Source organism: Microcebus murinus, chromosome 6 (assembly GCF_040939455.1).
Source record: "Microcebus murinus isolate Inina chromosome 6, M.murinus_Inina_mat1.0, whole genome shotgun sequence".
Classification (NCBI taxonomy): Eukaryota; Metazoa; Chordata; class Mammalia; order Primates; family Cheirogaleidae; genus Microcebus; species Microcebus murinus.
Window position 1 is genome coordinate 78,698,462 of NC_134109.1, and position 72,089 is coordinate 78,770,550.

Genomic DNA, 72,089 nt, shown 5'->3' on the forward strand with positions numbered 1-72,089 from the left:
GTGTCCTGCATCTCCCACAATAAATTCACTCTACAGTGTTGAGCAGACTCTTACCTCTAAATCAACTTGTCATGAAAATGGACTCCAATCCAACTAGCAGAAACAGCATGCTGAGGATAAACGCACTATGAAAAATACTTGAGTGATTTTTCATATTATGCCCATCAGAAAATACAGGGACATGCAAAACCCAGAATGGAAAAAAGAATTGGACACAAACCTGCCATGACCTCCTCCTCTCCTCATGGCCCATGGTTCTTGTTTTTCCCAGAACTGTTCTCAGATAGGCAACTAACTGGTTTGCATTTCTAACGGTGAATAATTAAATAAAGTTTTCCATGGAATTGATTCATGAGACATGTTATTCTTATCTGTGAGTTTGCTGGTCCTGTAAGTATCCTCTTAGGGGTGAAGGGTGAGTCTAGAATATGATATCAGTGCAGAAGACCAAATCCAAGATGTATGAATTCACCTGGACTTCCCTACAGATAAAATACATTATTTTTCTTATAATCATTTTGACAATATGGAAAGCAATACCAGCAATTTTTATACAGTTTTAGCTCAACTCTTAACCTTCAATGATGCTGTCCTCCAAGTAAAAGCAACCAGGTACTAATTTGGTAGTAGGTAATTTTCAGACTATTTCTAGGTAGAAAACCAGCCACTCACCCCAATTTTCTAGGATAACTAAAGAGAGAAAGGCAAGGAATGAGTCAATTCTTGTGACCAAGAAAAACCCTGCTATCATGCACTGTTTAGAATTACTCAAATACCAGTAACAGGTAGCCCTGGGCAAGGACCCGTGGAAAAGGCACAAGAGACATAGGCTCCTTTGTTACCTGCCGGCACAGGCTGTCTTCTGAACAGGACAAGGCATATAGCCAGGTAACGCTGGGTCTCTGTGCCCAGGTGCAACATCGCCTAGAAAAGGACTCTTTAAGTATCCAGGGATCCTGGGGAGAGTTGTGTCACTACTAAAGGTCATTAGTGTGCAGGGAATGCAAACTATAAACAGGGTTCACAACCAGAGCGACTTCTTGTGGCTTGCCTGCCATTTCCTCCCTCCTCCGTGGGTGCAGGGCTCTGTCAGGACACCCCTAGAGAGAAATGAGAATGCAGTAGTGCTCTTCATAGCTTCTTGTTTGGGAAGAAATCTGCCATCCTGTGAATTGTGCTAATGTTACTTTTTCTGAAGGCTTAGAGAATGCATGGAGAGCGTGTTTCACCTGGTTACCTGTTTATCTTGTTAGAAGTATTTGCAATTATCAGAAGGATAAAAGTCCCTTCCCCTTTAAGAAGTCAAGTGGTAACTTAACAGTTGAGCCTTTCATCCAGGCAAATCATTCAGGAGGGAATGACTTAGGGACAGTAGAGGGCACACAGAGTTATGCTCTGAATATCCCTTTAGAGAGCCAGAGAGGACAGAAATGAGGGGTCACAAACACCTGAGACTTCAGAAGGTAGAGGAACAGATTAAGGCAAGATACGGTTTTTGTTTTTGTTTTCTTTCCAGAGACAGAGTCTCATTTGTTGCCCAGGCTGGAGTGCATCATAGCTCATAGAAACCTCGAACTCCTGGGCTCAAGCAATCCTCCCACCTCAGCCTCCAGAGTAGCTGGGACTACAGGCATGCACCACCACACCTGGCTAATTGTTTTATCATTTTTGGTAGAGATGGGGTCTCACTACATTGCCCAGGCTGGTCTCAAACTCCTGGCCCCATGTGATCCTTCTCCCTCAGTCTCTCAGAATGCTAGGATTACAAGCATGAGCCTCTGAGGCCAGCTGAAGAAGTCTTATAATTATTTAGAATATATTTATACTTTCCAACAAGTAGCAGGAGAAATTAATACCGATTTTTCTAAATAGTAGCTTAATACATCATAAAAAGTATTGTGCCAGAAATTAGTTCAGAAAACACTCATAGTGTATAATGTATATTTATGTATGTATGTGTGCGTATATGTAAAACTAAAGCAGAGATCCACATAGATCAATGAAGTAACAAATTACTTATTTCTATGTAAACATTTTATGCAACCCCTACACTCCCAAGCATCCTTTAAACACTAATCTTACTGGATGAGTACATGATTAATTTGGAGTAAGAATAATTTATTAATAATAGATTTTCCAAAGTCAAAAAATCATTGATAAACTTAGAACATCTGGCATTGCTACCCTGTGGAGAATTAGAAATAACTGATATAACCTCAGAAAATGTCTGTAGAGGATAAAGCCATTTCATAAAAAGCACATCTGAATAAGAAGACTAAGTACTGAAAACATCTCAGGTTACCCAAGGTTTGTTTAACATATTAAATGCAGTTGCATTTTCAATTAAAATGCCAATAAGACATTTCTTTACTTTTTATGTTTGATTTGACAATATTATTCTAAAATTTACCTGAGTGAATGAACTATGAAAGTATCTAAAAAAAATTTTAAATAATAAGATAAAGATAAAAATAGTAGCAAGCAGAGAGAATTCATTCAAGTCATTAAGCCATATTATAATATAATAACAATTAAAATAGTGTGGTAAAATTATAAGAATAAATAGATCAGTGGAACAAAATGTAAAGTTCAGAAACAAATGCAAGTACATAGAAAATATGGCTTTTGAAAAGATTTCAAGCCAAATCATTAGAGGAATAATGAGTTGTTTAGGTGCTAGGCTAGAAATAAGGGAGAATATGAACTTCTTCCCTCATAATATGCACCAAATTAAATTCCAGACATACTCAAGAACTAAATACGAACAATAGTATCATTTTTTAAAATCTGGTAGAAGCTATTAAGAACATTTTTCTGATCTTGAGGTAAGGTAGTTCTGTCTAAAGCAAATATTTAAGGGCAAAATCAATAAAAGACAGTACTGATAGATTCGACTGCCTAGCAAGCAAGATTTCTGAATGTCAAAAATGCCATCAATAAAATTTAAAACAAATAGAAAATTCACACAGTTACACAAAAAGAGTTATGAGAAAGAAACTCGTGACAGTAAAAGGATTATGGTCTTCAATTATACAGCGCTTAGAAATCAGCAACAAAAACAAAAAATAAAGACCCTAAAAATATGCTCACTATATTAAACAGACAATTCACAAATATAGAAATGACTGAATAACAAATGAATCATTAACATTATTCTTCCTAATAATAGACACAACTTTAAACACACAATACCAAGTTTGCCTACTAAACTGGCAATGACTGCAACAAAATGTTCTGGTTGAGGTGCAAGGAAATTGGGGCTTTAACTTGTTCCTGATAAAAAATGAATATGTTTCCTACTTTCTAGGAAGGTAGTATGTATCCAAAGCCTTAAAAAGGTATGCACTCTTAACCATAAACTCCTCCAACAAATTTAATCAGATATATTTTCTAAGATTTATGTATGTGGATATTAACTACATGTTATTTCTATTTCAAAAATGTAAAACAATAAGAACTAAGTAAATGTGTAAAGCCACTTAAAACGATGCTATAGAATAGTAGTGATGTGGGGAAAATGTTAATAATATATGGCTGAGTGAAAAATATATGGCTGAGTGAAATAAATGGCTGAGTAAATATATGGCTGAGTGAAAAAAAAGGCATCTTGAAAAAGAAAATAGTGTGGTCTTGTTTTGTAAAAGCACACACATAGACACACACACACACATGCACATTCATAACTAACTAGATGGATATACCCTAGAATGCTACCAGTAGTTATCTTCAAATGGTGGAATTACAAGAATTTTTATTCTCTTCCTTTGGTTTCTATGTGTTTTTAAAAGCCAAATAGTTTTGTATATATTTAAAATGATTCAATATTTTAATTGAAGAAAATGTTATTGAAATAATAAACACAAAAAATAAGATAAATAAAAGAGAATAAAGTATTTTATCTATGTCTCTAAAGGAGCATTTCTCTGCAAGGATAAAAAATATTCTTACAGTTCTTTAACCACATCCTCCTTAAGCTCAAGCACCAAGACACAGTTGGTTGGAAACACTTGCTGGCGATCTTCGATTTTAATTTAAGTTCCTGGAAATCTGCACTTTAACAGCTGGGAAAATGGACAACTGTATATTGGAGGATTCACTTTGTCTTATGAACCTATGCCTAAATTGCTCACATTTAGCTTTTGGAAAGTTGCTGGTATGAGCAGAGGGAGGTTTCGAATTTAACAATGTCAACAGTATTTTTTTTTAAAAAAAGATCTCTAGTTTATCTTCCCCCAAGGAGATGAGAAATAAAAAGTAAACCTTGGCGACTCCAAGGCATTTTCTATAACTAGACACATATAACTCTCCTGGAATGAAATGGATATTTAATCAATTTTCCTTCCCTGTGCTTTCAGTCTACTAATAATGCAACCTTTAAAGCATTTCCATAGTTATTGTTAACAATGGCACCCCCTTAGATAAGCTCCAATGGCCTACAGGGTGGTGAAGTAAAGGAGCTCAGCTCCCAACTGCTCATTTACTTAGGGGGTGATCAGGAAATACCCCCAGAGATCACCGAGTTCTTGGAGAGCCACGTGACCTGGAAGGCCACTCAACTTCCCCAGACTTCGATTTCTTAGCTGAAAAACAGGGATAATAATGCCAACCTTAGGGAGTTATGATGAGGAGTAGATTTTACAGAAAAAGATACAAAAATAGCTGTGGGGTGGGAAATAGCTATCCAAATGTCCCATCATTTCAATAATGTTACTCTAAAAAGAGTCACTGGTTTTAGCAGAGTGCGATATCATAGTTACTACACACTCCGTGGGCTAGTGAGGGGAATGGCTTTTCTGCCTAATGTTCGAAGCCACAGGATGGTGTTGACAAAGGGCACAGGACAAGAATCCCTCATACCAAGACCAAAACCTGATGTCAATCAAGGAGGAGGGTGATCCATGCCTCTGCTCTCTCTAAGTTCTTTCAGGACCGGCTTTTACAAAAGAATAAGAACCATCAATTTAAAAATCTACTCTTTCAGAGTAATCACTGACAGCAGAAAAAGTTCAAGTCACCCACTTTATTTAACCATGTACCACAAGCAAATGTTGTATTTCTCCTTCAGTGATTTTCCTGACAACTTTCTCCTCTCACACTTGCCCTGCAGGTGTGTCTAACACCTGAGACTCTGCCCTCCCCCATCTCTCTCCCCATCTTCTTCAATATTAACTTGCTCCACTCTTTATATTTCTGCAGAGTAAACAGAAGGCCGGGATAAAATGAGGCCATCACTTGCTTTTAAACTAAGATGATCATCTCCACCAAAAAGGAAATCAGCTATCGGTAGGAGGGATACTCCTAGAGAGAGATTTGGGGGAGTTTTCTGGGATGGGACTGTACCAATTGGCTGAACGGGGCTGGTAGGCTTCGAGGTGGCCTTGTTACTTCAGTGTGGTTTTGGCAAATGCCTGATTGGTGAATCTAAAAACACCAAATCTTTAGGATTAGAATTGCCTGCTGTTTATGTGAACCAAAGGGAAATTTTTCTGAGAGTGTGCCCATAGTTGTTCCAGATGGCTAGCACCAAAAAATACAGCCATTTTTACCTCTCATGTATTCTTTTACTAACATTTTTTTCATAAGAAATGAGAAGAATCAAAATTCATCCATCTGTATTCTTTTAAAAGAATTTAAATCCAGCAATATTTATTAAGCATTTATTATAAATGTAACTTTGGCCTAATCGATACTGGGAGTGTACAAAGAACAGGACTGAAAACATGGGCTTTGGTGCCCTTTTGGAATGTTGGTTTCATCACTTACTAATTGTACTGGTTTCTTAGGGAGCTGTAACAAATTATCACAGACTAGGTGGCTTAAAAACAACACAAATTATTTTCTCACAAAAGTGTTGGTTGCTTCTGAAGCCTCTGAAGGATGATTTATTCCATATTTCTCTCCCAGCGTTGGGTGGTAGCCAGCAATCTTTAGCATTCTTTGTCTTGTAGATGCATCACTCTAATCTCTGCCTCCATCTTCACAAGTTCTTCTCTGTGTGTGTCTTTCCAATTCCCCTGCCTTTTCTTTCATAAAAAGACCAATCATTGGATTTAGGGCCCACCCTAAATCTAAGATTATCTCATCTCCAGATCTTTACCTTAATTACATCCACAAAGATCCTACTTTCAAATAAGGTCACATTCATTAGTGCCAGACATATCTTTTGGGAATCTATTCAACCTACTACACCAGCTGTGTGACTTTGGGCAAGTTATATAAACTTTAAGCCTCAATTCCCTTGTCTATAAGGTGGTAATAATAATAATAACAACACCGTAGAATCATAATTAAGATTAAATGTGATAATATATATAAAGTTCCTAGTATATTGCTTGATTTATAGTGAATACTCAATAATCCTTAGCTACCAATATCACTAGCATTGTCATTATTTCATTATTAACTATCCTGCAGGATGCAGAAATAACAGAACACAAAGTGTGCCCCCAGTGGTGTTATAGTACAAGAAAGGATGGAAGCACATGGACCGAAGATCTGGCTTTAATGTCTGTAACTCACAAAGTCCTTCATATCATGAAACACATGCTTGCCAAGGCACCTTAGGTTACGGGGGATGGGCTACAGGTTGATTCCTGAGGTGCTGACGTAAAGACTGGCTTCTTTTCCTCTTCAAAATCAGCACGCTCTCCTATTTCCCACTTCTAGATGTTCCCAAGGTAATATCTAGTTAAAAAAAAAAAAAGCTGTTGCTCTGGGATTTCTGAGCAGATGCCCTTTCTGGCTTTCCACACTGACAAATGAAGCATCACATAAAATCGCTGGCTAGAAGGGCCACCTGTGCGAGACGCCACACAGCACCAAGCAACAGCTTTCCTATACTTCATCACGTTAGAGCACATGAAGGCCAAAACCAAAGACTGTGAGTGGCTCATTCTTCTCCAAGTGTTGGCCAACTTTGTCACAAATGAGCATGCGTTTCAAAGGAATCAGATATCAAGGGAAGTGGAGCATTAATGAATAGAATATCCACCAGAATAATGTGTTAGGCATTCTAAAGGAAAAAAAAACACACACACAAATGAGAAGAAGTGAGTACAGTAAATATTCTCACAATGCCATGTTTCTTAGTCATGGAAAAAAATCTGTAACTATTCTCAGTTGAAATTTTTAGTCCTATATTTGCCCATTCATCTGGGGGATACGAATACCTAACAGAAAAGTAGAGGCTTCACCCAAATCATGTAACAAGATAAACATCCCCAAACAACTGGCTGTTGAAAGAGTACCAACTTTTCATTCATTCTATTTACTGAGTAGTTTTGATATAGTCAAAACAGTCAGACAAATTTGTATTCAGATATGACCTTTTATGTATACATGTCAATTAATTCCATTCCAGATCATTGAGAGAGTTGAAATGAACCTTAGTGAAAAAAGTAATAACATATGATTAACAAAATGAGAAGTTTAAACCAGGTGGGGAGGATTTTTTTTTAATTTTTTTAAATTTTTTAAAATTTTTAAACAAAAAGAACAGATGTGTAAAGAGACTGCTGTCATGCTGTGAGCTTTGGAAAATTTTAAAGTGAAAGAAATATGATGAGGTTTTTGACTTAGAAATAAAAGGAAAGATTTTAATGCCTAAGATCCAAGGATGCAAAGACAAGAGAAAACTATAAGTCGTTTGTGTTGCTTGAATTTAGCTACATTTTTTTTCCTGAAATGTCCTCTATTTGTGGCTGATAGGGTGAATGAGCAGGCCTGTTGCTGTGGCAGTTACATAATCCTATGTAAAATGCACATGGCAAAAGAAACCATTCCCCATATGTCCTGATTTGGACCACTCCTGTGCTCTGTGCAGAACAGGATCATTTCATCCAGCTCTGTGGTCAGTGGCAAAACTGCTTGTTGAACTGTCCCAAAGCACAGAGCCTGTCTTATTGATGAGCCGACAACTCAAGGGATCAAACAAATGGTTTTGTGTTTTTCCCAGGGAAAAGAAAATTAAGCCTGGAGTTCAGATGGGCCCATTATGGAAACTGAAGTTGAAGATGTTACCATGAACACTCATAGAATAAGTGACTCCAGCCGTGGAGTGGTGGGATCATGAAATACAAGGGGAAACGATATTGTAGGATCCAAATACAGAGCCCAGATGGACTTGTGACAACTTATTTGTATGAGGCCACAGCTTTGCCCAGGTACCTAAGTAGAAACAAACCTTGGCCATATGTTCCTTTTTTGAAAGTCACCCCAGCTGTGCCCCATGATTATCTAATACTAAATCTTCTTCTAGAAAATAAGGTGGGAAATTGGTTTCAAATTAAATGCTAAATGCACGACCAAAACCAATCAAAGCTTCCTCCAGCAATCCAAACATTCCCAACACTAAGCCATCTGACATGCTTTTCCAAGGTGTTGGCCTTTTAGAAAGCCCAGGGAATGTTACTAATGTTGTGAGAAACATGTTCCACTGTTTTAGCAGGCTTAGAAGCATTTCCCAGAATCTTTAAGGAGCAGAAACAGAAGGAAGATATGGCAGTGGGAGGTAGGATGAAGTGATTCTGCTCTTTCCTGGGTTTGAGGTCTGTGACAAGGGCTGAACATCATAGTTAATGAAGGCACAGACCTTTTTCCCTTCCTTATTACACTCAAGCTCCTTGCCAGGTTTGGGGTTTGGAGGACAAGTGTGGTCACACCCTCCCTGAAACGTTGTCAGAGAGAGCACTCCTGCCTCCACCTGGAATGTCAGAAGGTCACAGGCTTGCCACTAATCCCTGTGCCATCCTGAGAACTACAGCATCATAGCAGCTACAAAAGTCCAGGCCACTTGCATATCAGTGCATTTTTCATACCCAGTTTCACCAGAGGGGCCCATTTAACCTTTCCATCATTCCCTCCTCTGACAAGAGTAGAGTTACAGACAATTATTTCTTCAGGGGCCCTTGAAAATTAAGAGGAAAAAAATAATTAAAAGTGAAGTGAAATTGAGGATATCCTTACAAAGGGTGAAGGACAAGAAATGCATCACTGCCAGGCATTTAAACCTTACCGGGGATCAGTGAATCCCCAAAATAAAATCTAAATCCAAGGCTACTTGACAATTTCATTTTTAAAACGTGATGATAGTTTACATCTTTGTTCACACAGAGCACATGCTTTCAGTTCCGAGTACTTTTTAAAGGAGAAGAGTGACTCAAAATGCAGCATGGACAAGGAATGAAAATTGCTTTACATCTGCACTTTGAACATCCAAACCTATAGGATGCCAGGGTCTGGCGCTCCATATTTCTTCCTTTGATCTGAGTCTTCCAAACATGATCCATGTACTGGCAAATTTCCCTAATGTTCCTGGTAAGTTTCAAAGTAAACCACTGATTGGCCCAATATTTCTGCATTGGCTTTTCCCATTGTTTTTATGTAAGAAAAAGAAAAAAGAAAAACAAAACTCACTGGGTATTTAACATGTGGTTTCCATATTGTCCCTTAATCATTCCGTTTTGAAGTGAACCAAAGGGGAAGAAAGAGTTAAAATGCTTGCGATTGGGGTGAGAACTTCAGATTCCTGTAAGCCAACATTTATGTGTGGAGCACTTAATACAATTCTGGAACATCTGCAGGGCAGCTGTCTTATGTAGACCAGGTTCACAATAACGTGTCACCCCAGAATGAGAAACAGATATGTGGGGGTGGGGGTTGGGGGTTTGATGTAATTTGTAGGGAATCTAATTGATGTAGTTTAAATTGAAAGCAATGACACATAATTCAAACCTATTTAAAACAATATGATTATGAGTACTCACCAGGGATATACTGAGTAATTACTGAATTAATGAGTCAGGAAGGTAGTTTTACTCCATATATATGGAGAAAGAGTATATATACATTTATATATGTAATTATATGTTATATAATACATTTATTTTATATGTTTATATATATAAAAATTAGAAACTCAGTCAATTGTCTTTATAGCAAAACAAAACAACTGTATAATTCAAATATCCAACTAAGTTGGAAAAGCCTAGCTTAATTGAAGGGTGAGCCTTCATGCATGTCTGCTCAGGGTCATGTGGGGCATCTCAGTCCCTGTCCCTCTGTCCTGTCTGTGGGAAGAGGCTCACCCTCAACACCTCTGAAGCCTTTGTCCTGAGGTTCCCGCTGAAAGCCACAGAACTCTACTGCTTCTCCTGATTCTGTCCCTTCCTGCTCATCACCCTGCAGAGACGATACCTCAACTATGCCCACTCTCTGCTTCCTTCAACTGTGCTCTGTGGACAAGTTCTCTAATACATTAATTCTTATCCTATGAGAAGAGAACCTCATGGTCTAATAAATGTGAGTGATGCCAAGTTAAAGAGGATTTTTTTTTTTTTTTTTTTGCCATAGGGCTTCTCAAAGCCTTTAATTTGCCAGTATATATTATGGATTCAGGAGCAGTAAAGCAGGTCTTATGGGGTCTTCTACCAGGTTCAGACATTTTTAAAACTCAGAAAATAGAATTGTGCTTATTTATTTTCCTACCACTCAAAATATTTTGAAGATTTGAGTCAGCTCTCTATAATAAATAGGTCAGTGTATTTTAGTCACCTGAAAAGCATGCTTCATCTTCTATGATATTAATACTTGCAGGACACTAGGAAAAAATAAGCAAAAAATATTCACTCACTTTTGAGGAATCTGATATGTTAATGCCCAAGTTATTTCCACAAATTTGCAATTTATTGCTGTTTTGTTCATGCTGATTCTTTTTGGAATTATTATTTTTCTTTCCTTCTTTTTAAAATTGAGCTGCTATAATTTGGTGTGATTAAAAAGTAAGGAAAAAAAAGTCTTTTGAAGGCTGCCATTATCAGCTATGTCAAGAATGGCAGGGCATAGCTAAGCAATATCACCAAAATGAAAAGGAAAGATTCAAATCTCCTACTAAATACCTAGACTATGAGTCAATCAGGAATTGAGCGCCTTGAGTTTAACCAGGCAGGGGTGGAAATGACTAAAATAAAGGACTGCCAGGCTACTGATAGTAAATTCAGCTGGAAAAGAAATCAAACTCTTAAATTTAAGGTTTTAAAATTTGTTTGGGATGTGTATGTGTGGGGTGTGTATGTGTGTGAATGGGTGTGTATGTTACTGTGTAAAGGTATAGGTTTGGAGGTAAGGTTTTCAATGGATGAAGAAACAAATGAGCTAGAAAAACTTAGTAAAATAAATGGAGAGTGGAGAGTGCATTCAGGTGGAAAAATTCAAAATTAACTTTAAAAACAACCTAAGAGATCCAAAGGTCTGTAAAAGAAATATTCTATGATTGGAGAACATGTCTAAGACACACACAACTTTATCACTGTGCAGATTGTATAATATTTCTTATGCATCCCAATAAATGTACCCAAAGGTAGCATTTTAAGCTACACAGAAAATACCAAAGCCCAGACATATTTCAATGCCAGTCCCTGGGCAGGCTGGCCCTAGGGCAAAATATTCTGGAACACCTGGTTGTCTGGCAGACTTTCCTGGATGGCAGCATTTGAGGACCAAACAGGCATTTATTTCAGCCTCTCTGATGCTTTCATACGGTAAAGAAGCAATCAAAGAATGCTGGCTTTATTTTCTGAAGCATTGGTTTTGATCCACCTAAAAGGAAATGGGTGGGGGGGAGGATGGAAGGAGGGAAGGGGATAATGTATTTCGCAGCTTCAAATCAAACACTCTTGGAAAAATGTCCAGAAAGCAATTCAGAGTGAAAATATTTGCCTTCTGGCTAAATAGCCAGTAGCTTTTTATTGCAAAATGGAAATAAACAGCACTGCTCATTTATACCAAAAAAGGGCAATCTACAAATAACCCAAATCCCAAAATAAAGATATTGCCCAACAGACTAGGACATGATTCACGAAGGTCTTGACTTCAGAGTTTCATTAATGGTTACAGCACATAGATAAGAGTGGGCTGGGGTTGTGATTAGTAGTAAAAAGTCTCAAATATTCCTGAGCCCACACCCTGGAAGGGTTTGGGCCACAGCCGGTGTGATTCTTGCCCTTTAATCTACTTATTGATCAGACGCCCTTTCTCCTTTATGACGGTGCCTCGAGAAGCTGAAAACCCATGTCCAGACCATATACAGTGGCAAACGTCACAGTCACACTGAAATTAACTTAAATGAAAGATGCCTCTTGTATTTTCCTGGATAGAGCTGGAACTCATTTTACTAAGTGAAGTATCCCAAGAATGGAAAAACAAGCACCACATGTACTCACCAGCAAATTGGTATTAACTGATCAACACCTAAGTGGACATATAGGAATAACATTTATTGGGTGTCAGGCAGGTGGCGGGGGCATGGGTATATATGTACATAATGAGTGTGATGCGCATCAACTGGGGGATGGACACGCTTGAAGCTCTGACTCGGGGGGGGGGGGCAAGGGCAATTTATGTAACCTTAACATTTGTACCCCCATAATATGCTGAAAAAAATAAATAAATATAAAAAATGGTAAAAATAAAAAAAGATGTCTCTATGAAAGTGTTTGATTTAATAGGAAATAGTTTAAAAAAGAAAGTGAAAATAAATACAAAGCCAATAATATTTACAATGAGGTTGGTACTGACTGACTGATTAACACTATGGTGCTCAAAGGGTGTTCACTAGGGATTCGGGGGGTTAAGATGTAGGCCCACATCTGAGGGATGTGGTGAGCATTGTGGATGGGAAGGGCATGCCTCTAACTCTTGCTAGGGAGAAGCAAAGATATAAAATGCAACCAAAATGATTGTACTCTCATATTTTCTTGAAATAAATAAAAAAATATATATTTACAATGAGGAACTGGCCAATAGAAAGGTAGGAATAACAATAGTATCCACTCATTCATTCATTCAATAACGTATTAAATTCCTACTGGACTGGGAACTGCAGATACAGAAAGGAATAAAAAAAAAAAAATGAGTACCTGGTGAGGAAGTCAGGAGTCAACAGATATATCACTCAAGATGCTCATGTGTAAACTGTGATGTCTTATGTCCAAATAGTACTTTAAATGTTTCAGGGAGTTTTCAGCTTCATTATCTCACTTGATCCTCACATTCATAACTCTCTAGATATAGAGCAGGCAGGCAGTATATGAGAATACAAAGTCAGAAAGGTTGAGTTTCTTTCAAATGATCTGTTAAGAAGGGTGAGAATTCAGGTTTCATCTCTGGTGTCTTGTGCCACTCTGTAAATCTCTAGAATACTGAAAGTAAGTTAGTAAGAAGTCCTTTTATATTTAATCACTCCAAAAATAGCTGTCTCTCTAGATCCCATACTCTGTAAGTTCTCTTTTACCCTTAAAGCTAAGCTTTAATGAACGGAATGATCCCGAACTATGTTAACTGCACATTAGACAAAAGACTTCCTCAGGGCAAACCTATCACTATGTAGAATTTGGAAGTCCAAATTGTGAATGTTGCCAATTAATTCATCCACTGAAATCATATTTAGTAAGAATCTACTACATTCCAGGTACTCTTCCAGGCACTGGGCTACCAGAGTGATGAAGACAGTCAAGCTCTCTACTTTCAGAAGGAGGAAACAATAGTCAAAGAAAAATTACACAAAATAATTACAGTTAGTGTAAGTGCTTTGTAAAACAATAAAAGGAGGTGATATGATAAAGAGTGGGGGAATAGGACTTTAGATCAGGTGGTCAGGGAAGGCCTCTTTGGGTGACATTTGAGCTAGACAAGAGCTAACATGTGGAGATCCAGGGCTAAGCACTTTAGCCAGAAACAGCTACAAGGACAGAGGCTTAAGATGGGAATGAGCCCACAAGCACACCTACAGCATGGTGAACAAGGGATAGGGTGAACAAGGCATAGCCCTGGTCCAAAAGGAAGTTTGAATCCAACTATTGTAAAAATATATAAATAAGTGGAGATCTTTGCCCTAAATGCAATGAGATTTTAGTTAAGGAAGTGAAGTTATCTGATTTCAGCAAGTGGATCATAGAATGGATCCCAGAACTCCCAAATACAGGATCATTAGGAGGCAGTTGGCATATTATTTGTCTAATGAGTGAAAATGTGTTTAAAAAATAACTTGCACAAGAAAGGTTGGACATCCACAAGTGCCACTCTGAATGCGGAGCCTTGCTCTTTACTCGTGGATCCTGGAGGTTTCCAATGCAGTCCTGGTACAAAAGATTCTAGGCAACTATGAAGAGTGAGTCCAGGGGTGGCCAATCCCAGGCTGAGTCTGGCATTTATCACAGCCACAGTTACAGAGGCAAGTTTATGAAGCTGGCTTAACACACAGCAGGAGCATCTACACATTGTTGCTGAAATTGCTTCTTCCATGCTCTCTCCCGGGAAACACGTTCAGTGACCCAATCTTTTCCTCTATTTCTAATTTCCGCCCTCAATGGCCAGTGATTACCTAAATGGGATTGCTCAAGTATGTCTTCCGTGCATTGAGGATGAAATAGCAGGCATAAAGCATTTTTTAAGCATGAACTACCTTCTGTATAATAATCAACTATCTCATTTATTCAGCCCATCATCTGTTACCCTTAAGCAGTTCCATACGCATTGGTTCGTATTTGAGATACAAGACTGTTCAGCCGTAGCACCCATTTGGTAACAGCAGGCACATGTTTAAAGCATGCTTAATGTTACTGCTCTATAATGTCTTGCCACAAAGCATTCCTTCCTCAGAGTAAAATGCTCTTTGTGAATACCACCTCATTAATTCTAGGAGAGGCAGCGGCAATCACTCTCCCCACATTTTACCCACAAGGAAACAGAACCACTGAGAGATCCAGAGTGAGCCAAGGTGATGTAAAACTATAATACTTAATGGCAGGATCACAGATAACTTTCTCATTCCACTTGAGCAGAAGACTTTACATTCTGCCCCACCCACACTACACCGATACACATCAAGCACTAACATAAGCTCCCTAACACCAGTCCTTGAACTTTGTATCCTGGAGCCTTTTCAATCCTCCAGAATTTGTTGGGGTCACTGCCATTCCAGAAGCCACTCATGGTACCTTCTTTATCAGGCAGGTTTCATTCTTCGAGGTTTGAGCTCTAGTTCCAGCCACATTCGCAAACAATAGGCACAGTCATGCAGACTCTGAATTCAAGGCTGTGGACTCTTTTCAGCATTTTTGTGGTTGTCTTGGATGTTCACAGGGCTCTGAATAGACCGGGCACTTTGACTTAGCATCAGTCGCTACTTCTAAACTATTCAAAACATCTCTATAAAATTTAGAAATAGCTCATGACTTGGGTTGTTTTAATTAACCTTCAGTTTTTAATAAATTCTGTTTGCAAGCATTTTGCAATTCTAGGATTCTGTTACCTTATGTCTCAAATTGAAGTCAAGTTTTAAGGGATTCTTTTCAGTCTTGAATATCCTAAAAGTTACCGTTGATGTCAATGGTGCCAATTTTGTAGTGACTTTTTTCAGGTTTTGATGAAGCTCATGATGACAGCTATCTTTTGTGGCTTGCGGAAAAGCAAATGAACTGTCAAAAGAAGACATCTGATCTGGACTTATTTGGTGGGTAAATGCGAATTTGATATTTGTGTGAAGCAAGCCACGTCTGTGCAAAGTCCATTTATCTGCAGGTTGTTTTCTCCAGCAATTATATATCGTCACCTCATATCTAACATTGCTGTGGATTTTTTAGTAAGAAAAATAAATAATCAGAAACCTCTATTGGACAAAAGCAAAGGACAACAATGGGTCAGCCAAATCAGTCTCCCTCTTGTGGTTCTCTTATCCTCAAGTAATTAATATCCATGGCATTTCTCAGTCTACCTAACCATCTGGGTCAGAACAGACAAAAATATTCATTTTTTTTTTAATCTTAGAAGCCCTATTCACATTGTTCTAAAGCCATAGGCACATTCTCATTTAAAAAAAATATTTTCAATTGAAAAATTAAAAATTGTATATATTTATTATGGTGTATAGCAAAATATGTGTGCATTGTGGAATGCCTAACTCAACCTAATTAACATGTACGTTATCTCACATACGTATCATTTTTTTCATGGTGAGAATACTTCAATTCTACTTTCTTAGCAATTTTCAAGTATGTGTTTTATGATAGATCTCCTGAAGTTATCCCTCTTGTCTAACTGAAATTTACTGACATCTTCCCTTTCCCCCATCCCCAGGCCCTGGTAATCACCATTCTACTCTGTGGTTCTACAAGTTCAACTATTTTAGATTGCACACATAAGTGAGATTATGTGGTATTCATCTTTCTGGGCCTGGCTTATTTCACTTAACATCATGTTCTCCAGGTCTACCACATTGTCACCAATGAGAGCATTTCCTCCTTTCTTCCAGGCTGAGTAGTATTCCACTGTGTGTATGTGCATGTGTATGTGCGTGTGTATGTGCATGTTTATGTGCATGTGTATCACATTTTCTTTCTCTATTCATTCATGGATGGAAACCTAGGCTGTTTCTCTACCTTAGCTATTGTGAACAATGCTGCAATAAACATGGGAGTGCAGTTACCTCTCTGACATACTAATTTCATTTCCTTTGGATACATGCTCAGCTGTAGGATTGCTGGATCATATGGTAGTTCTATTTTTGACTTTCTGTGGGCCCTCATACTATTTCCTATTATGGCCAGTTTTCTATTATGATCCGTTTAGGAACTATATTCCTAACTGAGATACATTCATTCTTCTGAAATGGTGTCCTTTTACTCTGTCTTCCGAGAAGAATTCAGCCCTATAAGTTTTAAAACATTCCTGGAAAGAATAATCTCAATTTTCACTTCTGAATACATATAGTTCAAGAGGGTGACAAGTCCAACAACAATAAAGAAACTAATATCCATTAAGCACTCACTTTGTGCCTAACACTGTTGTGTGTGGTTTACACGTTATCTCCGTTCATCCCCGTCAATGTGGACATGCTAGTATGATCCCCATTTTATAGATGAAGAAATTGAGGCTCAGAGAATGGTTAAGTCATTTACCCAAAGATGCCCAGCAAGTGATGGAGCCAAGATGAACACAGGCAATCTGATTCCATGGACCATGTGCTCCATGGCCCAGGTGACTTACACTCCGCACACCAAGTGTCTGAGGCAGGGCTACAAGGTGACTCCTGACAGCTAAGCTCGCCATGGCAACGGTGATTAGCAATCTTCATTTAAATGCATATGAACACCACAATGGGACAAATGTATCATTATATAAAAGGTGTGTCCATTAGGATGCAATAATTCGCCCTTTTAGCATTTTCATTGACACATAGCACACATTATATAACCATTACTAAGCTAATCCCACCAAAGCCTATTAATGCCAGAAAGACTTCAAGCTTCATCACTCAACTGTCTCCGAGGGTATTTTCTCACTTGTTCTAGGGCTACATTTTATATCTGCAATTATGGGGAAAGGATGCCATGAAAACTGTCTTTAAATCTCTTTTTAACACAACTGAACAAAACATCAAGTTGATTGAGATCTCCAGGACATTGATTGAGAGCTCTTTTCCATGTGTTTTAGGCTTCAAAGAATCATAGCTGAAGTGCTATCACTAGAGGACAAGAATATACACCAGCTACTCAGCCATGCCTAAGGCTGCAGGCCCAAGATGAAAAGAATTAGACCAAGTATTATAGTAATCAGGCCCCATGCAAGCAAAAGCCTGACTCAGTATTAAGAAGCCCCCACTAATGGGGCAGTGCACCTCCATGCTCTTGGTGCTTGGGGGGCCTCTGGCATGGAAATGTTTTCCAAGAGCGTAGCAGTATTTTGTCTCCTGGGAGATATCATTGACCTCTCTTCTTGCTATGTTTGAACTCCACTTGCTCATGCTTACCTCGGAACTTGCTCTCCTTTCCATTAAGCATTTCTTGCCCCTTCCTCTCCATACTCAAAAATATGGACCTAGTTTACCCTCCTGTATGACCCCTTTGCAAGTTAATCTTCACTCCCAGATTCAACAGAAACCTCATACACACGTGTGCACCTTGCTTTCATCTTTACTTGGCACTGCTCCTACCAACAAGGCGGTGTGTTCTCACTCTGAGAAGGTTTTCTAGGCCTCGTCAGTAGTAAACTAACTGCGCTTGCATCCTCACGTGTTCTCAGTGGGCCGCGGGTGTGACCTGCCTCCCCAGCTCGGTGTCATCTCTCAAAGGCTAATGAATATCGCTTTCAGTCCTCTTATATTCCTGCCACCTTGACTTTGCAAGGCCTGGTAAGTACCCAGCACTTCCTATACATTAAATAAATAAAATAAGTAAATATTATTTATTTGGATAAATTAAATAGGTAGCCCTATCTGCTTCCGTTGAAAAATAGAGAGCGGGCTGAGCAAGCCTGCATTCTGCGTGGTCTCACGGCCCACCGAGGCAGCCCTTGCATTTTTCACTCAGCCAGAGTCCCTGCTTCTCAGCACCGGCGACAGGTCCATCTAGATTGAAACGACTATTAAAGGTTGCTCCATCCTGATGTCAAGAGACCACCACACCGTTCCCTGTTGGAACAGACCCGCACGAGGCAGTAGGGGGCACTGTGGCCTCATGCCCACAGGAGAGAGGAAGTGGCCACGTCCTCAGGCCTCTGCTTTGCAGCGCCAGCCCCCTGTTGTCCACGCCGAGTGCTGCCACTGCTTTCCCCTTTCAATACTCTCTTCTTCAGTTTTCTTTTTCTTGACTGTACCAAAGCTGTTGTGATATAGCACATCTTATATTTTCCTGGTTAGAGCTGGAACCCATATTACTAAGTGAAGTATCCCAAGAATGGAAAAACAAGCACCAGATATATTCTCCAGCAAACTGGTATTAACTGAGTAGCACCTAAGTGGACACATAGGTACTACAGTAATAGGGTATTGGGCAGGTGGGAGGGGGGAGGGGGGCAGGTATATACATACATAACGAGTGATACGCGCACCATCTGAGGGATGGTCATGCTGGAAACTCAGATTTGTGGGGGGAGGGGGGAAGGGCATTTATTGAAACCTTAAAATCTGTATCCCCATAATATGCCGAAATAAAAAAAAAAAAAGTGAATGCCAATTGCAATGATTGTTCTGAAAGACTCAATAAATCGGCTATTGTTTCAAGGCAATAGTGACCAAAGCCAGAAGTTAGGGAGCAATCCTTGGCCTCCAGATTTAATTGGCCACTAAGTCCCAAAGATTCGATTTCCACGTTCTCTCTTAAATCCATCCCCCTCACTCAGGATAGGAACATATCCTTGCACAAGAGTGCTCCGCCGATGGGGTCAGGGAGGCTAAAACCCAGCCAATCACTGCTGGCCAGGCCCTGTGCCCTGACACAGGCTACACCTGCCCACAGGAAGGGGCATTTTTCTCCACGGTGCTGAACAGCCCCAGTGAGCCAGCACAGACCCGCTCTAACCATCCCGACTGCAGCCACCCTGGTCCTGGCCCTGTTGATTTTTACATTGACCACCATGACAGTCTCCTAACACCACTGGGGGTGATTCAAGTTGCATGTGCACACACACACATATTCACAACAGGACAAACTGTATGAATATTTACAAGTTAAATATGCCATGATCAAAATTCAAATTAAATGAATATGACCCATATGCTGTTTGGCTGCAAGTGAATGTCTTCTGCTTCAGCAAGGATGTGGAACTGACTGCTGTGTTACAGGGTCTTTCTAGTTTGGTACTACGCACACCTCGTGTTATACGATGATTCAGTTTGCAGCTGTTTTTCTCTATTAAAGTCCTTCCAAACTGTTTGTGATGCTGCTGGGCCTTTATGAAGTTTCTATCCATGTTTGTCTCATTATATGGCAACAGTTAAAGTTGTCCTACTGGGACCCCAAAGGGTCTCATGTTCAAATGTCTACCTGGACTTAAACAAACCTCATGGGAGTCCTCAGGTCATCAAATAATCATCCAGATAATCCAGAATGTGCTTATAGTTTTTAAATGTAAGCAAAAATAAGCTAATTTTTAAAATTAGAGCCTGCAAAGCAGCGGTCCCCAACCTTTTTGGCACCAGGGACTGGTTTCATGGAAGACAATTTTTCCATAGACTGGGGTGGGGTGGCAGGGGAATGATTTCAGGGTGATTCAAATGCATTACATTTATTGTGCAGTCAAACCTCTCTGCTAATGATGATCTGTATCTGCAGCTGCTCCCCAGCACTAGCATCACTGCCTCAGCTCCACCTCAGATCATCAGGCATTAGATTCTGATAAGGAGCCACAACCTAGATCCCTCTCATGCTCAGTTTACGGTAGGGTTCACACTTCTATGAGAATCTAATGCCACCACTGATCTGATAGGAGACGGAGCTTATGCGGTGATGCGAGGGATGGGGAGTGGCCGTAAATATAGATGAAGCTTCACTTGCTAACCACCCACTCACCTCCCGCTATGCACCCTGGTTCCTAACAGGCCACAGACTGGTAGAATGGTACCGGTCTGCAACCTGGAGGTTGGGGACTGTAACCATAAAGGACATATCATTCTCATACCTAAATTTATAGATCAAATGAAATCAAGTTGAAATTCAACTTTCTTTACAGTTTTACTGTTAGGAGGACTCAAGTTTACAAAACACTACTTCTCATGCTTATGGCATTAAACCTTCCTATCAGTACATAAGGAAGGAGATATATTCTCAATAAGAAATTTCAATAACTATCAGTTATTGATTGTTAACTTCTGCTTGGAAACTGATTGTTTCCCCCACTGAACTATACTTCCTAGGAGAAAATATCACATGCCATATAAATACAAAATAATCTTCCTATTACTGTTGGGATAAAGAGGGTTAGCCTGGGGCCAAATCCAACCCATGCCTTGTTTTGTACTTCCAGAGAACTAAGAATAGTTTTTGAATTATTAAAGGATTATTTTTAAAAGATGAATATGTAACAGAGACAGCATTGTAGCCCAGAAAGCATAAAATATTTTACTCTTGAGCGCTGTAAAGTTTTCCAACCACTGAACTAGAAAATACCTTAATAAAGAATATTACTAATGAAAACTGCAGAGAAAGAGTTATCCATTATTTCTATGTAAATTCATTGTCAAAAAGTGTTCATCAGGAATAAGATGGAAAAATTTTATCACCCATGTGGGTTTTATTTCTTGGACCTCTATGTAGTAAGAGATCATCAATGAATGTCCATCAAGCATCTGGTCAAGTCTAATGTGTTTGAACTGACCGGTATCTGATAAGACCAGCACTGTCACCTGTCCACAGCCTCCATCCTGAACCGCTTGCCTCCATGCAACCCCAAACGCCACTATTCAGCCCACTCTTGGATGCTAATCCTACTGAGACCTTGATTTGCCCTTTGTTGTCAGCATCACTGTGGTCACAGATCTGCTACTCAAGACTACTTTTCCGGGTCTGATCTCAACTTCCATCTGCAATCAATCTTTTGATTATGCTGCAAACCAGGGTTGGTCTCATTCTTACATGACAGTTCTTACTGCACAACACAGCTAACGAATGCCCACACTGGGATGGAGCCAGGCATCCTGTCACCCAGGGACTTCGAAACTGAATACTCAACTGGCGATGCCAGGCTAAGAAAGCCAGCCAAACTGGCTCATTCAGAACAGAATCTTCTTTATTTTTTGTCTTCTGCTCCAATATGGCTAATTCATTTGACAGGGCACTTGGGTTTTCTTTTTAGATTGGAAATGAGAAAGATGATATTAATTTGGGGAATACATTCAGAAACCCTGGAGTTCTAAGGCAGTCTGGGGCAGTGTCTCTTAACTAGGAGCCAGGGATCCCTGTGACAATGTTTCTCAGTGTTTAGTCCAGCTAACTTAAATCAGAATGCTCTTGAGTGTTTGTTAAAAACTCAGACTCTTTAATAGCGGATGAACTGGAATTTCTGAGAATGGAGCCCCACACTTCAGGGGCTGGAGTATGGTCTTCAGGGGATTTTCTTACCCACTGAAATTATTTACAAAAATATATGACATGACAGTTCAAAGTGCATTTTCATAAAATGATCATATTATTCATCATCAAATCTGAAGGCAGTCCATGGTTCTAAATGATAAGAACCACTGGTTTTAAAGGGAAATAGAATTGATTCAAAACACAAAGCTTAAACATCTCCATAGACCCATTTCTTGGATGACTGACAAGTCCTGGCTACTCTAGAAGGCCATTCTTTCTTCTTGCCCATATGTCATAAAACCCTTCACAGATGCAAGCAGCTCAGACCTCCAAGAATTTGCATTTTACCCAGAGATGCAGCTTTGGTAACATTTGATAACATTTCGTTGAGATCAGAGCTCCTCTAGCGTACAGCTGGAGTCTGAATTCACTGTTTTCTACCCTAAGTCTTTTGCATTCAGTGAATGACTGCCCAAGTCTGAGGGACACAGGGACTTTTTTACGGGCCACCGTTGGCCCTACCAGCCTTTAACACATATGAGAGAACACAGCTGGGTGGGAAGTGTTAGCTTGCTTAGGCTCTCCTCCTCGGTTGGTCAGCCCACTCACTTTTCCTCTTTGCTCCAATTCCTCTTCACTGAAGCAGGATTCTTTAACCATCTGACTCTATTTACCTACCAAAGTTTATAAAAATAGCAGAATATGAGAGTGAGAAGGGCAGAGACTGCCCAGTTGCTACCTAGCCGCTTCATTTTATTGAGAAAGCTAGTAAGGCTCAGTGAGTTAAAGGGATCTGTGCAAAGATCTTAGCTTAATAAAAATGACAAGGATTGTCACATTGTCTCATTGGCTTATCAAAATTTTCCAGCAAGAGACACACTAGCTGGTCTTTGCAGATCATTTGGCTTTAGTCCAACATATTTCCACTTCACCAAACCGGCTCCAAAAGAAATGATAATATGAAATTTCTTTGAAAATACAAAGGGAAGTATAAATATAATGCACTATTATGACTGTTATCTCATCCATGACTCTGAATAAATGGAAACAAAGATTCATTAGCCACGTGGTGTAATAAACACAATACCACTAGTGATCAGGACAACCACCAAGATCTAACCTTTTAAAACTTGACTTCTCATAACCGGGCTTCCTATCCTCAAATCTTGCCTCGACCTTTTATGACATGTGCTTAAGGTAATACCAAACTTCCTTCCCAGAGTACATGCCACTGGGCAATGTAGACAGTTGGAGGCCAATTGAGGCTGAGGTGCAATGTAAAATAGTCAACAAAATAAGGAAACTGAGACAAACCTGACAAAACCTGACATTACACATTCAGTAAAAACTTCTTGCTCGTTACCAAGCTGAAAAGCTGGTCTTCATGTCACATGCACGTCAAAGGAGCCATTCCCTTAAAGCCAAACAAGGCTGCAAAAGAGGAAAAAAAACAACTGTTGACTAAAATCCCTGGAAAACTCAAAATCCCAACCACTCAAAATAGGATATTAATTTATTAGTCATGTAAGAAGCATCGAATATATTCACTGTTATTATATTTTCCCATAATTGTTTTCCACAAGTTGACTGAGGAATGTACACAGAAAAGAATAAAATAAAGTAAGCATAGAGTCTATTAATAGTATAAACGCCAGGACACTGTCAAACAGAGGATGCGGGAACATACTTTCCAAGCCAGCGTGTGTCACTAGAGAAAGTTAATATTAAAATCAAGTTGAGTATTTGAGGTGGTGGAAAGGCCACGCGGTATATATTCTCTACCAAATACCTGGGAAATTAATCATGTCAAATTTGTCCTCAGTTATTTTAAGAATAATTACCAGAAGTCACTCCCTTTCCCCGTCCTCCTCCTCTTCTCCACCGTTCCTCAACTACAGATGTTGTTAAAATGTGCTTCATAGAACAAGCAAAAATAACAAAGACACGTGACAGATTTGCATTCTGCCCCTCAGCCTGCTGACATAACTGAGTTGAATATATCCCTATGAAAAGTCAAAACTAGTAACAGATTTGTGTTGCTCACAAATTTTAAGTTTATGAATTAAATGAAGAAATGCCTTGTTACCTAAATCTAATCTATCCCTGAAAGCCTGCTAGCGAATTTATATATTAGGACCCTACGTTTCATTATTTTAAATGAGACTAAAACAGCACTGTTCCCAATCATTCCAAAAATCCCAACTAATTTTCCCCCAAACATCACTGAAACACTTTGCAACATTTACCTAACAATCCACCAACTGTCTAATTATTTAATACTTAATGCACTCCTTGGTGAATATGTTTATATGACAGACTCAACAATACTGTACAGTTTTAGATATTATTACATTTTCCTTCTACACTGCAATAAATAGGTACTCTGATTTAAAGGAATTATTAACATACTAAATTATGTACTAAAATTAGGCAATGAATATAAATAACACTTAGCAAGAGAAATTAAAAAATAAGGCAATTTTTAAAATAGCTGCTTACTGATTGAAAAGTTGCCTGAGAAAAATTTGACAAGAGGAGTTGATTGACGGTAGGTAAAGATGAGTAAGAGTGAGCTGGTTGAATTCATCCATGTCCAAATGCAAGGACAGCCTTCTCCTCCTCCACTTGAGCCCCCAGAAGTGGTAGTGGCTGGGGACCATTGTCTGAAGCTATAGACACAGTAAAACATAATCCTTTCTAACCTCTTCCTAATGCATGGTCTTCTCCAGGGCTCTCACGCTCACCACTTTCTTCACAGACATTTCCACATTCTTAAAAGGACATTTTATTTAATAATGGGAGGAAGATGCAGGGGGCGCTCAGAAGTACAGTGCTCCATGTTCTCACAAGCAGAGAAGAAAGGAATATTGGTGAAATCTAGCAAAGTCTATCATCAAGCTTAAAATAAAATAATATGATGAATAACATGCACATGTGTAGATAATCAAAAGCAGGTTGCTCTATAGCCTGGAAGAAAAAGATTAACCCCAGTGCTCTCTGGGCCAGTGAAGAGAATAGACCATCAGACTGGAAGGAGGGCTCAGTCAGTTCCATCTGACCCCGGGTACCATAATCATAAATAATTTGTATTTGCAGAAAAACTTATGCTTCCCCAAAATAACATCATCTTGTTGGTCCCTTGAAAACAACACTATAACACAGGTATAATATATATATATTAATAATATAAGAGGCAGTAAATATTTTACTGATCTTAAATCTAAAAACATTCAAGATTCATAAAAATTAAAAGACTTGCTCAACCTTACACAAAAAGTCAATCTGAGAAATAGGATTAGGATACCGGCCTCAACACCTAGCCTCACGCTCCTGCTTCTACACCAGGACAAGGATAGTCTCTTGGTGGACACCATACAAACCAAAGGGCTGGAGCAATGGTTTCTACCTTTATTTGGGGGATCAAGGAAATGTTGAGCCCTTTTTCAATATCCTGTTCAGAATCTGCCTATGGAAGATCTACCTCTGGCATCAACTGGCTTCTCCATTTCTTAGGATTCGACGGTATGAGTTGGTAGGAACAAAAAGAGGGAAAGAAAAGGTGCCTCATTGCTCATAGCACCTGAGTGTTGTCAATAGTAGTTTAAACTAGTGCTTCAATATTCCCAAAGGAAAAATAATTTGTTTATTTAAAAAAAAAAAAGAGGAAAATAGAATAAGTATGGGATAGGATGGGAAAAGCTATTTTTAAATTTTATTGTAATAAAATTTACTGACTGAATCCCTGAAGTTTTTATATCCCCTTCAGATTTGGGATGGTGTGAAATATGGGGCCAGATGCAACCTCCAGGCTTTTCTACCTTGCAAGTGGCTGTGATTTGGATGTGGTTTGTCTCTGCCAAAATGCATGTTGAAATTTGATCCCCAATGTGGCCTGGTTGGGAAAAGAGGCTAATGGGAGGCGTTTGGGTCATGGGGGTGGATCTCTCATGAGTAGATATGTGCCCTCCTATGGGGAGGAGTAGGTTCTCCCTCTCATAGGAATTGATTGGTTCCCATGCGAGCAGTTTATTAAAAAGACTGTGGCTTCCTCAGTCCTTCTCTTTCTCTTCCTCTCTCACCATGTCATCTCTTTGCATGTGCTGGTCGCTTCCACTTTCCTCCATGAGCAGGAGCCCCATGAAATTCTCACTAGAGAGAACTGCCCAATTTTGTACTGCCAATCTTGTACTTTCCAGCCACCAGAATTATGAGCCAAATAAACTTCTTTTCTCTGTGCATCACCCAGCCTCAGGTATTCTTTCATAGCAACACTAAATGGACTAAGACAAAAGTCAGCGATGGCAAGTCCACAGTTAAAATCACAAGAGTAGTCATACAATGTTTCCGCTTCAAAGCCCATGATGACCACCCATGGCCTAGAAGACAAAGTTCAAAATTCCAAGTACAGGCATAGACACCTGCCACAACCTTGCCCTCACTGGCTTCTCAGTCCTGTAGCCACATACTCACCCAGACACCTCATGCTTTCAGCCAAGTCTGAATGTTCACACCCTCTGAAGACTCTGTGCCTGTCACATGTGCCTCTGTTCTTGTTCTTACCTCTGCCTAGAATGTCCTTCATCACACTATGCATCTATCAGGGCCCCATTTACATTTAAAATCCAACCTCTTTGTCGCCCTTAGGTCTTCCCAGTCTTCCTCCTCCCAGCACAATCAACCTCCATGTTGGTTAACCATCTTCTATTCTATGGTTTATTCCTTTGTTCTAGGGTTAATCACTTATTCATGTCTCAACCCACTACCCCTCCTCATGTAGACTAAAATCTTCATGAAAGTGGAGCCACTAATTATTTATCTTTACACCCTTCACACCAGCACAAGGCCTGGCCCATTTTTTCCTAAATGGAATGAATCTGGTGTCTCTCCTGACGTCCTCTGCCTTTTTAGAATGAGTATCATCAGCTGCTTTAACAGCTATAAGAAAACTAGGTACCATGCGTTGTTTTCTTTCCAATTCGGCAGACTCCCTCTCTTTGCTCTGCTCAAGGGACTTTCTGCATTCCACTGCTGCTACATATAAAGCAATACCTCTCGAACCAAGTGGTGCCATTCTGCACAAAGCATTAGACCCATGTTCAGTAGCATAGGAACACATGACACATGCCATAGTTACACATGATGTGAATGGGATTGTTAAACCCAAGAGAAAGAATAGAGGAAGACTGTACTCCCATTTGTGTGTATCTGTGTTCATGTGCAACATCCCACAGAATTTTTTTGTTGTTGTCATAAGGGACATTAGATTAGGAAAAGGCTTTTGAGACAGACCAGTTGTGTGTCCTTAAAAACATTACCTAATTTTTATAAGTTTCTTCTTCCTTCTTCCTTGTGCATAAAATTTCAATGATACTATCTTGCAGAAATTGTGTAAAATTAAGAGCTAATATACATGAAATACGGGGAATTTAGGAAGAGTTCAATAAATTAGATACATTTAATTTTTATTGAAAGTATTAAGTCTGGGAACCACTGTTTCACAAGCTGGCTTTTTAAACCAAGTGTATCTCTTGAAAAAGATCACATGGAAGCTATGCCTGGCTTCAGACCCTCTCTCTCTTCAGGGCAGAGCTTTCTGATCAACAGCTCATGGAAAACTGAGGTTGAAGAGTAGAGTTAGGTCTCCAAGAGCTGCATGGCTCTGGACCGTTTATTGGTCAATATGGGCTATCATAACAGAAAGCTTTTCTCAGGAACTGGCAAAGACTCACCCTAGGAATGCCTCTCTTTAAAAGGCAAAAGTAAACTCTCACGAACTTTCAATTTAAATAAAACTCCAAAATAATGACCACTTGCACGAGATGGTGGTGCTAACAAATGGTGCTCAAATCTTGTTGCAAACCAGTTCATTATTAAACATGGAAGGTCCTAGACTTTATTTATTCCCCTATGATGATTTGGATGTGAGAGAGCAGAAGCACAGGACTAAAATCCATACAGCATGTCATATCAGCATTTCTCTTCCTATAAGCTTCCTCCTTAACGTTAGCATGGCCACAACATAAAATGAGTTACCTTCATTTCAGACCTGGTCAGTCCTCACAATTGTTGCTATGTCCTCTTAAATTTACTGCAGCTCTATAGTCTCCTTGCCAACAGCTGCTCCATAGTGTTAGAATTCAAGTTCCATTTTCCTTGGCTTACAGGGCTGACCAGGTAAAGGATGCCTTATCACAAGCCATGGAGGCTTCAAGGAAAACAAAAGCCAAAGTGAATGTTTTCCAAATACCTTCATAATACCACTATGGACTGACACGGATCCCAAAACCAAATATGAGCAGATAATGACTTAAAGAAAAATCCAGAAACATTTCAAGATCCACTTTCTTAGACCAAAGTATAGTTTATTAATGTAATATTTTAAAAATATTACATTAAAATCAAAAATAAGAATTTAAGTTTCTTTTTTTTTTTTTGAGACAGAGTCTCACTTTGTTGCCCAGGCTAGAGTGAGTGCCGTGGCGTCAGCCTGGCTCACAGCAACCTCAATCTCCTGGGCTCAGCGATCCTACTGCCTCAGCCTCCCGAGTAGCTGGGACTACAGGCATGCGCCACCATGCCCGGCTAATTTTTTGTATATATATTTTTAGTTGGTCAATTAATTTCTTTCTATTTTTGGTAGAGACGGGGTCTCGCTCAGGCTGGTTTCGAACTCCTGACCTTGAGCGATCCGCCCGCCTCGGCCTCCCAAAGTGCTAGGATTACAGGCGTGAGCCACCGCGCCCGGCCAGAATTTAAGTTTCTTAAATCCCAGCAATTAAATTTTAATATGAGCAGCAGATACAAATACATCCTATAAATGCCCATTGCTTACTTACATTTTCTTTCTTGGAAGGTTCTAAATTCTTAAACCATTTCTTTCTGTTTTATCTAATTTAATGGGACCATTCAGTAATGTCCTTAACTCAACCTATGATATGTTCATTATTGGGGTTATATTTACTGAGGACCGAGTATGAGGATCAAAGAATGGTTCAGCCAGTTCCCTATGGTTATGGGTCTATGGCTATGAGCCCAGTGGTGGTGAAATTGATTCTTTGAATCGGATATTTGGAAAAAGTATGTCCTTTATTAAATCACCCAGAAATCAAGGACATTCTTTTTGTGGGGCTATTTTAACACAAGAATTGTTTGGGCAGCAGAATTATATTATTTATTTTGACACAAATGTGGTCTCCTTTATTTACCTAATTATGTCAAGTGTATTTTGCTTTTATTAATTTGTTTTAACTAACAGCACTTACCATAATACTTATAGTACTAAATTGTATGCTTAGTTTTTAAAAGTTAATATTCATAGAAGTAAAGTAAACTGAGACACACAGTCAGGAAAAAGAAAGGAGGAGCAGTCACTGGGCTCGCTCTGGCGCTTAGATGTTATTTGGTTCTCGCTTGCCTTTGGGTTTTGCTCTAGAAGAGCAGGGAAGAGAAGAGTTATGTCGGTACTTAACACTCCATAACCTTAGTAACTGAACTTCAGCACAAAACTAAATCTATGTTTAGAGGATTTATCAGAAGGCGTTTTATGGTCAAATCGTGTCTTCTACAACAATCTTCATAAAATTAGAAATATAGTAATTTTGCCTCTGGAGTGAAGCTCACACTCTGAAGTCAGACAGAGCAGGGTTCTAATCCCAACCCTGCTGCCTGCCAGCAGTGGAACATCATGCAAGTTGCAAAAGCCCTTTAGGGCTCAGTTTTCCCACATATAAAATGGGAAGGACAATGTTCCTATCTCTGGGGCAGATTTGAGGATTAAGAGGAGTACATGTAATAGACTTAGCACCTATCCCATAATAAACACGCAATTAATATTGACTATCATACTTATTCTTAGAGCCATTTTTAACCTCCAGTTCCAAACTTGCTTCAGTTTATTGGTTACAAGGTTCCCAGGTGCTGACCTGGCTCTGGCCTGCAGGTAAGGGTCTCTTCTTTGGTCTCATTCTTTTTTTCTCTCTCTCTAAGGACTAACATAAACTCTTACTTAAGAGAACAGTTACTAATAATTGTAATAAATGCAAGCAGCAGTAGAAATAAGTGGCAGATTATGAAGGAAACACTTAGAGAACCCTTGACTTCGATAATAAAAAAGCAAAAAAAAAAAAAAAGTAGTATTCAAATCTGAAATCCAAATTATACTCTAATCAACTGTCTTCTCAGCCTTCAAACAATGCTATATCAATAAACATTATGGACTGACTGATTAATATGCAGAAATATTTGCCTCTACCTTCACTATGTATAATGTTTGGTTATTTCATTAATGCACAAGAATGGGACATTGATCTATGAAATTCAGTTTGATGTTTGCACATACACTAAGTTATAATCCCAACTCCAATAGACAATCTGCTTTACTGCTGAGAGTGTATTGCCATGTAAAAATGCCCAGTGTTCACTTCTCACTTTGGTTTTCCTGAGCTTTCCCTCTGGGGGGGCGGGGTTGCCTGTATGGAGCCCAAACAGGACTCCGAAGGAGACTGTCCTTTCTCTCCGCAGGCCAGCCTGGGTTTTCTCATTCCTCTCACCTCACGCTTTGCATCTGCCTCCCCTCAGGTGTGTCTTCCCGGAGAGTGGCTTGGAAAGCTGCAGAGAATAAATGCCTTTGGTTGAATCATCTGCCAACACAATCTGAATCTCCCATCTGGAATACCTTTTTCAGACCCACCTTTCCTCACATACCACAAGGAATAATAACTGTGTCTGATTTGAGCAAAGAACATAATAATGTGAAAAAATTCTTTTTAATTTCATAAGCAGAAAGATTTATTAATGGATGAATGTATTTTCAATCTTCCCCTCCTTCCCAAGGGTTATTCTTTTTTTATACCAGCACTTTCTTTACTATACATAATTCTGCCTATCATAAGTTAATTGGCCCCAGTCTACTGGCAGTAAGTTATAAAATAAAAATGTAATTTCTAAAGGCATGTGAAGTTTTGGTTTTCTCTTAGAAAGTTCCACGCCTCTCTCTCCCCTGCCCACATCTCATCCGTGCTGTTTCTATACACATCATAGCCTGCCCTCTTATTCACTTCCTTCCCCAAGGGAAGGGCAACCCCTCTCTCCTGGAACTCATACTGAATTTCTTCTGAGACCTTTGAGAAAGAACTAGATCAAACTCAGTTAAAAATGTTACAAAGGCCAGGCGTGGTGGCTCACGCCTATAATCCTAGCACTCTGGGAGGCCGAGACGGGCGGATCATTTGAGCTGGACAACTAAAAAATATGCATATATATATATATATACACATATATATACACATATATATAATTAGCTGGGCATGGTGGCACATGCCTGTAGTCCCAGCTACACGGGAGGCTGAGGCAGGAGGATTGCTTGAGCCTAGGAGTTTGAGGTTGCTGTGAACTAGGCTGATGCCACGGCACTCTAGCCCGGGCAACAGAGTGAGACTGTCTCAAATTAAAAAAAAAAAAAAAGAATAATAATGATATAAAAAATAAAAAATGTTACCAAAAGCCCCTTTGAATAAAATTGTTTAATAAACTTACAGCCCCTACCCTGAAATTATACTTTTGTAATCCTTCCCAAGGTCAGCCTGTACCCTGATAGATTTCTCCAAATGATATCTTATCATATTCTCTTTCCACATCCCATATTGTTTAAAAAGAACTCGAATATTTCCAAAGAAGATACAAGCACACATGAGGATAGGGTTTGAGGAAAGCACACTGTATGTTTACCATCCTCACTCAAACCCCTGAATCAACTAGGTATTCTCTTTGTCAGACTTAGTTCATCCACTATTGCTAAATGTCGGGGTGCTTTTATCTCCAGCCCCAGGATAGCAGGCTGTAATGGAAGTACCTCTGCCAAGAGACATCAATATACAGAAAAGAGGCAGGACCAGGCAAGCACAGCCCCTATCTAATGAGGCAAAGTACGTTTTTGGCTGCACGGTTATTGTATGCAAAGTAGGTCAAAGAAGTTGTGTGAGCTTTCATACAGAAAAGAAAGTGTGTTTCCGCTGATTTATGACATGGCTCCCTAGTGCAATGTGTTGCTGTCGAGGGGAAAAGAAGAACCATTTCTGAGTTTAAATATTTGACTGGGTCCACCCAGAAGCTGTTAAGGTGACCAAGTACTAAGAGAGTGTACAGGAAAAAGACTCTCCCATCCTGGCAGAAGACAGAGGAGAATTCTAGGGGCTTACTCCAGGTTTCAGAACAAACATATTTAACATAAGGGGACAAAAGGCGTCTCAGTTTGCAACAAGCCATTCATTCTCTCCCACACTCTCTTCTCACATCCCCATCGTCAGGGGTTGTATACAGTTTCCCTGCCCTTGCTCTGAGAACTCCCTTCTGGCTAAGTCGCTGTATTTGACAATATGGTTTACCTGGAAAACTGAGGTATGGTTGCAGTTCAGATAAAATTCCAACAGTGGTTCGCATTGTTCCCTCATTTAGCGTCTGCCACAGTGCACACAGCGGTTCAGATTACATACAGATTTCCATCCTAAATGAGCCCCTAATTAAAACTAAAACCCTGCTTCCATCTGTTCATAGCTCTCACAAACCTTTTCTTCCCTTTGGGCTCAACCTCTTGAGCTTGGTCTGTGCCTAAATGCAGATTATGCTGGAAAGTCTGAAGTGCTTTGGCACAAGGCAAGAGCGAGAGAGAATCGACCTTTATTTTAAACTTGATTCTTTAACAATAAAAAAAAAGTCAGTCTTTGAAAGTAAACAAGGTGAAAACAGTTGTAGATGCCTACAGTTTAGAAAGTTAGCGGGTGAAAAGAACAACTCTTTGTCCAAACACTCAACCGAACAGGAAGGCTCACGACAGATTTTGACACACATGTTATGTACTGAATCTGTAATTGCAACAGCATGACTCAAAAGTGTGAAAAGGTCATTGCCCAATCATGTGGTGCTGCAGCGTGTGTTTGATAGGGGAGCAAGAGTTGTGTGTGAAAACTATGGGGCAACTCAAGAAAGTGTGGAGAGAGGCAGATTTTGTCCCATACTTAGAGAGAAGGGCTTCGTGTATACTCCCTTGCAATTGCAGAAACCCAACTTTGCTCAATACCACAATGACACAACTTGGACATGAGGGGTTTCCCCTTTTCTTCTATGGACTTTTCTAACTTTCTATGCACTTTTTAAAAAATCAAATCTGAAGAACTCCATTTAAGATGTGTTTTCTAAGATCTTTTACTTCATCCCTCTACTTCCCTCCCCACCTCACCCACCCAGAAGAACAAGTCAAGACCAACAGTCACAGGAAAAGTGGCCTCCCTTGTGGACATGTAACACAACACACGTAAGTAAGCATAGAGCAACTGGTTGCTGGAAATATTTCCATAGCATTGCAAAGACCTGCTTCTTTTTTCAGGCTTCTCATCCCAAGTTCAACCATGTTTAGTTTTTCAGATGCTCTTCGTAGGAAAGTCCTAGATATTCTGAGGATCTGGCAAACTACCACTTAATGCACTTAATTCCACAAACATCATGCTTAGGGTTAACTCTGAGAGAAGTCCTCCTAGGAAGGGGAGTGAGTACAGTTCCCTTAACTCAGTCCCTCAGACACGCAGGGGACAGGGTTGCACTCAGCATCTCAGTCTTAGAACTAAGGCAACCCTGTGTGATACCTTGGATGGCTCCAGTCCCAGGTCTCCCCACCTGTGCTGTCCTGGGCAGGCCTCTCTGGAGGAGGGACTGCATTCCAGCTTCCAGAGAGCATGGCCCTTGACTTGGAGCAAGCAGTGATAAGTGACACAGGGTTTGTGCATTACCACAGTGGAGCTAAAATGGCAATGCATCAAAGCCAGTCTGATCCAGGCCCCAAAGACTTTGAAAACAAATGGACTAGACAAGAGATGTCCTTCTTATCAGAGGGCTCAGAATCCCGGTTTCTTTTATTCTGTCCCTTCTCGAGCATCTTTTCATCAAAAATAGAGTCACTGTACCTTCAAAAGAATACCTTGCAAGCACAAAGCAGTTTTGGGGAACAAATAATTATCCCCACCCTGAATTCTTAAATCAATTTTACTTTCTGGGAGAACTTGACAGTGTTTTTATCCCACGAAGCCACAATTCATCCATATCCAGCTCAGAGAACATATGCAGGTTTTTTCCTTCACCTAGACCTGCCTGTCCAGTCGGGTTCTATGCCAGCAACAGGCAATGCCGCCATGAAGGTTAATGTGACGACCAGGACATTCAGGATATGCCTACTTTTGAAAGACAGTGAAAGGACATAGGTATAGGATTTAAGGATTTATAAAACCAGAAACAAATAACAATAGCTCCCAGGAGAGTCGTTTTCAGTCATAGTGGAGCTGAGTGTTGAAAGGTCTTTGTGGGAAATTCAGAGTTTGTCATTTGTTGGGTTAAGATAACTCTTCATGTTTAAAAACATGAAGTTTGTATCTATATCATATTTTAATTCAAATAGAAGAGATATAAGCACCAATGATCAAATATAATCTCTGAGTTTTTTTATCCACTTGGCTGCCTTTTTGTTGCTGAGCTCCCAGCAAGATCCTTTCAGCTTTGCTCAATCCACACTCAGTCTGGCTATGACCACCAGGAACACGCAGCATCCTTTGCTGATCTGAGCTTTGTACACACAGCATCATATTTTAAGACACTATCCTCCAAACCACATCCATCCCTCTTTACAAAATCCTATTCAAGCCCACTTTTTGCATGATGCTTTCCTTAACTTCATAAAGTGTAGATCAAATGAGAGTTGCATGTCTTTCCTACTTTGTGATTTACAAACAGATTTCCCATGAAGCCCCAGAAAAGTACGCAGGCTACTCACAACTTATTTCAGATGTGAATGGTGTGAACTCATTCTAGTTGAGATGAATAGACTAGCATTGAAGGCATGAAATCTTCCTTTTCTTTCTTTCATAGTTGCTGATATAAATATGGTTGCCATGGAGGGAAGCATGGGATGGAGAAAGACAGCAGATGGAACCTCCTTGCTTGCTGATCCCTATTCTATAATTAACTAAATCTGTGGCCTTGGAAAGTCACTTCTTCTCTGTGAGCTTCCATTTCTTCATTTGTTATACAATGAGAATTGGGATGTATGATGGCTAAATCTCTACTAAAGTTCTATGAATACATTCCTTCATTCGTTCATTTAGTCCAGAGCATTTACTAAGCACCTATGGTGTGTCTGCTTCTACGCTAGGTTCTAAGAACACAGCTAGGAAAAGATAAATGGAGCATTCACTTGGGTTTTATGTTGCTTACAATCTAGCAGACGTCTATTAGTACATTAACATACCCTGGCCTACTTTGTTTTGTGCAGCTCTAACAGAATACCTGAGGTAGGATAATTCATGAAGAAAGAAGTTTATTTGGCTCAACATTCTGGTGGCTGAAAAGTCTGAGATTGGGCAGCTGCATCTGGTGAGGGCCTCAGGCAGCTCCCACTCATGGCAGAAAGCAGAAGGGGAGTGGTTGTGTGCAGAGATCACCTGGTGAGAGAGGAAACAATGGGGTGTGTGAAGAGAAAGGGAGTCAGACTCCTTTCAACAAATGGGTCTCATGACAACTAATCTATTCCCGTGAGAGGAAGAACTCACTCACCTCTGTAGGAAGGCACAAATCTATTGGTGATCCATCTGCCCCATGACCCAAACACCTCCCATTAGGCCCCACTGCCCAATGCTGCCACATTGAGGACTAAATTTCAACATGAATTTTAGCAGGACAATCCACATGCAAACCACAGCACACACCAAAACAGATAATGATTCAAATGCAGTATCAGTTCACTTCGCAGTCACGTAAAGTACAGGAACTTCTGAGCAACAGAGCACTCTCCCCAAGTACTAATGCAGGGACCCATGATTATTCCATTTTTGTGGCTCTGCCATATTCATACCTGGCTTTTGGTTGCCATGGTTATCTACACCAGGTTGTGATGGTTATCTGCATCAAGCTACTGGACAGGGAAGGCAGGATGGGGGCGCCTACATGAAAGGGGCAGTTTGGGTCAGTCATATGGTCTCCCCTACCTCCAGGAAGGCTGGGAAACACTGTCTAGTTCTGTGCCTAGGAAGAAGAATAAACAATTTTCATGGAAAATTAAACCAGTATCCCCCAGGGTGTCAGGAGAACAGATGAGATGTGAAAAAGAAAAGGAAATTCTGGAACAGAACTCAGGGAAGACAAATTTCACAAAGGCAGGGAAGTTGGGAGACAAAATGGAAACAGAACAACCCAGGCATGTCTGAAGCAACAACAGACTCTGAGTGATTTGTCTCCTCACATCTTGTGAGGCCCCACCACATGCACAGCAACAAATCGGTGAACTTTCCAGAGGGTAATGGATCATCAGAGGATAGACAATGACACATGGCAACTGAGGACTGAAAGCCATCAGCACCATAGGAGATAAACTGATCCACAATGGCTTAAAACCCATAAAATTAGCCCACTAGTCTCAGTTGCACTAATATGTTCATTAAAAAGTCTGCATTCCTGGTGCAAATCAGTCTTATGAATCTGTAGCTGTGAGCTATATTCAGATTTAGGCTGGACTTTTTTTGGCCAGTAGGATTACTTAAATTAGGAAATGTCACGTGAGAAATTTGGATTTTTATGCTGTCTTAAACAATCAAAAGAGCAGGCAATATTGATTCCTCCTTCTTGAGCAGCAATAATCAGACAACATAGCATAGCCACTGACCTCCTTAGGATTGTCATGATCTCTCCAATACTCCACAGTCCCACAACTTATTTCAGACATATTTTCTCCCTGAGTCATGTAGGCATTTGAGTTTGCAGCCCTTAATGTAAATAGTTAAGTTCTTACTAATCAGAAATATTACAAGAACTAATTTAGGGAGTTGGTCATTGTCAGGGTCTGACAGCAACTCATATATATACATACATATGTTGACTGTCCAGAAAATATCCAGCCATATAAAATGAAAAATATAGTAACAATGGCTGGCTACTTTCTGGAAAGCATACGCAAACACACACAAACACACACACACACACACACGCAACATGAGATGTTGCTTTGTTTTATGTTTACTTATTTAAGTATCTGTTTTCTTCAATGAATCATGAATTATTTTGAAAATGGGGCTCAGATTACCTGTCACATAGTAGGTGCGGATGACAGTAAGTTTATAACAAGAAGTATCACTTGAAATGAATTATAATCAAGGAAGTGTTTCATAAAGCATTGGAAAAAAAACAACCCTGATTTGAGTCAGATCCTACCTGCAGAGCCCAGGTGGGGACTGACACCCCTGAGAGTGTCAGTGTACCCCCTTACCAAGAAGGCAGAGAGAAGAAAGAAAACATCAGAACTGGAGACAAGGTGTGACAGAGAAATGGCATGAAAAGGACTACTAAGAAGATCTAAGAGATCATTGGCAAACATGACCTTGCTTAGGTGGTGTCCTGTCTGAAACTGGTCACTCTAGAAGCTGTGGGTGAACAAGCCAACCCAGTGTCACTTTTCCCCAGCCCCATCAAAAACCTTGAGAGATTGAGAGACCTGTGCAACAACAATTAGAGGTTCCCAAAGAGACTAGCCAACCCCAATGCCACCGATTGGAGGAAATCCCTTCAGTGGCTTAGTGAATGGTTTCCTTAACCATTGTTTATCTACATTGCAGTTCAGTGACGATTTGATTGAGTAGAATGGAACTGAAAGGAACTGAAGTGACATTTCTGGGAGCAACTTAGGTAGCAGCTATCCTGGCCTTCCACAAGCTCTGTACAAAGGCCTGCCTCTGCAGAGGGCACCAAGAATCATTAAAATCAATCAGGTTCATAAACAAGTCTCATGGGGATGATTAATCCTCGCTGAGAGGATGCTGGGGGTAATTGATTGCCAACAATTCTACAGCCAACTCTAACAGTTAACCATACAGGGAAACAGGGGCTCTGACGTGGGCTGCCAGGCCAGGCAGAGTGGGAAATTTTGGCAAGGCGGCTGGTAGGGCCGGGCATGTCTGGGCTCAGCGCAAAGGTGTTAGCTTAGCCTACTGATATTTTCCTTGGACAACAATAAAAGTCTTGCTGGAAGTACCTTGCTATTCCCTCTCATGCTACCTCTCCTTTCCACTCTCTTCCAAGAGGAAGAGAGGCAAAGGGTGCTGTGTTCTGACCTTTTCTGGGAAAATGAATCCAGGGTTCTGGTCATTTTCAGGGTCTGACAATATCCTCATGCATTCATTCTGTCAAAGGGTATTTACTGGTAATCTCCTACAGGCTAAGTGCTAGATGTAAAGCAATGAACAATCAAGACTTGATATTTGTTCTCATAGAGATATTTGCTCTCTATTTGGGGGAGAAAGACAGTAAAACAAGTATGCATATTTCTTAACTGATTATGATAAGTATTTTGCAGAAAATAAATGTGGTGCTCTGATAGAAATTGCAAACAGTATGGTCGCTGCTTAGTCAGAGAAAGCCTTTCAGAAGACACGGAGACCTGAAGGAAAAGTAGGATCCACCCAGGAGAAGAGTAGCAGAAGAGATTATTCCAGGTAGAGGAAAGAGGGTAAGAGAAATCTTCAGGTCTCAGCGAGTCCTACGGGAGAAGACATGGAAGGCCTGAACCCAGGTCAGATGTGCACAGTGAAGGGGTACACAGACCAGCCTGAAAGAGAGCCGGAAGGAAAAGAAAGGACACTCGTTTGACACTGACACTAGCTCTCAGATTTTAGGGTCTGGTGATTGGCACTGAGCAAACCAGAGCTTTGGGCCAGCTCGTCCTCACCTAGAAAGGCCATCACCGTGCTCACCAGAAGGACCCACAAAGCATCCATCTTCCATCCAGGGATCATGATCAGAACCAGCACTGTGGGGAGGGGGGAGCTGGAGTTTTTGCTCTCTCTTCCTCACCACCCACACGCCGCCCAGTCACAAGGGTTCAGATGGAATTTCGAGGGCAGTGGCAGTGCTATGGAACACAGCTAGGGTAGGCATCAAGGTGGGGCAGGCAGCAGAACACACCTGCCCATGGCTGGCCTGAGTGAAAAGTTTAGGATAGGAAATTGGTTTAATAACCAGCTCATTTATTATTGGGTCATAAGTTCATGTAAGAGAGATATATGGTTCCTAATAAAAGCAGGCATCCAGACAGGGAGGATGTTCTTTTAACAATGGGCAAGACTCACGCTTTCCGTCTGGCAGCCTCCAGAGGCTTTGTTCTGGGCCATTTCCTTTCTAGTTCTAGGATTCATTCTCATTGCTACGATTATCTCTGACATCAGTGCCTTCGGGCATTGGGTGTATTTTCAGTTTTGTTCCATTAAAAGTCAATAAATTTTCTGGAAGGATAATACAGCCCGGCCAAAGTGTCACCTATGTGCTAACTTTAGGCCAATAGAATCAGACCTATTTGAACATATGCCTGGGGAGCCCTTTACCTTGACAAACCCTAAATCACGTGCTTGTTTAGTTTGGCATTTGCTGAAAAAGTACTGACTCTCTTTGGCAAAATGTGAACACAAATTCAGCACTCTTCATGTATAGCCTGGAACCAGTCATTAAACTTAGACACAGGGCTTTCCATTCTTCACGGTGCAGTGTTTGTGGCAGGAACACAGGTTCATAACATGAGTCAGGCTTATCTACTCCATGTCACCAGGAATATAAGTTGAATCCAGCCAGAATCAAGTGGAACCTCACCTTGGCTGACTCGGTCTAGCTTATATCTCTCCAACTGTTCATATTTGTTTGTCACTTATTTGTCTTTAGGAGTTATTCCTGCATAAGGAGACCTTTTGACAACATTTCTATATCCCTGTCCCAGATTATTTCTACCACCTGTATGTGAATGTCGTCTATATGTTTGTGTCTGTGTGTGTGAGTCCATGTCTACGCGTGTCTGTGTCTCTATCTGTGCCTGTGTCTGTGTTTATGTGTTTAAGCCGAGTAAAACCTCACCACCCAGGTCCAGTAGTGACGAGGTTGTGAAGCATGCATCTTTCATCCGTAAATAGCCTCCAAACAGACTCAGGCAGAAATTTACCAAGTGTTTGGCTTGGTCCCTCGGAGGTGGTGAAAACATGATTTTTCATGAACTTTAAGAGCAGCGCAAGACTTTCCACGAAGTGATAACATAACCCTGAGCGTGTTGGCATGTGCAACTCTTCAAGTCCCAACGTCTCTTCTCTGCAGTTCTAGACAGGAATATAACAGCAGCGGGACGAGCCTGTGGTAAACAGAAAGGGCGTTGAACTCCCAATGCCTTTCCCCAGTGGCGGGTGGCAATGGCGAAGTCAGGATCCCACCCTCTGTGCCCATAAGCCACATTCCCCGGACCTACTAGTTCAGTAAGATCATTTATCTCAAAGACCCACTTTGTTACGTTTTGAGATAGTGCAAGTTAGCCTCACTTACCTAAGCATGCTTAACTCCGGAGACTGGGGAGGGGGTGATGGGAGAAATTGCCACGAGCTGCTAAAATGGCTGAAACAGAGTCAGCTTCATGTGTGAGATCTGTCATGATAAAGGACTGCCAAGACGAGTGGAAGTCTGATCCACATTCGCTCAAGCAGCAGCTCTCTAGTGAGTCCCATGTGGTCACTCCTTCGGTCAACAAACAGTCACAACGTGCCAAGCATTGAGTATGAGTAAGGCAGAACACAAAAGGTCAGCAACAGGAAAATTGGCCATGGCGGCTTTCAAAGCAGTCCCTTGAGTCAAGACTTCTCAGAGTTCTTTACTTCTAACACTTCCCCATGTCAGTCACACTGGAACAATATAGAAGTTGGGACATCAGCCTACAGGGAGGAACTGTACCCTCTGCTTGACTGTGTGGATTCAGTGAAAGACATGGCACAAAGGGTGTTTCATCACCATGAACAAAGTGCCCCAGAGCCTACGGTTTGCTCCCTCCCATGCATCGCCTTGGGAGGGAGGTGCTGCTTCCCCCTTCCCCACGACGCTCCCTCAAGGCCCTCGTGGTCTCCAGCCCCCCAGCGCTCCCCTGCCAGCTGGCTCCTGCCACTCACCTTTGCATATCCATGCCTCATTTCCAAACCTTCTTCCAATAAGCTGCATGTCCAGTTGCATTTCCCCTTTTCTGCAGAAAATGAAGTGTGCAGCGATTGTGACATGCTTTAAAGAGGTTTGCTTTTACCAAGAAAGTGCTGCAAACTGGGCACCCCACAAGGAAACCACAGTGAGTCACTGAGGGCCCTTAGATTGTGCCTTTCAAGCTGTCAAATTCAAAACCTTAAGGAGCCCAACTCAAATCCGAGCAGAGGAGCCTGAGAAGGTCACTCCCTAAGAGGTAGGTGCCATAGAAACATTAGCCAAACAGGTCAAACCGAACCCCATGCTTTTTTGTTGGTAGAATTTGAGAAAATCACTAAACATTGACAGCATGAGTAGAAAGTCCACCACGTCTCATCTGACTGCAGTAGGACACTAAATAATTCTTAGAGAAACTATTCCAGCAAACATATGAGAGGGAGAGAAAAGCCCTCATAGTCTTTAATACAATACAATGACTCATGACACTGAAGTCAAGACCCAGTGGCACATGACTGGATTGAGAGTTTGGAAGTCGAGTGATGACCCAACTCGAGTCACTATCGTCAATCAGGGAGGAACTGCAGGAGAGGGAAGTAGGGCAAAACGTGTGCTGTCTTGCCTGGCACTTCATCTGTCACGTTTTAAACATGGCCTTTGGTGACAGAAGCAAGAGGGACGCCACGGAGGTGAAGCTGGGCTCCCGCAGAGACAATGACCTGACTCTTTAGCCTTCACTTACACTGTGATTCTGCCAAGACACCGTCTCCTTTCTGTTCTCTAACACACGGCAAAAGCACCCCCTCCTCTATGAAGCCCTCTTGGGTTTCTCCTGCCCACACCCACACCCTCTCTTCTGAATTCCTAGAGCACTTACTTCTATGCCTCACAGTGTGGAGCTTTTTCAGGTTTTCTTCACGTGTATTCACCTCTCTCTCATGATTAAATTTTGATTCCCTTAAAACCAGAACTATACCTTTTTTTTTTCTTTTCACTCTCCTGCACAGCCTAGTTTAGAACTAAATATTTTAGAAATATCTAGTGTGTACCTTGGTAGGTAATTTTGACCAAAGTTTTTCCAAGAGCCATTGCCCATGGGGGAACCGGGAGAGTCAGCGGCTTATTTGCATTAAGTTAGGTGGGGACTTGGTTTACAGCCACCTGCTTGGACTGAGGGCTACCTGGTTTCAGTTCCTTAAATAACATAACAAACCTGACATTTCCTGATGTCTCTTTGCTGTCTCCTCTGTCCTCACCCATTACCAAGGCCCATATTCCAAGAAGGTGACATGCACAGCAAATGAAGACCATCCCAAAGTGATAGAGCCCATTCTTGTTGAGCTAATAGTTCCAAACTTCCAAAGCAAAATGGTTTGTCCACTTTGCATCAAAGCTGAACCCATTTTGCTACTTTAAATATAAACATGGCAAATTAGAGGGCAAATCTGATCAGCCTCATCCAAGTAAGACCACGTCCTTTGAACACAGAGCAGGGTTGCTGAGTAGCCTGTGAACAATGGCACTTTTCCCACGCTCATTTCTTCAGCAGAGAAAGTTGGACTCCCTGGCTAGAAAGCAAGAAAAGTTATTTGTGCAAGAAGTTTGTGGCGGGAACACTAACTAACCAGTGAGGTTTGACAAATGTACGGTGACCAACTGTACCAGTTTGTCTGGGATGGAGGGGGTTTCCTTAGATGTGGGATTTCCCATGTTAAAACCAGGAAAGTCCTCAGCAAACTGGGACCAGGCACCACTAGACACAGGCTGGCAGATTCCCAAGGTCAATCTCCACCCTTTGGTGGAGGTCCACCTGTCTCTACCCACCTCACCTGGATCATTGCGTGCAAAGTCTACAGCCCCTGGCACTGAGCGAATTCCTGGCTTGCTGTGCTCACTTCCTTTGGGGGTGCTGTCAGTATCCTTCACTGCCTAGTTTCTCTCTAAAGTCTATCCCTGGGCAATCTCATCATGGCCTGTGGCTTCCTTTCACTTTTGTATATTTCACCCCCAAATCTGTAGCTCAGTCCTGACCTTCACCCTCAGTTCCAGTTTTCCACTCTTAACTGTCCATTTAATGCCTGCATCCTTTATGCTGTTGGCTTCTTAAGCTCAACAAAAACTAAAGCAAACCCAATGTTGCCCCGTTACTTATTTTTTTCTTTCTTTGACATATCAGGTCTATGACAATGGCTGTGTTAACCTCCCAGATGATCACCTGAGCTTCAGGCTCCCCTTCCCTGCTTCCTCCTCTGCAGCCTGCCTCCCTGGCCTACTCCTGTTCCAGAGCCCGTGCATGGCAATTCCCACCAACCACCACCTTCTCAGGCCTCCAATCCCTGTGGCCCCAACCAATGTCATTGTCCCCCCTTGCCCTACATTTCCCCCACCTCTCGTCCAGACCCACCCAGCGCAGCACTATCAAAGCTGTGACCACACCTCTGCTGAGCACTTGTCACCACTAGTCTGTTCTCCATCTTCACATGTCCAAGTGCTCCACACCCTTCAAACCACAAAAGGTATGTTCCAGTGAAAACTTGTCTGCCCTGCAGAAAGAAATCTCTTTTTTTCTATACTCCCTAAGCATCTCCTTATTCTACCTGACATTATAGTTATTTCTGTGCATTTTTATCTTCTCCCCCAAATCAAGATGTCTTTAAGAGCAAGAATTATATGTCATTCACCTTTTTATCCTCACTTAAAATAATGAACAAGTAAATAAAATTCCAGTAAGGTTTGACCTGATGGCATGCTGCTTTGCACAGATGCTGTTATTTGACCTTTGAAACCTTCTTCTACCTTCCTGTGTCTTCCATCTGCTTCTCCCTATGCTGGTCAACCATCAGCAAAGCTCTGAGAGCTGGGGGCGGAGCTTAATGCAAGCCCTGTCACTGTGGAATTCCTGGGCCAGCAGAGCTAGGGGAAGGGTCTTTGCCCCCACCGGTCTATGACATAGAGATCCCTTCGTAATTAGCACCCTTTCCCAGCCCTGTCTTCCTCCACCACCCCAGCCTGAGCAGTGAGGGCTCTGGGGTTTCCCGGTTTCCTGACCCAAGAAAGCAAGAAATGTGTTAATCTGTCTCGTTGTTTAATTATTTTATACATGAAAGAAAAGGGCTGGCCTACGGTGGAGCTAGAAGGCACGAACCTCTCTGTGAACACCTGCCAATTACATTGCTCCTGTTCCTGTCAATTCATCCACCGTGGAGCAGACGTTCAGAGCTTCAGAACAGGAAAGAATCGAAACTTTTGGGGGGTCGTTTTGTTGTTGTTGTTTTTCCCTCTTTCCTTGCTTTTCCTCAGTTGCCACATTTTCCAGTTTGGATCCTTGGATCCTGGGTGTCAAATCCCAGCCATCCTGGGGACGGTGCACACGGGCAGCAGAAAGACCTCTGGTGGGAAAGCTCCCAGGACCCTTGGGAATAAAGGATCAGGGCTACAACCTGGGACTCAGCTGACAGCAAGCCGATCCCCACTCTGCAGCCACCTTCGTGTCTGCCTGCTTCTTTCCATAAATGTTTACCAGGCATTTACCGTGTGATATTCCAAAGAGTTCAGAAGGGGTAAGGCACGGGCATGGCACGGGCACACGCCAGGCTGCCGGAGCAGGGTTTGGAAGGGCCCCGCTGAGCCAGGCGTTGCTTCTGTCATTGCTGTACGGTAGGGAGGGCCAGGGCTTTCAGCTGAGCTGCTGGGGCAGCTGGGGTGGCAGATGGGGCACTCAGGGGATATAGGTATCGGTTATTTGCACACTGGTGTGGGACTGTGTCAGCAGTTTAATAACTGGCAGGGCCATGCCGGTGTAAACCAGCCTTTGATATAATAGTGTGCAAAGTGCAAGGAGGTCCTTTACCTCATGGGCCCTGCAGTCCAAAGCAGGAGACAGACACTAATCAAATAATCACACAAGCAAATGGAAGGTCTCGGTGGGGATAAAAAATGATTCAATATCAAACTGTGGCTGTGAAGAATACTACAAAGAAAGGAATTCATTGCAGGGAGAGCACACAGTGTTAGATTTGACCATGTCAGATTGATCAGGGAAGGCTTCCCGAGGAAGCAAGCTTCAGGCTAAGATCTGAAGGATGAGTGGGAGTTAACAAGTCAATAAGGAAATAAAAAAGCATTCTGAACAGAGGAGAAAACATGTGCAAATGTCCTGTGGCAGTGAAAACTGAAAGAAGAGAGATGTGGTTTAGAGAGGAGAACAAAGAGTAATTTGAGAGGAAGGAGGAGGGTATATAGGACCAGATGATGTGGGGCCTTAAAGTTCTATTTATCTTAAGAACAACGGGATGTTATTACACAGTTTAAGGCATAATCAGGTCAACATTTTGAAAAGACGACGCTGACGGCTACCCAGAGAGTAGCTGGGCCTAGAGTAGGAGGTTGGGGCCAGACACTTCACTGGTCATCACCAAGGACCCCCGAGGTCCTATATGTGCAGTGTGCTCCTTAACACTCTGATATCTCATCTTGGGAAGAAATGATCCGCCCCCCCCCATTAGGCGGGGCTCTGACAGATTTCTCATATTAATGAAACTAATGTGGTTATGCAGTGGACAGAAAATCACATAGCGGTTAAAAATGCTATGCTATCAATGCCTTCCTTAATAGACTAAAATGTATTTGACACATACCCTAAGAGCTAAATGCCTAAGTATTGCCATTTATTGCCTCTCTCGTGTTCAGAACAACTTAGGTAAAATGATGTCCATTTTATGAAGAGGATATCAATACTCAAGAGAGTTACTAGCCAAGAAATCCACAGCCCAGGCCTTTGTCATTCCTCCACTTTTGCTTGTAACCCAATAATTGTTATATTGTGAACATGTTGTTGGCTCCATGATATATACTTGGTCTTCAGAGCTTAATAAGATGCCAGCTTCTAAGAAGGAAAATAACCTGACGAAGAAAAGAGTCACCCACACATACACACATTTTTGCAACTCAGTATAATACAACGTGGTGTAAGCTTGGAGGGCACGCAATACAACCTTACATAAATATTTTCTTCATGAGAAATCAGTCATGTTCTATATTTAAAATGGCATGCAGCTCAGAGTCTCTATTAGGGAGAACCAGAGTTCATAGTCAGCTTTACTGAGTGGCTTATGTGTGCCAGGCATTGCTTTAAGTGCTTTAAATATATTCATTTAATTTAATCCTCAAAGCAAGTTCACCAGGAATGTAGCACTATTACCTACATTTTACAGATGGAGAAATTGAGGCTTATGTAGATCAAGAAAAAACCCAGGATTTCAAGCAGGAACCAGAAAAGGACAAATAACGTGCAAAAGAAAAGCAAAGTCACACAAAAGATCAGTAACATTCAATCTATATGAAACTGGAGATATGCTCTGAAATGAAAACCAAACCCCAAGCTGATGCAAGACAAAGTGCCTTAAAACTGACCCTAAATACCCAACCACAGGAGTCTGACTGCAAAATAAGTTAGCTTCCCAGAGCCAGCCTCTACGGGCACACTGTTCCTACTTCTTGGAGTTGTTTTGACGTTAAAATGTGAAAGTTCTTAAAATAAGGAGGGAGGTAGAGGCTCCAAGGGATGTTAAAATAATTTGTGGCAAAATAGAGAAAGTTAAATATTCATTAAGGGGCTTTCATTTCAAATGATCGTTTTACCATATCGATGTCTAAATTAGGGAGCAGGAAGAAGAGGAAGAAACTCTTGCTTAATCCCTTTTCTGAATCTGCCACAGAGAACGCAAAGCAGAGGCCCAGGGGGTTTTCTACCTCCTCTTGTGTCAGCTGGGGTCTGTGGATGCTGAGATCCTACCCGGGTCTCCCTGGCAGCTCATCCACGCACTGGGGCCAGGTTGGCTTTGCCAAGAGTCGGCGTGCCAGCCCCTGCCCTCTCCAGCACTTACTGAGGGATCCTATGGCTACATCTTCTCCAGAGGCAGAGCTTTGTCCTGCATTATAGCTTCATTATTTTGCCTTTCAATCCAAAGAACAAATGTTGGACTACAAAATCCCAGGAAACATCTGAAATCCAACCCAGCAAATCTCCATAAATTATGTCCAGCCTCAAATACAAGTTGCCATTTCCAAAAGTCAGGAGGGTGTGTATGTTCAGGAAGCAGACTGGAATGAATGCCCTCTGCTCTGGCTTTGGGTTCTACCCGGCCGGCAGGCATTATCTCGGCTTCCAAGGGCTGAGGGCACTGGTAGCCCCAATGCGGAAATTAATCCTCCCACTGCCTTCGGAGCAGACTTTTCTGTTGGTTTCCTGGGAAGACACTCTATGTGCTCAAAGTCCTGCCTGCCTGCCCTCATAGTCCTTCCTTCATTCATATATTTAATCACGAATTATTTAACTGTTCTTTGAACACCAGTGAGCCAGGCATGGAACTAGACACTGAAGCTACATCGTGAGCAGTCACCAGAATTTTAGCCTTCAGATTGATTCATTCTTCCATCCTTATTGCATCTTCACACCTTGCCCAGTAGGAAACTAATTAGAATACATTATTATTTCAGCTCTAATGGATTCATCAGTGCCTAGAAGCACTCACTGGTTGACTAATTTCACTGCGGGAGAACATTTGCAGAAAAACTTTGAGATATATATATATATATATATATATATATATATATAGAGAGAGAGAGAGAGAGAGAGAGAGAGAGAGAGAGAGAGATTAATCAGGGCAGAACAGGCCAGGACAAATCAGACTTAGCTTGGCAAAGGGTCAGGAACACCTGAGGGGCACTGTCACCTAGAATGTGGTATCACCAAATCCAAGATGGCAAAAGAGAAACGAGGAGCTGAAGAATCCTGGAAAATAAACGCATATGTCCCAGAAAGGTTGCGGTGGGCAGGCCACACCCTTCATCCACTCAGGAGCACCAGCAAAAGAGCCGCGGGGCACCTGCTGGGCACTGACGGCCACAAAGCACCCAATGGGTGAGCTTCCCACGCTCAGGCGCTCACCGCAAAGGGAGCCACCAGACCCACAGGGACACGGTGAGTTACAAGAGAAATGATTCATTAAAGTCACCTGTCCCTTGAGGCTTTGCAATCATTCCCTCCTTTTCCTTCTTGCCTCAGAGGCCCCTGCGCCCCTTTCCTCCCGTCGCTCACTCATCCTCCCCACCCTTGCTCGGGTTATTTATAAAATACCTGCTTGGAAAATTGCCTGGAAAGGGAGCTCCCAAACTGCTATTTCAGAGCCATCACGTCAAGTTTCCTGAGCCTCCAGGTCTACCAAATCAGAATTTCTGTGGGTGGGACCTTGGATTCCGCACGTTAAAGACATTTTAGGATAATTCTTAAGCACGCTCCAATTTGAAAAGTAGCCCACAGATAAAAGACGTAATCAAACAAGGCTGAATGCCCTTTAGAACAGGTCCTAATCTGCCTAACCTCATCTGAAGCGGTTTTATTTTTACTTTTTTATTTTTAATTATTATGGGTACATAACAGTCGTATATATTTATAGGGCACATATAATGTTCTGATACAGGCATACAATGTGTAATACTCAAATCAGAGTGATTGGGGTATCTGTCACCTCAAGAATGTATCATTTCTTTGCATTAGGAACATTCCAATTCTTTTAAAATATATAATAATTTATTGTTGGCTATAGTCATTCTGTTGTGCTATCAAATACTAGATCTTGTTCATTTTATCTAACTATATATTTTTGTACCCAGTAACCATCCCCACTTTGTACCCTCTCCCTGCTACTTTTCCCAGCCCCTGGAAACCATCCTTCTACTCTCTGCCTCCATGAGATCAATTGTTTTAATATTTAGCTGCCACATACGAGTGAGAACATGTGAGTGTGTTTTTCTGTGCTTGGCTTATTTCACTGGCCCTTTCTCAGGTAAATCTCTCTGCCTGGGATTCACGCTCCCTCCTCTCCTAGTCAAATCCTCACATGTGCACATAAACACACAAACCTATACACACATACAAACATATACACACACTTGGTAAATTCTGATTCATCCACTAAAATCCAGAACAAATGTCATTATCTTATTATCTTCTCCTAGACCCCTTCACGTGGTCAATGTGTCGTACTCTCACTGTGCTTCCACACCATGGTATACATTCTATTTTGACTCACTAATCCCATTGTATTACGACATTGAATTTGAATGTGGTGGCTATCCTCCCTATACACACATACACATGCATACACATATTTCTTGAGGTTCTCAAAAGGTATGGACTAGCTTATTCATCTCTAAATTCCAAGTGCCCAATACTTAGTGAGCACTCTATAAATGTTACAATTGAACTTAGGCTATTCAAACTGCACAGATAAAGCATGTAACATCTTTCCCCACCCCTGTCTATTTTTTAAAAAAATATTTCCTTCTTCCCTTCACCTTCAAGGAAAGTATATATGATTGAAGAAATACATAAGTGATTGAGTTTTTCAATTCATGAACCTAATATTTCCCCCCATTTACTTAGGTCTTTAATTTCTCTCATTAAGTTCTTTAATATTCTAGGTAGAGGTTTTGCATTTCTTTTATTACATTAGTTCCTGAATATTTACTATTTTTGATGCTCTTTTAATTATCTTATATTTCAAACTCCAGCTGTTTGTTGCAGATCCATAGAAATATCATTAATTTTTGTATATTCACCTTGTATTCAGTGACCTTGCTAAAGTCACTTTTTTATTTTAATAATTTATCTGTAGATTTTTTTTAATTCTCTACATACATGTACAACAACAATTTATTTTTCTTTCCCAATTCTTTTCCCTTACATTTATTTTTCTCTCCTTATTGTGCTGATGAGTTCTACTACAATGTTGAATGGAAGTGCTGAGAATTGATGTCACTGTTTCATTCCCAATGCCTGGTAAGGTATCTGTGAATATTTCAAAATTAATGTTTCTCATAGATTTTTTTAAATGCTAAGAGTCTTTTTTTAATTTAGCTGTGAATACATTTTGAATTTTATCAAATATTTTCTGCATCCATTAATAGGATCATATGGTTTTTCTTCTTTGCAATGCATGCCTGTGTAGTAAATTACATTAATTTTTTAATGGTAAACCAACCTTGCTTTCCTAAAATAAACTCAAGTAGTTCATAATACAAATTATTTTCAAATGTCACTGGGTTCATTCTGCAATATTTTGTTTAGTATTTTTACATTTATGACCATGAGAGGGGTTAGCCTGTGAAATTTTTTTAGTATATTTGTAGAATTTTGATATCAAGGTCTGCTGTACTCATGAAAAAGTTTGACAAAGGTTTTGCTTTTATTAGTCTGTGATGTTTGTGATCTAACCCTCTTACTTAGACAGAAACGTATTCCTTACTGTTATTGTTCACCCACGCCTTATCTTTGAGAGGAGACACATTGATCTATAACAGGATAAGGTGGCTGAGATAATACCAATATCCAGAACCTGGAACACCCTTAAAAACTTAACTTAGTAACATGTCCACCAGCTTTGCTTTATAAGCCTCATGTATGTATTATTCCATGTGCATGTGTGAGCATGCTTTGTTCTTAATATTGATGTGTGAATAAACTTAAAATTTAACATTCTATGTCACTGCAAATTTTCTTATGTAATATTGTCATGTCTATTAACTCATTTAACCAATATAAATAACCTTGAGTTATGTGACTTATGCACAGAGTGTTTAATTCTGCTCCACTATATTAAAGTAGACCTCTGATATATTCTGACTATATAGAGAATTATTTTAGGCTTAAAGCCAAAAAACTAAATTCAGTGTAAACACAGGCTAATGCACAGGCTTTTACCACTCAGTTTTTATGAAAATTAGTTACTTCAGGTATTGCTGCCATTGTTAATTTCTTAAGCATGCTTCGCTGGTTTCTCTTCTAGTTAAAGCCAAATGAAGTTTAGACTGCAGTCATTTACAGATCTGGTGATTAATAAGTGCCCAATAAACACTTGGTAAATTAATGAATACATTAATAACAAATAAGTGAATGACAAGTTACCCATCCTCTGCAACATGAGCTGACACACTGCAGCCCGTGGGCCAGATCAGCTCACTGTCTAGAGTGTAAGTAAATGTGTACTGGACACAGACATGTTCCTTCGTTGACATGTTCTCTCTTTCAGAGTCGAATAGTTGCGACAGGACAACAAGCCTAAAATATTTACTATCTAGTCCTTTACATGAAAAGTGTGCCAAGCCCTGCTCTGAAACACAATGTTCACTTAAATAGGTGGGGTGTCTGGTGATACAAACAGCTCTGAATTTTTCCATGGGGGAAACACATTCAGGCCTATTGTCAAAGGTCCTAATGGGAGGGGCCAAGTCTCTACAGCTGACACTCTTTTCTAAATCACCTTGTATTGTCCATCTTTTCCCCTTCTCCCCAGGGGCTTCGGTTAAATCTTTTCCTGAATTTCAGGGCTTTCATTGCCTCCTTTTTCAATAATGGGAATTCACTGGACTCAAACAAAATAGTAACTCAGCCAACGTGGATTGTTAAGATGTTGGTGACAATATAGCAGATGCCTAGACCATAACAAAGAGCTTCTCACATACAGCTATTCTAATTTCTTTCCTCTTAAAGTGAAGAATCACTAACCTCTGAGCCGAATTGGTCAGGAATTCAACATGCAGCTGAGTGGAAATTCTACAATGTTGTAAAATGCCTAAGCAACATTTGTTTTCAATTTCCATTATCCTTCCTCCCCATTAAGAAGGAAATTCTTGTTAGAAAGAATTCTAGTGTCAATATGTTTTCATAACACCAAAGTATAAAGTAATTTGAAGAAACCCAAAACTTACTCTTTAAACACATACATATGGTGTTTTCATACTGCTATTCATTTTTACTGCATGACATGGTACACACAGAATACAAGATGTCTTGAAAAACAAATGGTAAAATCTACATCTATTCTGAAAAAACTAAGAAACAAGAAAAAAAATAGCATTACAAATGATACCAGATCAGCCTTCTGGTAGCCGACAAAACTTAGCAATTAATAAATCCTTTTTTCTGTAGCAAATGGTAGGGATTTAATTCTGGTAATTCAATATGGTGATTATTAATCATTATGTTAAGTTGAATGATAGAGATTTTTATTAAGGCATTCTATAGACCTAAAAGCCAAGTATATGTAAGTGCAAAAGAATAGAGAATAATTAACCATAAAATAAGCTAGGGAGTCAGGCAATATTATTTATTAAGTACTAATTATTTTCTAAGGATCATATTGGGAACATTAGAAAATGCACAAAGAAAAACATTTTAACCAAACATATATATTTTAATTCAGACTTATATTACAGATAAGATAAAGAGTTTTACTTTTCTTTGCAAAATTGTTCTTTCTGAAAGGGTTTAATAGACTCCTTGTTTAGAAAAATGAGCCACTTCCATACTTTTTTTTTTATTTAATTCATAAAATTTGTATTTACTTTCAACTTTTTTGGGCACTTTGTACATTAAGAAAAGTATGCCCTAAAATATAATCTTTTAAAGTCATAACTTAAAGGAAAGGATGACGAAAAGAACTGTAAAAGAACATTTTATCCCCTTTTGCATGCCTTGGGCAGGTCTGGTTCCAAGAATAAAAGGGAGCAAGGGAAGGGGCGTGGAGTGAGACACAGGAGAAAGAATTGCTGAGTCCTAGGTCTGGTGATTTCCAATAGAACAATTAACATTTAAGTCTCAGGTGCTTGATCTGGATAAAAAATAGAAATACAAGGCCCTATTTCAGGGGAATTTTGTGAGGATAACATGAAATAACATTGGTTAAGTGGATTTCATTAATTGAAAACCATCAAGTATTTATTAGACAATGTTAGTAGACAACATCAATAAGATATTAAGAAAAAAAATCACCAAATAGGTCTTCAAAGTCTCTCAAATCATAATATGGAGAGTTACTCATTCCATTCATTATGTCTAGAGCTAATTGCAGTCAGCCCTCCAAATCTGCGGGTTCCACATCCATGGATTCAACTAACTGCAGATCAAAAATATTTAGAAAAAGTGAAATAAAAAAAATACAAGTTTAAAACACAATACAGTATAACAACTATTTATATAACATTTACATTGTATTATGTATTATAAATAATCTAGAGATGATTTAAAGTCTAAAAAAGGATGTGCATAGGTTATATACAAATACTCCACCATTTTGTATCAGGGACTTGAGCATCCATGAATTTTGGTATCTGCAAGGGAGTCTTGGAACCAATCCTCCATGGACACTGAGAGAGGATTGTATAGCCTTGGTCACATGTCTAACATTTTTCTTAATGGAAATATTCTGTAACTTGACAATATCAATATTTATTCTGCTAAGTTGACTTTGGACAGCAACTTTGTTGTTAAGCCTCTTCTGTTGTAAAATTGGCCAATAGTGCAAAGGAACAGATGTTTGATATATCAGTAGGAACTGATGGACTAGAAATGGAGAGCAATTTAATGGTATTCATAAAAATGTAAATACCCTCACCTCTGTACCCAGACAGTACACTTCTCAGAATTTATCTTATGGTTACCCTTGCATAGGTACACTATTTTTATTTTCCCTTGGTGATCTTAATGAGTATAAAAATATTAATTGCAACATTATTTGAATAGCCAAATTGTAAGCAACATAAATGATCTTCAATAAATTAATAAATACATTTTAATTTATTAATATTAATAATTGATTAAATAAATTATACATATTCAAATAATAGAATGCTCTGTAGCTTTTAAAACTAATAATGCAGCACTCTGTAAACTTACTGGGGCTAACCTCTAATATACTAGAAAGTTAAAAAAAAGTATAGAATGTTATGTAATATACTATATTTGAAGGAAAAAAAAATGATAGGTACATATGTGTGTGTGCATGTGTATATGCACACATAGACCATTTCTGGAAGAATTACATAAGTGCTAAGAACAGTGAGACCAAGAATTAGGAAACTAGAGGATACAATGTGAGAAGTCTTACATTTTCTTGTATACTTTTATATTCCTTTTGAATTTTGGTTCATAAGCGTATATTACTCAAAAATAAGTTTCTGTAAATAAAATTGGCAAATGAGATTTCCTATTACAGCTTCAGGTTACTTTAATGACTATTAATGGCTGGAGCTTTCAGAAAAAGTCACAACTAATAAAAAATTATATTACATCTTCTTTTTCAGAAAATCTAAAACATAACAGCCCATTTTTTCCATGATGATCTCCTTTGTTTTCATTCTGAAGACCTGACTTCTTTAGAATTGTTAAGCTTCTAAATTAGATTGTCACATCATTTGTAACAAGCACTCAGGTATTTTGAGATGATAATTGAGTTGAAGGGAAATAGGCAAAATTTTACAAAGGCTTCCAGGCTATGTGGGGACATCATAGAAAGCCAGCTCTTCTCAAAACCTGCTGGGATGACTACAGGAAAAAAAAGAAAAAGAAGAAAAGAAACTCATCCAGACAGATTCATGTCATCCTGGCGAGGACTCATTTCTCTGCTGGACCAGAGGAAGGTCATGGCAAGAATTGTATATTCCCCATTTTGCCCTAGCCCTGAAGGTATGACAGCACTTTAATTGGAGGCCAGTGGGGAAAGAGAAAGTGGTAAAGACAGGACAGGATAGAGTTGGGGACATTAACATAAATGGGACAGGGGACAGTGTGCAGCCAGGCAGGCAGATCATGTCTTCAGGTTCCAACATCCGGATCTAGTCGATCTGGTCTGGTGTGAAAAGAACAAATGCAGAAATCTCTAGGCAGTGATGAAATGCAGGTTTCTGGAATTGGTAAACTCTGAAGCCATTTGCGGGGAGAGGATTTTAATCTAATTTAACTTAGGATCCTAGTTATAGTTAAGGGATACTGAGATTGGGTCCAGCTGCCGGAAACAAGAGGCTAGAAAACACCAGCTGAGCTTCAGTCTCTTGTGGGTCAACCTGGTTAAAAGCTAAAGCCCCAGCATACAGTAGGCACCACTGGAAGACATCAAGGGTGAGCAGACAGGGGAAGACCTCACCCCAGACACATGGGGCCAAGGAGTCAGGCAGCAAGACCAAGTCCAGACCCCAATCATTGAAAGAAAAGTGTACGTAATTTTTAAGTTGTGATCCTTAACTCTCTGCTCCTTTTTATGATTTTATTTTTCTTTCTCAGAGAACTCACTCTGATGTATTCTATTATTGTTACTTGATTGATTACTCCAAATGTCTCCAAGCCTGTCCTAACATGCAGTCTCCAATGCTTCTCTCCAAGGGTTCTTTCTTTGCTTGCTTGCTTTCATCGCTGACTACAAACTAGACATTTCCTCTGGATGTTTCACCATCAATTTTAAACTCAGCATGTCTTCTTAAGCCAAATTCAACCTCTTCCTTTCTCTTTTGTCTTAATCCATGCTATAATGAACTACCTCAGACTGCGTAATTAATAAACAACAGAGATTTCTTACAGTTCTGGAGGCTGGGAAGTCCAAGTAGGGCACTCCCTTCAACCTCTTTTAGAAGGTCACTAATTCCATTCTAATCACCTTCTAAAGGCTCTACCTCGCAATACTATCACATTGGCAATTAAGTTTCAACATGTGAATTTGGAGTACATATTCAGATCATTTAGCACTTTCCCTTCCTCTCACCTTCCTTCCTCTCTCCCCAGCTTCTTTGTTCTGTTATCAATGTCCTCATTATCTCTGTCACCCAAATTCAAAACCATGTAGCTATGTCTGCCATATTCTTAGAAATTCAATCACGAGTTCTGCATTCACTCATTCAAATGCAAACTAGTGCAAAACCACCTTGCAAGTACTGTCCATCCTTAGAAATACACCTGCTTTCTGTCCATTCCACATTCCCACCACTACACACTCAAGGTCTTCATAACATGTACTCAGTTATGGCAAAAGCTTCCTAACAGGCCTCCATGATTCTGATTTCTAATGTTTCTAGCCCATTCATTTCTTTAGACTAATTTTAGCATATCATTTTCATATAGGCACCCCATTGTAATTGCCTGGTGTTTAACTGCATCCTCTCTAAACTGCATGCTCTTTAAGGGAAGGCTCACATTCATCTTCCCTACCATTATATCCCCAGAGCCTACATCAGCTTGTGAAATGTGATAGCTTCCAAGAAAATCTGCTTCATAAAATCTCAAAAACGATCACTGTCTCCCTATAGCTTGTTGCATCAAACCTCTCCATCTCTGCTTAGCTTTCACGAACCTTCATCATCTTGCCAGTTTGTCCACTTACCTCTACTTCTCCCTGCTCTGCCATCTGCCTCCTCTGTACCCCTCAGGCTCATTCCCTCACTCCAGGTTAATCCCCATCTTCACAAACTTATCCCCTCTGTCCTGTTGACTGCAATGCCTCCCATTTCCTTCCTGTTCAAAGGGCGGTGACTTCGCACCCAGCAGTACCAGCTTTTCCAATGAGAAGAAAGGAGCATTTGAAGAATGATGGCCTCCCCCCTCCCACCTCCTCTGAGAAGCATCTGCCATCTCCTCTCTTCTCCTTGTGTCAGAGAAAGTGTTTGAGACTGGAGACAATGGATCATTCTAGACACCGTTTGCCCACAGTTGAAGGAGACCACAGCCACATGCTGAACATCCATCCCACTCTTTGCAATTGCCACAAAGCATAAGTTTGACTTAATTTAAAATTTTCATTGCATGCCCTGTCACATGCCAAATCCTATGGGAGATTCTAGGTATAGACATATGAATAAGACATGGCCCCTGGTGTCCCTGACCCAGCAGCCCAGCAGCCTGGAATGAGGCGCTTTCTAATCCCCAAACTAAACCTTCTTGAAGTGGAGTCATGTGGCACGTCCTTTTCACATTCTGTTCTGAGCCATGTTCCCTCTAACTGCACCAACCCGCCAGGCTAGCCAAACCCAGCCTGACCGCTCTGTGTCTGGTTAAGGACTGGTCACTCTGCTCCTGGCAGGCTGAAGTTTGATAGGAAGTCAAACCAATTCTCATGAAACTAACGATAAACTCTCTTAAATGGAACTCAGAAGAAGCCCCCTAAAATATATTAAATTTATATAATTAATATAGCAAAGATTTTTAACACATATGGTCGCCAAACCTTAGAATTTAGTCCTTCAGCCTATAAAACCGAGAAAATTCCTCCAAAATGCATTCATCTTGGCAAAAGTTGTAACAGAAAAAAAAAAGTATGGATCTCCATCAAAATCCAGCAAAGAATTTGGATATGGTAAATTTCTGCAAACCTGGCCTCTAGCAAAATTTTTTTGTTAACAAAGTTGTGATAGAAATTGAACAAAATGTAGAACCATAAATAGCATGTCATAAGGAAAGCAATCAGACACGTGGCACAGTGGGAGAATATTGAACTTGGATTCCAGCCCTTCTTGGCCATTTTCTATAATAGCTCTGTGGCTTTGGGCAAGTAATGTTACATCTCTATGCTTGAGTTTCAGTTTCTTTGTTGCAAAATAATAATACCTCCCCAGACTTGTCTTAAAAACATAACAAGATACTATTAAGTATCCTGTTAATAAGAAAGCAACTTTTGAAATGTAAAAGCTTTATCCTGATGGAATATCCTAATTGTTGTATTGATTGAGTCCAAAATGAATCTATTCCTTACTTGGCATACATCTATTTTCTATTTGAGATGGGATGAGTTAGGAAGATGAATATTTAAATAGATGTTTATCTCTAAATTATTTGAGGTTCCTCAGACCACAGCATGGCATCAAGGTGATACTCACTGAACCCACAAACACTGAGTGCCCAGACTTCATAAGTAAGTTCTTAAGATATACCTGAAAAAGTTTCCTCATGATCCTGTGCTATCATGGTACACAACTACAACCTTTCTTCCATCCACACCTCACTTCTCTTGTCTAGAACAGGGGTCACCCTTTTGTATATTGTTTACATTCTTTAATATACCTGGAACATGGTGAATGATCTTTATTTTGTGTCTTATGTTTGTGCTTGGATGATAACCAGGCAATTATTCTCTCACTTAGTTCAGTTTTCTGATTTTTAACTGAACTCTCAAGAGTAAGCTATTTTTTTGTCTCTGTTTCTTGATCTTTTGGTCTCCCTATCTGTTTGTCTCTGTTTTTCATTCCTTTGTTTCTATGTCACTTTGTATCTCTCTTTCTCTGTTTTTCTCTCATGCAAACACACACACACACACACACACACACACACACACACACACACACACACACACATGTTGATCCAATTGAAGAATTGGACCTAATTGGAAGAATTGTCCTAATTTAGCTCCTAAAACTTCCAGTAAGATGTTTGACTTAGCATCAGCTGAGCCTCAGTTCACAGTGTAACACCCTGCAGGTCTTCCCAGGCAAGTTTGGACTGCAGGCTCTGTATTATTTTGATTGGTGTGTTATCTGTACACAGACACTCACTGTAAAAGAAATTACTCATTCGTGGAAAGAGATGCCAAACCCCTAATTTAAAAACACCGAATGAGTAATTCCCAAAGCATATTTTTCTCCTTCAAACCCAAAACATTTTAATTACCTTGAAATAAACAAAGAGCCTTGCAGAGCTAACTCAAATTGTTTTTCCAAAATTCTCCCTCTCCTATACACTGAGGATTTCCACCTGCCCCAAACGTCTTCATGACTTGAGCCTCTGTTTACTCTACCACCCATGTAATAAAGAGCCCATTAAAATGGAGAAGTAAACTTTGCACCCATTTCTAGTCCTAAATTGGCCCAAGGGCTAAAGAAAGCACAGAAATAAGCAATGACCCATCTCTTTGGTGAAGTGTGCATGGACTGGGCCAAAATGGTCAGGCTTCCTGCCTGCAGCTACATATTTAGTTGTGATAAGGAGCAAAGAAAAGCAAACAGCTTCAAGGACTGAAGCATATTCTCTCTACTGAAAGATTTGTGCTGTTAGTATTGCAGTCTGATAAGCAAAACACATTCCCCTTGCCAAAGGAGGCTGATTCCAAGAGCAGAGGCACAGAGGCCTGAAAACATTTCCCATGCAGTAGCGAGTAGGAAAGACCTGTTGCTGGAGCGCTTTCTAGCATGCATCCAGCCTAACTCCAAACGACAGCTGCAAACAAAGGTTTCCACTCCTCTGAGAGAGTGATGAGACAATTGAGTCCTTGTAGAGCCACTGCTGCTTGGAAGTGGCTGAGAATTGGAAACCAACTGTGGACCATCTACCAGCTGGACAAGTAAAACTGAGGACATAATCTCTGCGTCATACACAATTCTCATTACTGGGCCAATGCCCTGAGATTAAATAAAATTTACCCAACTCAATTAAACTGGCCAGACTCATGGGACTATCAGGGTGTTGGGCCCTTCATATTTTCAGCAATGAATAATCAATCATTTAATATCTCATTTATGAAGAACTTTTTTCAATCAGAGAATTAATATCTTTCTTTAATTCTGGAAACTTTTCATGTTATCTCTCTTAATATTTCTTCTTATTTATGCTTTTTTTCCCCCCTCCCCTTCTGGGACTCAAGACATATTTTGGAGCTTTCCTCCATGTCTCTCAACTGCTCTTTTCATATTTTGAACCTCTTTATTTGCCTTCCCAGTCATTTCTTCAGTTTTATCTTCTAACTCATAATTTTCTCTTCAGCCACATCTACCAGAGCTGAGAGAAGGGTAAGGCAAGTGAGGTGTGCAGGGTGTACAATCTTTAAAAACCACTTGCTCATGGGCTTATGCAAGTCCAGGTCTGGCACTGACAGCGAGCACCTCCTTACATTTTTCACCCGGGTACACCCTGGCCTCACCCTGGTCTTGCTTCATATGTCTAGTCTACAGTTAGCCTTATCGCTTAAAATTTTTATTTCAGTGACTACACTTTTTACTTCTAAGGTTTCTAGATTTTAATACTTGTCTGTTCTTCAGTAATAATCCTTTGCTCTCATTCCCTCTTTTACTTATCTGATGATTCCAGAGCACTTATTTTAGTATATTTTTTTATTTTTATATTGCACTATTGTTTCTTCACATGTGGATTCTATAGATTCTTGGGTCTGTTGACTATCTCACGGCAGAAAATTTCCTTATATGTTTTGTAATTTTTGTTTGAAAGCTTATTTTGTTTGGGTGATTATTTTTCTGGTAGACTCCCCTCCCTATCAAGTGGTTTTAGGGTTGGTTTCCTTACCCTGACACTCCAGGTTTGTGTCACCAAGCCAAGATACATGGTCTCATATTCTCAGCCACCACTGGTAGTGCCGCATTGAGGGCCATGGCTATTTGCAGCAGGGCCTGGCTCCCATTCTTGTGTAGGTGTCTCCTCTCTGCTCCAGAACCACAAGCAACCAGGCTCCAATGATAGATAGTTACTGGAATTTTTCATGCTTGATTTACTATCGGAAACTGTTAATGCTGATCTCAGCTTTATCCGGTAAGCCCAGCTCAGGTGTTCTACCTTTTGTGGAATGAGAAATGCCTTCATCACCAAATGGTTTGTGAAGCTTAGCCTCCACTATTTTTGTGCATATGTGTGTATATATATGTTTACTCTGTATATATACGTATATACGCATATACATATATAATAAATATATGCTATGTATATATATATGTCCCATGTATATACACATACAAGGGCTGCCTGGAAAGTATCCAGCCATTGTTAACATAACAAGAATGGTTACATGGCTGGATACTTTCCAGACAGCCCTCGTATACACACACATATATGCCATCTATGAGCCAACTGCCTTCAGCCTCTGTGCACCTGTTCACCACTATAGGTTTTTGTTAGTTCCAGATCATCATCTTTGAGTATGAGCATGTTTACAAAAAGCAATTAAGCGTAAGTTTGTTTTTTTAATCATTCTTCTCTGTTAAGAGCCAAGGAGATTATGTACATGCTCGTTTTGCCATCTTGAAATCTAAAGACAATCTTTAATATGTAGATTATATACAGGGTAAATCTAAATTTCTGGTTTTTAAGTTCTAGGCTAGTGTTGATCATAGAAGCAAAGTCATGCCTTTTTCCTGGAAGCCTGGTATAAGCCTTGGGAGTCATTCATGTTTGGGCTTTCAGGAAAGGGGGGCAGGACACACTAGTTTACGCTCTCCATCACCATCCACCACTCACCATGTGATTTACAACTGTTTTCATTGTTCTCTCTAATTTACTCACTATGAGACTACAGCATATTGACTCATAGAGCTGAGCAGTGTTTACCTCTTCTAATCTTATCATGGCCACAATATCTATTATCAATTTTTACATGAAAAAGAATCATAAAAATTAGTAGCTTATCTAACAAAACGTGTGCAGACCCTATAAATTGAAAGTTATAAAATGCTAATAAAAGAAATCAAAGATCTAAATAAATGAAAATATATACTATGTTCATGATTGAAGGACTCAACATATGGAAGTCACACAATTCCTATCAAAGTCTCAGCAAGAGTTTTTGGAGGCACAGAAAGACTTATTCTAAAATACATTTGCAAAGGAAAAGAATGACTAAAGCAATTTTTGAAAATAAAAAAAATAATTAAATGGGAGGAATCACTGTCCTAAAAATAAGACTTATTGATAGCTACAGTAATCAATACAATGTGCCATTGGTGAAATAACAGACATATATGTCAATGGGACAAAAGAAAAAAACCAGAAATAAACACCGATTGACTTTTTTTTTTTTTTTTTTTACATTGGTGCAAAAGCAATTCAACAGAGGCTGGCTAGCCTTTCCAACAAATTGTGCTGGAACAAAAAGTAGACTAAAACTGAAAACTAATTAGTGGCTGCCATGGGGCAAAGACAAAAGTATGGTGGAGTAGGTCCAAATACAAAGAAGTAGCACAAAGAACTTTTTTTTATGGAAATGGTGGTGGTCACACAAATCTATATGTGGGCTTAAATAGAACTACACACACACACACATACACACACACACACACACAAATAAATGCAGATTAAAAATATGGTGGTAATTGAATAAGGTCAATGGTCTAGTTAATAGTAATATACCTATATCAATTTTCTGCTTTTGCTATTATCCTTCAGCTCTATAGGATGCCACTATTAGGGGAAGCTGAGTATACATGGGACTCTATATTACATTTTCAGATTCTTGAGTCAAAATAAAAAGTTTTCAAAAATGAGTGGCCTAAAGCCCCAGTCATTTACTCAGCACACCATTCTTATGAGTTGGCAATTCAGGCTGGGATCAACTGAGAGGTTCTTCAGCTAGTCTCAGCTCCCATAATTCATGCCTTTGCAGCCCGCTGCCAGCCAGCTAAGTGTCTCTGCGTCGGGGGCTTGGCCGGCTGGGGTGAGGGGGAACTACACCACATCTCTCTCCTACTCAGCAGGCCAGCCCCGGCTTGTTCACCTGGTGGCAGTGACAGGGTTCCAACAGCAGCAGGAGAGGAAAGCCCAGTGTGCAAGCCCTTGACAAGTCCCTGCTTACATCAAGTTGCTGCAGTAGCACGGGGAGAAGCAAATCATATGCCAATCCAGATTCAAGAAGTGGGGAAACAGACTTTGGCTATGGTGGGAGGAGCTGAAAGATATTATGGCTATTGCTTTTCAATCTACCATAGCCACATAATACCTCTGGGTAGTGGAGAGAGAAATTCACTTGGGCATTCAAGTCTTCCTTTCTCTAATTTGCCAGAGACCATTTCTTACGGTCCTAATCCTGAATAATAGTGAACACATAGAGAAGACAAGGGAATAGAAATGTTTTTCTTAAGGCTTGCACAAGATGCTAGCAGAAAATTTTCTATTGTTGGGAACTCATTCCATGGACTCAAAGGTCCAAAGACTAAAATGGTCTAGGTCAGCCCCCATCAAACAGAGGCTGTTGGAAAGTAAGAGACTAGTCTAAAAGCTCCTTGAAGGATGGGACCATGACTAACACATCCTGGAATCCCTCAAAGAGCCTACAGAGACAGTAAGCACTCATCTAATATGGCTGTTAAGACTGGGAAATACAACCACAGTTCCCTTGTCCTCTAACCAGGTAAGCTAGCACATGGCACTGGTGAGGCGTAGGTAGACCAGGGAAGGAGAAACTTTCCAGGCAGGGAATATTGTTTGGTGTTTTTCCCAACTTTCTACTTCTCTAGCATCTCACAGTTTTGAAAGTGTTTGTGAGAGTAATACTGGGCTTACATGCATTTTGTAAATGAAGGACTTAACCCAACTATTGTTCAGGCTTCTCTGACTTGTAGCCAACAAGTCTAGGCTATAGCAAGGAACATATGCCTTTGAGTTTTCAGATTGTCCCAGGACTCCAAGTTCATCTCAGATGATATGAAATAAAAATTCCAGTCCTCCCAGGACCCCTACATAGGGGACGATTTCTGGTTGTGATCTATCACTTGTCAAACTGATTTCCTCTTCCCTGGTAACTATGTAAATGCGTACACCCAACTCCAAGACAGTGTTATTCATTGCATGATAAGTTAGCCCAAGACTCTTTAAGAAAAAGCTTAAGTTCGAAGAAACAAATGTCTATTCCCCAGAGATGCACAAATTCCAGAGGTTTTTCCAAGGCTTCGGAGTGAACCACCCTAAGAACGACAACAACATAAAAAGGAACTAATAAAAATGGTTCTCCTCTCAGGAAAGTGACTCTTCTGAGCAGCCCCATCTTCACTACAGTTCTTGGGCTTCCAGACTTTATAGGATAAACAAGAGTGATCTTTGAGTGTGTGCATGTGAATATCTTCCCAGCGAATTGCACACGGAGAAGGTGCCAATGTTTAAATGAAGGGCAGGGGTCTACTAGCTATGGGAATAATACTCCATAAAGAGTATTCCATGCCTTGTGCTTTGAGATTTCGTCAAAGGAATGGTACTCTAACTAGAAGGAACGTTTCATATTAAAAATAGTATATATGAAGTCCTCTAGAACTGCAGTCTCCAACTCCCGGGCCATGGACTGGGAACCCCCGGCTGCACAGCAGGAGGTGAGCAGCAGGCAATTGAGTGAAGCTTCATCTGTATTTACAGCAGCTCCCCATTGCTCATATCACCACCTAAGCTCCGCCTCCTGTCAGATCAGCAGCAGCATTAGATTCTCATTGGAGCACGAACCCTACTGTAAACTGCGCATGTGACGGATCTAGGTTGCGCTCCTTATGAGAATCTCATGCCTGGTGATCTGAGGTGGAGCTGAGGTAGTGATGCTAGCGCTGGGGAGCAGCTGCAGATACAGATTATCATTATCAGAGAGGTTCAACTGCACAATAAATGTAATGTGCCTGAATTATCCTGAAACCATCCCCCTGCCCCAGTCCATGGAAAAGTTATCTTCCATGAAACCGTTCCCTGCTGACAAAAATGCTGGAGATTGCTGCTCTAGAAAATGGAATTGATCTGAAAGACGTTATCACAACATTCAGATGCTCAGTATTTATCAAAAGTATTCCTGTTTCTGGGCCATTGTCAATTTTATCACCCAAAGTATTAATATTTTGTTGCTATAATAAGGCATATGTCATTATTGCCATAAAAGCATAATTTAATAACAATCATAATAAATCTTGTGTGAGATTAAAGTTTTACAGCTTCTCTATCATTTCTTATACAATATTTTGACACCCCAAAACAACCCAGTTTTGTCAGTATGTCAGGATAGTATTACAAACCACATTTCACAAATGAGGTTCAAATGTTGAAGGTCGCCTACCTACCAATGGCACACCCTGGTCTACCGAATATAGATTTCAGTGCCCCCACTGTGCTGGAATTCAGCAAAGTGGCAGTTATATCGAAGAGCTGTCTCAGGCACTGGGAAGGACGAGTACTGTTTAAAATCCACACACAGAGGGCATGGGAGCCAACATGAAAGGGCCCCCACTGGCCACATTTAGCCCAATTTGAGCAACCAAAACCAACAATCATAGTAATGGTTATGACTTAATGAATAAGATTAGAATTCATGAGTCAATAAGGATATAAACAAATAAATTAAATAGGTAAGTGGGGGTGAAGAGAAGGCTCTTCCTTATAGAATTCCACCTAAAAGCTATAGAAGGAGTGGCAGGGCCAAAAGATCACTAACAGATGCTAAAACTAATGGGTAAAGTTCATGAGGAAACAGGATATTTAGACAGCATCAAAGTATTTCCCCACAAATTACTTATGAATTACAAGGAGAAAATAGTAACTTTACTGGCAGACACCACCTTAAGCACAGGGTCAAAGTGAACATCACCAGGAATGGGACACACTGACATCACATGTCTCTTGATGTACCGAGAAAGACATAACATCATTTTTACAGCATCTTTGCCAAAAATGTATAACCTGAATCTAATCCAGACAAAATGTCAGACAATCCTAAGTTGAGAGACATTCTACAAAATAAAAATAGCCTGTACTCTTTGAAAATGTCAAGATCAAGAAAGACTGAGGCAATGTTCCACAATAAAGAGACTAAAGAGACATAACAACTGAGTGCCATCTGTCATCCTGGGCTGAGAAAAGATAGCTATAAAGGGTATTATTGGGACAATTGACAAAATTTAAATGTACACTGTGGATTAGATACGATCGTATCCATGCTCAATGTCCAGATTTTGATATTTATATTTTGGTTATGGAAGAAGCATCCCTTGTTCTTAGGAAGTAAATACTAGAATATTTAGGGAATAGGTACATAATGTATCCAATTTGTTCTCAAGTGATACAGAAAAATGAGAGGATAAACATTGGTTCTTGGTCTTAGATATCACAATGGTTTGTTGTTCTCCAAACGGCCCCACTACATAAACAGGTACACGGTATATCTGTGGTCTTAAATTTTCATGAGGTAAATAATTAGGAAAAAATCTAAAATGTCTGCTTCATAGAGTAATAACGAAAAAAATAAAAAGGTTGAGAAACACATGCAGAGAAAGAGAGACAGAGAATGAGAGACAGAAAACAAAATCAAATGGTGACCTGGGTAAAGGAAGAGTATATAGGAATTCGCTTTAAGTTTGACATATTTTAATTAAAATGTTCCAAGAAAAAATATATATTTGGAGGCAGAGCATCCACAAAAGAAAATATGTACATAGCCATGTAAATGGTTTTTTTTTTTATTGTTGCTCTCTAGAACATGATGTGGGTGTGTGCTCGTATATATATCATTCGTGTGTTTTTGTGACTCTATATATCTGGCTGGTCTTCTCACTGTTTGAGGACAGAGGTGGCTTACTTGGACCATTCACTTATCAAAAAGAACATTGTCTATGGAAGATGGAGGTAGCTAGTTTCATGGAGGACAGAACAAACCAAAGGTTTTAAATACCAGCAGGTAGGATCTAGACTAGAATGCAACAAAATACTTTCTTTAAGTATAAAAAGTTGGGAATAGGCCAGGCACGGTGGCTTACGCCTGTAATCCTAGCACTCTGGGAGGCTGAGACAGGCAGATTGCTCAAGGTCAGGAGTTCAAAACCAGCCTGAGCAAGAGTGAGGACCCCCCCCATCTCTACTAAAAATAGAAAGAAATTAATTGGCCAACTAAAAATATATAGAAAAAATTAGCCAGGCATGGTGGTACATGCCTGTAGTCCCAGCTACTCGGGAGGCTGAGGCAGGAGGATCACTTGAGCCCAGGCGTTTGAGGTTCTGTGAGCTAGGCTGACGCCAATGGCACTGTAGCCCAGGCAACAGAGTGAGAGTCTGTAGAAAGAAAGGCAAAACTGACTCTGTTGCTGCCATTGGATCCCCTCCCTGGATTAATTAACTCAAAATTGCCTCTCAGTGGCAATCCAGACTTCTGTTTCTAATTTCCTCCTGTGCTGAAAAGTAAATAGGCCTAACCACATTTTCAAGCGCCTGTGCGTAGGCCTTTTGTGCTTACAGCAGACCAGCACCCACTGGAAGACGTCTGGGCCATTGCCAAGGTGGGTATTTGATTTCTTTGTTGTCTTTCAGGATAACCTAGCTAACCGCAATCCCTCTCCACCATTCCCCTGCAATGTGCTTGAACTAGAGCCAAGAGCCCATCCTACAAAATGATCAAGAAAAACAAAAAGAAATAAGGAATTTTATTTAAAAGAGGGGCCATGCAAAAAAATTAGGGTTTCTGACTATTGCCCCATATGTCATATTTGCGTTTTACATTTTTCACTCATGACTTCACAAAAGCATCCAGACCCTGAACGCACAGTCATATTTGGGAATAACTCCAACGGCTTCCCATTCTCTCCTTCCCACCCAAGAAGATTACAGGATTATAAATATGAGGTAAATTCCTACGATCCTGTTCCTTGGGAGCATATGCCCAGGCTTTTGGTTTGGGGAGGTGGGGTGTGGGGTGGCAAATGCCTTAAAGGTTTCGAATGACTATCCAAAGCGAAGCAGATGGCTTGAGCGGGCCTGTGCCCAACATATGGTTTGCATGACTCCCGCCCTCTCAACGCCATCTCCATACCACTCCCTCTCTCCCAGACCCCAGAAAAATAAAAATAAAAGTGAGTCTCTGCTCACTCGAAAGGTGAGTTTTCAAGGACAAGTCTTCCCATCTGGAAAGGATGGTGGCGCCAGGCCAGAGCATGTACGATAAAGAAGGGCTCAGAGTGCTTCACATTTTTTCTCCCAATGGATTCCAAATGTTCTGGTGGACACTCTTTCTTTTCTTCCCCAATAAACTTTCTAGTCTACTCCCCACTGTAGCTACTAATAAACTTTTCAATTTTCGTCCAGCCCCCAAATAGTGGGAACAGCACGAACCTCAGCATAAAGGCAGAAAGATACGGGGCATGCACCGGGAAGGGCAAACAGTTCAGCTGGAGAAAGAGCACAGGAGGGACAATGCCAGGGCAAGAGAATGACCTGGAGACTGGCCTCAGATGCATGGGACCGTGAGCACCAGGCCAGACATTTCAAACTTAATTTGGTAATGAAGAAACATCCAATATTAAAAGCAAAGCTTCAGAAAAATCAACTAATTCCGAACAAAGACAATGGCACATCAAATAAAGAGAGAGAAAGCCAAGCCCGAGAACTACAAGGATAGGAATGATTCACCTCCAGGCTGGATTCTTGTGACCGACCACTGGGAGCCAGGCATAAAAGGACAAACGAGCAGCCTGTATAAATCTTTATCTGGTAGAAAGGAGCTCATTAGTTCTTGAAAAGAGAACAAACATTCTAGGAGAAATCATGTGGATTCTTTTACATGCCATTACATGACACAATGGGAAAAATCTTCAACAACATTTTTATCACAAACAGAGATGCAAAGTCACATGGTTGCACAGTTCTTTCTCATACAAACATTTAATACAGGCTCCAAGCAGGAAAAGATGATCTAAAGAAGATAGCTATGTTGGGGGCTAATGTGATTCATATATGTGGATGTCTGGTCTTTTCTGATTATCCAGAAATGATGAGCTTAAAATACCTGGAGGAGTGAATGAATAACATATTTTTCAGGCTCTTCCCACCAAATCTCACTTCCGTTAGCCAGTCATTAAGGAAAGCAAATGAATTGGAGTTCCTCTCCCTAATGACTGGATGGTAAACAATATTAATTAAGCAAAGCTCTCTGGTTTTAGATAGAATGACCATATATAAAATGGGCACTCTCCTGATTTATGCCTCCTTCCCCAGAATAATCATAAGTAGCCCCTCCTTTCTATGCCCAAACTACCCAAGTTTAGGGGATAAATTATATAGTCAACCTACTTCTCAATATCTGCTGAGCAGAAGGTAGGTTGCCATACTATTATGCAAGTTCAAGAGCTCAATTATCTTTTAAAGGAATGCAACTCACCCCACAAGCAATATCTAATGTGATGACTGTTAAAGGATTTGATGAGGCTAGACTCACCGGTGTACCATCTCTGCGAGCACAGTGCTCTGTCTAACTGGACTGTGCCCTCATCCCAGCACAGCCCATCATATCACCAGCATTGAGTGAAGGAATTAGTTGGTTATTCATAGTCCTGACATGTGACATAGCTGTCTCCTCTTGGACAATGATTGATACCATGACCACGTCAGATAAATTACTATATAATTCATGGCTTAGATGCTCTTCTTCTTTCTTCCTCATATTTTCCAAGTGTTAAGAACCATACAGTGAATTTATAACTTTCTTTTTTAGCACATCTGCAGAGATCTGCCAAAGATGCTCATTCTCCAGAATTCAGCTCACCATATTCAGAAGTTAAACCTCCCGGATGTCACAGTGATCCAGTTCAGGGTGCTATTTCCCAGCAGAGCCAAAGCCATGTATTTTTCACTCTGCCAAGCCAGCAACATTACCAACATGAAATATCCATAATGCAGGAAATTCCAGTTGTAGGACTCAGACATGAACGGCCCCGGCTATTATTGTTAAATTGCATGTGTCAAGAAGTAGTTTTTTCCTGTTGAAGGTAGACAGTACAGCATGTACGCTGTGGTTCGCAGAGGCAATGAAAGTGTGGTGTGTTAGCAGATCCTGAAAGTGGGTAGCAAATATAAAAACAACCAATTTAAGGAGATTATTTTTATTTTTGATTTTGCATGTAACTTGGAATGTTATGAGTGATTATTATGTTCATATTTTAGGAATCGTTGAAGGAAGTTTGTGGATTACCTCTTTTGGACAATTTGTTTAAAGAGTACTCAAGTTCAGTTAAGTGTGATATTTGGGATACTTTTAGGAGAAATAAATGAATCTTTATCACTCTGTGTCATCTTGAAACATTCCTAAATTTACTGGATTATCCATACAATTCTAACCTCAGCCATTCTGCTATCATGGCACCTTCAAGCTTGTCTCTTGTGAAAATGCAACTATATTGCAAGAACATTGCCAATGAAACTCTCATCAGTAGCCACTAATATCATGTCAAAATTTGCTTAGTTAAAGATAAGAGTCATTCTGAGTTAAAGAGAAAATCTAGGGGTGGGGGGCGGGGGAAGCAGAAGAAGTACAAGAATAACTCTTTTGAAAAGTATGTCATTCATTATTTTGCCCTTAATGCCTTGTATACAACAAATGCTAAACAAATGTTACATTGAACTAAAATTGATATTGATCTTTCTTGCACTGGTCAAACTAAAAGAGAGAGAAAGAAAGAGAGAGAGAAAGAGAGAGAGAGAGAGAGAGAGAGAGAGTGTGTGTGTGTGTGTGTGTGTGTGTGTGTGTGTGTGTGTGTGTGTGTTTGGCTTGGTCTCTACCTGCTTAGCTCTATCACCATTCAAGAAATGATACATATTAAAGTTACCTTTTCTATTGACTTTAGAGCCCACAGGAAATAAAAGAATTTTTAAATTGCAATTCTCATTTAAATTGCCTTAGGATAAGTAAACATGATATTTCTCTTTAAGAGTTGTCTTCTATTTTTCCAGTAGAGATAGGTTTTCCTAGTTGAGTTGGAAATAGGAAAAATATTCATGCACACCTCTTTTTTCATTCTAAGAAATATTTGTTGGAAGCCTAATAAAAGATACGCCTCAATTTTGCAACTTATTGGAAAGGATTTACATATACATGTATTTCTAAAGTGTGACAATTATATTTTACCTAATAAGAGGGATACTTAGAAGAAAACTAGAAAAATTAAAAATAGGAAGTGATTAATTCCATTGAGGGGTATTAAGAGGTTTATAGAAGTGACAATTTGGGGGTTAGCTTTGAAAAATGAGCTGGGTTTTTATTAGAGTTTCATAAGGAGAAAATATTATGAGTAAAAGTAGAGAAGTACAACTGCTTGTTGTGTATTTAACTGGATTTGGTCCATAATTATATGTGAGTGCTGAAGGAAAATGAGACATCAAGAAAGCTAAGATTTCTAGATTGGGTGAATAGGTGTGAAATGGGGAAATTATGATTTATCTTTTGCACAGTGAGTTAAAGTTATCTGTAGGATGTCTTTCTGGAAGTATTAAGTAGGCAATTAGAAACCTGGACCTAGAAAAATAAAAGGTAATATAGGGAGATAAAGATTTGAAATTAATTCAATATGATATCCAATGAGACCATTCATGGCAAACTCTAGAATCTCACATTAGGCCAACAGTTAGTGGCTGTGGGTAGAGTGTGAAGAGTCCGGACAGGGAGAACATGCAGATGAAAAGATAGGGGGAGAACCAGGAGAGTTTACTGATACCGAAACCAAGGGAGAAATATCTCTGAAGAGCTGGCTTTGGCCAATATTGTCAAATACTGCAGAAATTGAATAGAAGGAGATACAGAAGATTCAATATTGTCAATAGAGTACTGAACTATACTTTTTAAGGTCCTGACATACTGGTCTAATTAGCCAGAAGGAAATGAATATAACCATGAATATTATTATCATTATCAGATTCGCCAATATTATTTTGATGTCTTTTTGGTCCCAGTGAATATCTTACCTTGTATTCATTTATGTCAAGGGATGATCCTTAAATTGGGTGGAAACCACTTCCAATATTAAGAGTTATATATAATTTTTGGTTTTGCCATAACCATAGGCTCAAACATATTATTGTTTTTTCATGCATGGAAATGAACATCAAGTGCGGCAGTCTTTGGAGACTGCAGGTAGACATTTATTTTGAGGTAAGCCCTACCTAAGCCTCTAAATCACAGAATGAGGAGATTGGTGCACCTAATCTTTGAGTAGCTTAGTCATCTTTATATCATGTTAGTAAGTTGCCCTTTCTTGAAGATAATACATTTTCATATTTGGATCAAATATAATATTATGTAGATGTTGGACTTTTGCTCTGCAATTGATTAAATATGGAAAAATTGGAAAGCCCATGTTCAGCTGGAATTTATATGACCAAGAGCTTCTATGTGGTGAGAGTAGTAGAAGAGAACAGAGAGCATAATTGTCTAAGACTGTTTGCCATCTATCTTTCAGTGTGTTTCTTAATCATATTATTTATTCACATTTTCATTTTTGTGGTCTGGAACTTGAAAACAATTTTAATAGTCCTTTAAAAAGAATTTAAGATGTGAAACAACTCATGGAAAACAAATTTTTTTACAATTCTGTCAGGATCTAGAAAAAAATATTTTGTTTTCCTAATTTTCTTTGACCTAGGAAGATGTCCAATAGGAGATGAAAGAAAAATTGGAAGCTAGACAGACATTTCCTCCTGTTGAACTGGCTGTGTCCTTGAGTCCTTAATGGTTAAATTCATAGCCTCACTTCTGGTACTTCCCCACAGTCAGTCTTAGGTAATATGAGAAGGGTCCATTAACTATTTAAATCATTCATTCACCAAAATTGTTTAAGTAAACCAGATAAATTTGGGGACTTGAAAATGGATCAGATATGAATATAAATCAAAAAATAAAAATAATCAAAATACTAGGTATA

At 40.1% G+C, this 72,089-nt stretch overlaps 1 long non-coding RNA gene across 2 annotated transcripts; it reads right to left on the minus strand.

Annotated features, from left to right (window-relative positions):
• Window positions 1-34,992: 34,992 nt before the first annotated feature.
• Window positions 34,993-40,980, minus strand: LOC142871397 (uncharacterized). 2 transcript variants are annotated; one of them, XR_012919646.1, is made up of 3 exons: window positions 40,838-40,980; window positions 39,853-40,035; window positions 34,993-35,323 (listed from the first exon to the last, which is right to left on the minus strand). It is a non-coding gene; the product is annotated as an uncharacterized LOC142871397 (long non-coding RNA). The 2 variants fall into 2 exon arrangements; XR_012919645.1 differs by having other exon boundaries at window positions 39,768-40,035.
• Between the last annotated feature and the right edge of the window lie 31,109 nt (window positions 40,981-72,089).